At 41.0% G+C, this 72,089-nt stretch overlaps 2 long non-coding RNA genes across 2 annotated transcripts; both read left to right on the forward strand.

The window, feature by feature from the left end:
- The first annotated feature begins 6,972 nt into the window (after positions 1-6,972).
- LOC149917615 (uncharacterized) lies at positions 6,973-50,529 on the forward strand. The gene is made up of 3 exons (XR_016467938.1): positions 6,973-7,266; positions 40,632-40,695; positions 47,432-50,529. It is a non-coding gene; the product is annotated as an uncharacterized LOC149917615 (long non-coding RNA).
- LOC149917616 (uncharacterized) lies at positions 24,409-26,252 on the forward strand. The gene is made up of 3 exons (XR_016467939.1): positions 24,409-24,641; positions 24,739-24,873; positions 25,626-26,252. It is a non-coding gene; the product is annotated as an uncharacterized LOC149917616 (long non-coding RNA).
- Positions 50,530-72,089: the final 21,560 nt, after the last annotated feature.

Raw genomic sequence — 72,089 nt, forward strand, 5'->3', positions numbered from 1 at the left:
TTTAATTATCTCCAGATAATATCCCCTCCCCAGAGTATGGCAGTGCATTTGAGGATTCTTCAATGGGAAGCAATAAGCTGAAGTGACACACGCAGAACAGATAGAATAATGAAATCTGAGGCCATAAGATTTCACTGAAGATATTTCAAAGGATGTGGTTTCCACAGAGACATTCACTGTTTTTCTTGGCGACGTTGTGCATTAGTCTTCTCCACACTCATTTAAAACTTATTTTTTATCTTTTATCTTTAAATATGTCCAGGCTTGAAGTGGTAGAAGAGAGGGCTTGTCATGAATGCGCATTTCTACTTTGAATAGCAAATTTCTCAGGTGAAATGCCTGTATTTTCCCCATAAATGATATTTTTGGAATCTTGGGGAGTTTTGTTTTTTTCAGCTGTCATTGTGCTAGATCAACCAATGCTAATTTACAGATGAACTGACATGGATTTGAGCAGGTTAGTGCTGTAACTGAACAGCCTATACACCTGTAGGCTACACACCTACACATATACATTACACTGTCCATATGTTTATGAAGCTTAAGGTGAGGACAGTCAATATCTTCATTATGGCAGTCAGATGGGATATGTTCAGAATTATTCAGGGGGCTTGATTTGGTGAAAGACTCAGTGGAGGTGTGGAAATCAGGCTTTAAAATACAGCCGAAGGAAAATGGATTGCAAATCTATAGAATTTTTCTCCCTTTATTTTTCCAAGACAGAGTACAAGTCACGTGCCACATAAAATGATGTATTTACAATTCCTTTAGAGCCATGTGCCTTTATAGCAGCTAAGGGCTAAGATCCAGTGTGAATCAATGCTAAATGATGGAAAAGTCTCACAGCTTGAGACTCATGCTGTTGCCCATGGTTTTACTCTTCCCTACAGTCCAGGCCATGATTTATGAATTTGTGGATCCATACCATGGCCTTGGATAACCAAGTTAGGGAACGGTGATGTGGGAAAGACTTAAGTATCTTATCTGTAGGCTGGGAGCATGTTACATTGCTGCTCCATGCACTCCTATTGAGGAGGATGAGGTGACTTCCAGTCTCCCTGTGCTGTGCCCTTGTCATACAAATTCTTTGAGAAATTGGCCTGGAAGAGACTCATACTTGCTATCAAGTCTCTTCATCTCCTTTATGCAGGGACAGTTTTACCTGTGTCATTCCTGACACTGTCTAATGCATTCTTCATAGTCTACCAGCAGTGGTCTACTGGTGGCTCAGTACCTGGCTCCAATGCATCGTGCTTTGTGATGCTCTTAGATTTGTAAAGGTACAAAAATTCCTGATTTACAGTAAAATCAAAGTGAGAGAACATTCACAACAATACGTGAGTCTAACGGTTGCACCTCAGTTTCTTTTTCGGTAAACATGGATAATGACCTTTCCCTGGGACACAAGGGAATTTTGTGAGCAAGAGTATTTAAGACTTAGGAGGCCCTGTTCTGATGAGAGTCACGGCAACATCTTGATCAGACTCAACTTGAATTCCCCTTTACTGCTAGGTTTTACCATCATGTGCCAGCGGAACAATTCTAACTTATTGGAGATATTTGCTTGAGGGCAAATAATGCAAGCAGTCTATTTTGACTTTCCACTAGCAGTATTCAGAGCAGAGACTTTTCCTTGACACACTTGCAGGACTTGCCAGGAGAAATTCCAATCCCCAACATATTTTATGCAGCTAAATAAATACCATAACATGAATAAACTTCATTAGTAATTGCTGATTGAGTTCAAGCCCCTTCAGTTTTGTAGGGGAAATGTTTTATTATAAACTTTGTGAAGTCCATCCTCCAACTTGGTTAGTGACCTGAAAAAATTAAAATATTTCTGGCAGTGAAAAGTGCTAACAAGTGAATACATTTCCATATTTTTTTCTAAGCATACCAAAAACTTTACCATTAAAATACGTCTGTTTCTGGAGTGAGAGAACAGTAACAACCCAGTAGCAGTACTCTACATTTTTATAGTGCCAGCTACCCAATAGACTCAATAGGAAAAGAGCATCATCCTGTGCACCATTCAGTTTGCTGGAAAGGGTTTCTTCTGTTGTTTTAGCTATGCTTTGCTGAATTGTCCTGTCCTGTATAAGGCTGCAAAATATCTCCAGTGTAAATGAAATGTCTTCCTTTTTTTTTAAAAAAAAAAGAAAGGACAAGAAGAGAAAGTTCAAAACATGTAGAAGACCCATCGCCAAGTATATGGAGTTGAACTATGAAACATTAAAATCTTCCTTTGTTTTTTTTTTTTTTTTTTTTTTCCTAGTTAAAAATTTAAACAATGTCATTTTAGGTATGTTCTCTAACCATCACACTTCTAGCTGTTTTAAAATGTGTCTGTTCCTTTTTATTTTTAATTACAAATTCCTGCCCAGAGTAGTGTGACCTTTCCCAAGAAAGGCTCTGGTGAAACTGATGCATTAGAATCATACAAAGCTGTTTGGGATCATGTTAAATGGTGGGAAATTACCTTTCCAAAATGTATTAATCCAAATATTAAAACAGAAAGTGGCTCTTCTGCTAATGTAAACATTCTGAAAACTGGAAATTGAATTTCCATCCTATGGGAAATATGGATCATTTATTACTTACAGCTCTTTAAAACATGAAGGAAAAATCCAAAGACTCAAAGAGTTAATAGAATGGACTTCTTAAAATTTAGGCTTGAGAACACTGATGAGTTTCAGATCAAATGAACAGGGACCAGGTATCTTAACTAACTGTTGGAGTGCCTCCTAAGATCTGAAGTTTCCTCTTTTCTACTGTGAGCAGCAGTCTCTCCAATCTCCAAAATGCCCCATAGTGGTTTGCCATTTCATTTCATGTCAGCTTGAGCTATGGGAAAGACTTCATTCTCAGTCTCATGCTGCGCTAGTTCTCTTCCCATACTTTTTTTTTTTTGGGGGGGGGGGGAGGAGGGGAAGTTAAAAGGAAAAACATAAAAAAAAAATCAATTTCTGTAGTCATCGCTTCTTTGGGAATGTTCAACTTTTTCTTGTAAATCCCATATGTATTCATTTGACCATGGACTATATATGTAGACCAGACTTCAGCTGGTGTATTCCCTTTGCCTCAAACTTGTCCTAATGTTCCCTTTGTCTTTTGTTTTTAGTTCTGTGTAATATAAGTGAGAACACTTTCTTCTCATATGAGCAGTTCCATTCCTGCCAATCAGCCTAAACTCACTACTGGTAGACTTACGACATACAAAAACTGCTGATGCCCTCTTCTAAGTCAGCCTTGGAGAAGAAAGGTCATCATAATTCTCCTTAATCCATCACAGTATCTCACAGATTTGGGTCTTGATGACTTCTAATGAATGCTGTATGAAAACAAATAGTTATTCATAAAGAGGTGAAATCAGGTATCCCTTTGCAAATCCCACCACCTTCAACAATGAGCTTGGAAAATTGCAGAACCAAAATCAAAATTTAAAGACTTCTTCCTTTCTCTGCTCTCTCTCTTTGCCTGGTGCTTTTTGTCAAAGAAGTTTTGTCCCAGAAATGCTCATACATGACAAACGGAGTGTCCATTCTTAATGTGTTTTTCTGATACCAACAAGGTGAGGGCAATTTGAGCTTGGTACGTGGACTTTGGAGTAGAAGACAGGAAGAAGTGAAGACCATCCTTGTAGACCTTTCACTTCAGAAGTCCTTGTCAACTTGAGGATCATATGCAATAGAAATAGTTGCTGAATTATGGCAGACAGGTCGGGCAGCGGCTGTACCATTAGGGAATGAATGCTCAAAGCCCTCAAAGAAAATTCTTCCTGCACTGCCTTTCTGTTTAATCCTTACCCACTCTGTTCCTGTTTGTTCTCCTGCAGTCTGGGAGAATTGGTTCTTCCCAATATGGAGACAGTCATTAATAAACTTACATAGTAACCACTTTTTTTCATAGACTTTGCAGGCAAAATTTGGTGAGCTTCCCAACACTGGGTAACAAGTTCAGAAATGGATATGATGTGACATCTAAACTTGTTTGTGTTCTAGGCATATCATGACAAATTATTCTCCTCTTGTTTATTTCAGCAGACTTTGCAAAGCCATGAAGATTATTTGAGTCACTCTGGATTTGCTGTGGGACAAAAAACACAGGATGTGGCCAGATCCAGCAAACATACTTTTCAATCAGATTTACATAAAATCCACTCCTTCACCCGCCAGACACACAAAAAACAAAATAATAATCATATCGAAACAGAACTGATTGTGAAACCTCCTTTTGTCCTGTGAGAATTTCAGATTTCAGAAGTTTTACCATCAAAACTTGATAATTCTTGCAGACAGTAATCCATGAAGAATTCACCATTGGTCTTTTGAGATATTTTTCATGCTTTAGGTCCTTTTAATAATGGAAATAATATAAAAATAGAGTAATAAGCAATGCAAAAGCAAGAGCTATTACAAAGCAAAAATAAAACATTTCCCTCAAAGAAACTCAAAGCTGTATACAACAATTTCAATACACATTTATTTATTTATGTGTTTATGCATGTTGGTATTTATTTATTAAGAACCTGAAGGAAACAACTGCAGCTTGGTGAATTGGGGCTCTTTCTAGGAAAATATGTTAGCCAAAAATTCTCAGTGAATTCTAATCCACAAATTCCATCGTTCCTCATTTCCCGAACATGCAACTGAGAGGGAGAGAGAGAGAGAGAGAGAAATTTATGAAGTGTTGCCAATGGAATGTAAAATCCCAGTTTCAGGCTCTTTTTCTTTCTTCAGTGACCTAATTTGCTCCTGAAAACCCTCAGCCCCACTCTCAGCTGCTCTGCAAGGGATGTTCTCCGCATGCAAGGACAAAAGTAGGTCTGCTTGGATGTCTTTTGGAGAAGGAGTGGTAGTGCAAGGAATTAATGACTTGATGTGGTCTATAAGAATTCAGCATGAACCTGAATCTCACCTGGCATCCAGATCAATGGCCTGAGCAGAAGAGTAGTCATCCTCTGCAATTCTTGTACACTGGTTGTGCTTCTGGGATAGCACAAAGTAGTTGCTTTCCCCCCTTTTTTTTCTATACTTTCAACCTATTCCTAACCTGATCGATTCAAAATGCAGAAAGAAAATGGAATGGAAACTTTCTTATTAAGTAGTCTGTGTGAACAGTTGAGAGAAGTGCTCAAAAATTCCACTGCAGTGAATTTTCTCTGAAATGAAGGTAGGATCCCAGCTATAAATCAGGCTGGATTCTTTTCTAAATCTAGGTTTACATCCGTCACAAACTCAATCATTTGCTTTGTCTCTGAACAGAGTCCAGAATTTCCAGACCACTTAGACACTCTGTGATTAAAATGGTTGTCTGTAACTCAAAACTCAGGCAGAATGAGATCTTAGTTGCCCCCGTTGTCAGTATTTCTTTACCTCTTCACAAAATAGACAGAATTTTCCCCATGTGATCAAAGGATCTTCAGGTATCCAAACTACATGCTTAATCCTGGAGCAAGACGTCCATCCATATAGAGGTAGCACAAAGGTGCAGTATGATGAATCAGGAAGGAAATGACTCCATCAATTTTGTGAGGGAACCCAACCCACACATCCTCCAGCAGAAAAAAAATCACATTTTCCAGGTTTATTTTCCTGGAAAACTCAGTTCAGAGACTATTCGAATCTGAATAGTCTGTTCAGTTTAAATTGGCTTTCACCAAATGCTGGGCATTTTCTACATCAGACTAATTTCATTATAGAGAACATCTTGCTCTTTTGCTCAAATATTTAATTCAGAAGATGACAGAAATCATAGAATCATAGAATAGCCTGGTTTGAAAAGGACCATAATGATCATCTAGTTTCAATCCTGCTGCTGTGGACAGGGTTGTGAACCACGAGACCAGGCTGCCCAGAGCCACATCCAGCCTGGCCTTGTATGCCTCCAGGCATATGACAGAAATAACATAATCAAAAAATGAAACCAGGGAGCCTAATAATTACAAACTTCGCCATGGGATTGCTCTGTGGCATTTGAAGGAAGATGCCTGTCCATTAGGTTCTGTTTGGCTTAAAAGTTCAGATCTAATACTAAGAATGTCTTTATGTACAATAAGACAATGACTGAACATTTCCACATGATAATAATAGGCAACAAAACCCATGGAACTGCGTTTTACTGACCTGAAGGAATGAACACTAATGGCAAAAAGGGGGAAACTGCATCTCCGGAGTATGAATCAAATCCTTCTGGGTAAAGTAGTTATAAAGAAAGGAGCAACCACTGGGATCTCAGTTGCACTGCCACAGTCATGCTCTTTATCTTGACCCTCCAATTTGGACCACAGAGAACCTGTCCTGAAGACATGTGATCGGATCTACTCTCCTAAATTCTGAACTAATCAAGGGATAATGCATAGTTTGGAAAGACTTCATTTCAACTTATTTTTCAAAAATCATATATTCTGAAGAATACTTGAGTACAGTGCTTAAATGCAAACACAGTATTTTTCAGATTCTGCTTGGTTGTGGACTGATATTTCCCATTCAGTAAGTATGCTTGATGCATAATGACACACTGAAAAATAGAAACATGGAAATTGAACATTTTAAGGCAGTAATTCACCTCAAAGAAACTCCTTTGTAAAAGCTGATCTCTTCTGTCAGATAACTGCAAGGTTCTTTAGGACAACAAAGACCTCAGTGAAGAAATTCAAGCAGACTTGCATCTTCTGTAGGGCAGAAACCTTGCAAAGAACTTAGCTCATCCTGAATCAAGACCTAAGCCTGGAAGGAGGCAAATCCTGAAGGCTGCTAGGGTGAGGGAAACTGGAAACGACCTCTTGCTGTCAGATTTCACTCATTCGTTTTAACCCAGTGTTTCCCCAAGGCTGCAGAACAAATTCCTTCTGTGCAGGAAGTGCTCGTGTTAATCCAGAGGTTCAAAGCCTGTATGAGGAAATATAATGCTTCCTCCAGGGACTTTTCAGAGAAGAGTGGTTGACCACAAGAAAATAAAAGCTCCTGCAGCTGATCGTAAGCCTGTGTGAGAGGGCTGTTGAGGAGTCACCTAGGAATGAGTGCAATTCCTGTTTATGAGTCAGCAGGGAGGGAGCAGCCCAAGTCAGATTTTGGGAGATGCCTGCGCTGTCTGCCTTTTTTCAGACCATGGGAACTCTGCAGGGAAAATTATGAGATGTGAGGTTGAGGAATGTGGGAATTCAAGGCTCTATAGACCATGCTTATTAGTTGCCTGCTGGGCATGACGACACCTGCAGCAAGCAGAGATGTGAGATCTGATCCAACATTGCTGTGTCATGTTAAGGTAAGGCACTTTGACTTTCTTCCACATCTTGGTCTTCAAAGAGAGAAAAATCTTGTGGGTGTGAATTGCCTCCATCTATGTCTGTATAATGTCTATTTTAGGGAATTTTCTTTGAATTTTCCCAGACAGGTGTTAGATCAAACCTACAATCTCATTCCACTAAGAGAACATAAGTTCATTCCACTGGATTGAAAGGATTTTCTTCTAAGCATCTGTACCCTTCCCAACACAAAGCTAAGGACTGAGGCTTCGAGTGGAACTCCAGTTCTTTAAAACAAAAAGATTCAACCCATCTAGATGTGCTGACTTGATTGTGGATCTCTTCTGAAGAGATATTTGGTATATTTTCCTAGGTAACTGGTACCATGTCGAGGTGCTCTTACACTTTAAAGCACAGATAAATTTGTAACATCTGAATAGAACCATGATAAAACATGTCAGGAAGAGATTTCCAAAAAAAAAAAAGCAAACCTCATTCTTTTGTTCTCCTTTCAGAATAAGCTGGACACCTGCTTTCTAACCTTTTAAAACCTTCTGTTCTTAGAAGCTCCCTACAAACATTGACATGTGTAGGTTGGACAAAGAATTCAGTTCTTGACTGTTTGAGAAGTATAGTAATGCTATTTAAGAATGTTTTGACTTATTTGTCAGCTTTGTCTTCTAACCTATTGTCTCCTTTTAGACAGGTACCCTCTGTTGTTTTGTATTATTTCTCTTTCTGTTTGATTTTTCTTAGTTTTGGTTTCATCTCAACATGGATTGAACATCAAGGGAAAATTATTCTCCCACTTAGCTTTTATGCAACATGAACAAAGGTGTTAGAATGTGATTTTCAGAAAATAAGTCATAATAGTTCTAAATCAAGTTGTGATGTCCCCATTGGGATTACACAGGCTGATCATGTCTGGCTTGAAATCTGGGCTGAAACCATTACAGCTCAATTGAAATCAATTTTGCAAGTGTATTTACTCAGATTGAGATCCATGGAACACAAACACCCCTGGCCTAATAGTGCGTGGAAAATAGAAAAAGCAACTCCTACTCATTTACTATGATAAATGACCACCACAAAATCCTAATGGCCGTGGTGTTCTATCAACATGTTCAGCTCCCATCCAACATCAGGTGGATGGTGGTGGCGGATGAGTGCGGAGCTCAAATTGTGCTCTGAACTTGGCAGGTTCTGGATAATTTAACGAGCTTGATTAAACGCTAAATAAATATTGGTTTTGCAGTTTGCTCACCAGATTTGCTCTTGTATAAGAGAAGCTACAATTACTGTTGCACTGGCAACGGGAACAAACAGTTTAAGAGATCCGTTCAGACTGTGATGAAGGTGTTTGAAGAAAAAAAAAATTGGTGGAATCATGTTTTGCTCTAATGAAAACCCTCTGTTCTGCAGTAACTGAAGAAAATCAGCAAACTCTATTCCTCATGACTTCAATTTAATTGTCAATTTAAAGGTGAAGCAATTTTGTGAAAGGAGGAAGTCACTCAGCAGATCCTATGTAACAGCCTACGAGCTGAGTTCACTTCTTTCAATTTCATATTCTTTGGTTTTGATAAAATTTTCAGTGCTGAAGATATCTGGTTGCATACACATAGTTTAGTATAATACAGTTATATTTACTTCCAATTTTTGCAAATGAGGGACTATTCTTGTAGTGCTCACTTCCTTTGTCTTCACTATATGCATATGTATTTTTGCAGTGAAATGTATGTACACACACAGAGTTGTGTCAGTGAATGCCTAGTTCATTTTTGCACTAAAAAGCCCTCCCAGTGCTTCCAGCTTCAGTTGTAGGAGACAGAACTTCAGATAAGATACTATCTGCTTTGTTCTGGGCAAATATGAGTAGTAAACTGTAGAAACTGTGGTCAGTATTTGTTTCTTTAACCCAGCAGCTGTCCTGTGCTGTGAAGTCCCTATTCACAGTGGGTAATGATTACAGCTTCATAAGATAATGAAAACCTTCATGCCCTTCACACCCTTTTCAGCTGCTTCTGCAAGTGCATTACACTACTGCACACTCTCCTTTACTACATGCACCAATCGTAAAGCTTGGCTAGATATCAACTTCTTTCAATTTTTTGTTGCTTCAGATTCAGTGTTTTTGATTTTGTCCTGTATGTTAATGAAAAATAACTTCACTGGAGTTATACCAAATCATGGCCAGCTTATGAAATGTCTCCTACTGCTCAAGAATGAGGGATATTGGTTTATACTCAGAGATAGGCTCCAGCTGTGTTCCTAGTAAGGAATATAGAAATGCTCAAAACTGCATTTTAAGTTTTGGAGTCAAGAATTAAACTGTTCCTAAGACCTCATCGCTCTTATGAGTCACTGTGGTACCAAATACAAACCTCTTAGTAAAAACACTTTCTACTACCTCTCTTCCCAATTTTCTGCAAAACATCCTCTCCTCTCCTCTCCTCTCCTCTCCTCTCCTCTCCTCTCCTCTCCTCTCCTCTCCTCTCCTCTCCTCTCCTCTCCTCTCCTCTCCTCTCCTCTCCTCTCCTCTCCTCTCCTCTCCTCTCCTCTCCTCTCCTCTCCTCTCCTCTCCTCTCCTCTCCTCTCCTCTCCGTCCTCTCCTCCCCTACCCTCCCCTACCTACCCCTACCCTATCCCAGCCCATCCCATCCCATCCTATTATTTGCACACATATTTACTTGTATCTGACCTCTCTTTCAGGAATACTCAGGGGAAAATTGGTTAAAAAAGGCCCAAAAAGTGCAATGTGTTTCTCTCTGTGCTTAATTCACAATGCTTCTCCCATAAACTTTCCCCTCTGACAGTAAAAATCCTATAAGACTCTTAAAACCAGTTGCAAGTAACCAGGATTTCTTGGCTTTCTCATACACCTGGTGTCAGCTTTGCATTGAGGTAGGAAGGATCATCCTACTTGCCACAACACAGTAGATGAGGATGGAGTGACTCAAGGATCTGCATTTCATTACAAAACTCCTTCTCATGTCCTCATGTCTTTGTCCTGCAGCCAACAGCTGATTTTTTATTGCTGGGCTGTTTGTTAGGAAAAAAAAAAATACAAGAGACATAAGGTAAAGTTGTAATATTAAATACAAGGATTACGTTACAAGAATTTATGCTTGAGACTCTTTATGTGTGCTTGTGCATAGAGCATATAGCATTGCTGCCAGAAAGGGACAAAAAAAAAAATAATAGAAAACACACCAAAGAAGATATTTGGCTGCAAGATGGCAACACACTTATCAGTCATGGGTAAAACCATCAAGCCAAGGGCTTTCCAGGTTTTGGAGACTTTCAGTCCAATAGATACAAGCTGGGTCCCATAGAAAGAGAGGCTATTTGGTTTTGTATTTATGTGCAATAAGTGAAAGCAGAGTCCATGCCTGCTGCCCAGTGTTCAGTGTTCAGTTCTCCCAGGTTCACAGCGCAGCCCCACAGTTGCCAGTATTGGTCACACAGCCATCCTTGATGCTATGGAGTAAATGTAAGACCTCTGCAATGGAAAAATGAAAACATGTGCCTTGGGAAGTGAAGCAGAGAGAAGGTCTATGGAACTCTTGTCCTAGGTAAGATATAAAGGAGAAGTGTTCTGCTGGTCCTCTTGGCTTTTCCTTTGCCTTCTGCATAACCTTTGCTGCTCAACTGGATGCTGTCAGGCATTGAGGATGGGTGAGCTGTTCTGAGACACCCCAGAAGAGGGCAATCATGTAAATCTAGTGCTAGGCATTAGTTCATTTCTGCATATCATGTTGAAAAAAACTAGCAATTTCTAAGACATTCAGTTTAAATGTTGCTTTGGCTTCGAAATGTCACAGTATTTGACCAAGTTCATAGGTGGCATTGGTGGTGGCCACTTCTGAAGGCAATGGAACAGTTTTTAGATCTGGCTTTAAAAAATATGGACCAAGACTCATTCCTGTCTTGTATATTACAGTCCTTCTGATGAAGTCATATTGGCACAATAGTGATGCTTAGTGAAATGTCTGTCTTGTCTGGTACAGTTGTTATCTAATAGTTTCTTTGGAGGAGACTGAGGATACCACTTTCAGCAAAATGCACAGGAACACCCCAAATCCTTGAAAAGCAAAGCCAGGTGCCTTACTTATGCCAACAGTGCTGTGCTGAGTGGCTGGAGGAGACATCTGTATTTGTCTCCACTATTAACATATAAGATGGCTGGTAATGTTTTCTCAAGGCCTGAATCCTCAAAGAGGAAAAGGTGGTTTCTCTCTTAACTGGTAGCTTCACTGGAGTTTCATGGTGTACATGTACATCTACATTGCAGACAGTTGCTGGATGCTGCCCAAATTTCAATCTACACTGACAAGTGAATAGGTCTTCACACTTTTCATAAGTCTTTCAGATGTGGAAGACAACTTAAAAAATTGGGCTCCAAAGCACAGAAGGTGTCTCCTGAAAGACCTCATATATCTTAGTGTTAACATGATGGCTGTCCTGTGCACATTCAGATCTTCTCTACCATCTCAGTGAAGGGCTCACCATGCAGCATATACATCACTTACCAAATTACTCCTTCTCAAGTAGCAGATTTGCTGCCCTAGAAAAAGAGTTTATTTATATCCTACATTTTTTCTAGCACTTCTTACTCTAGTCCTTGGTCCCTCAGTTATGATCATCCCTAGTCCTTGATCCCTAGAAGAAGATCTTAATTGCAATTCCAACACATAGCATCTAGCTACTGTCCAGAGGTTGGCATCCTCCATGCAGAGGTTAATTCATGACCCTATTGCTGTTTCTCTCTTGGGACTTGGTGCTTATGCCAACCATATCAACCAGGCAGGTGGTAAGGTTTTGCTTCCTGCACACTGTTCTGTGTCAAAAGAAATGCTATCAGTTTGTTAGGTTTAAGTGGTTGGATGAAATGCAACTGCCCACCATGTGTGAGGCTGAGAAGGAGCTCTGTGAGTATTAGTGGTATCTCAGTGTTGAATTTAGGCACCTAAAACCAGCAGGACCATCAGCTATAAGAGCTAAAATGCAAGCACTCTTTAGGACTGCATTCATAGACTCTGTAACCAACCATCCTGGCTTTGGATCTGGGTCAGGAGGGTCAGCTCTTTTGATCAAAGCCACACACACTGTCAAAAGTATTATTATTTTTTTCCTCAGTTGGGCAAGTTGCCCAAGCTGTGCCCTCATTTATCCTGTAATAACCTTACAACATTAGCAAGTGTCTCCGTGGGGATCTGAGGACATTTAGCACCTCTCAGAGGAGACTGAGATTTTGCCAGGCCTGGCCCTAGAGCTTTATTTTTCTACCAGAAACACTTTTTGCAAATGGAAGCTGTCAGTAACCCAGATGGGCTGAAGGTTGATAGCAATTTGGTTTAATAGCTCCTTGTGGCTGGTTTTTTTTTTTTTTTTTTTTTTTTTTTTTTTAAACTCTGTCTCTTAATTAAAATGGAAAACAAAAATTCCTGTCAGCGTATGTGCATCTTCTAAGATCTGCCAACAGCATCACATGGCATTCATCGTGTCTCACAAACTGGAGGTTCTTTGAAGCCCTTCCTGGGTTTGTTAATAGGAGAAGATGGTACAGGCACTTCTACATGTCATAGAATCATAGAATCATTGAATTGGTTGGAAAAGACCTTAAAGATCATTAAGCCCAACCACAACCTAACCATACTACCTAACTCCATCAACCCTCTGCTAAATCCTCTCCTTAACAAGAGCTTTAAGACACTGGTTGGAGTTAGAAAGGAATGGGTGGGAAGAAAGATCTTCTGAGGTCACAGCAAGATTTACAAGGGTATTTTTCCCAAGCTCGAAATAGATAATTTCAATAAACTCCATGCAACAAATAATGTGAGGTCTTGTGACTGCGGAATATCTCCCAAGAGATGTCTGTCTACTATGAACCTGCTAAATGTTCTTCAGTGATTCATTCTGCATTTATAAATTAAGCGTAACGATAACAACTTTCCAGTGTTTTGAGGAGTATTTACAATACAGTTCAACACACAAGACTGTTGGCAAGTGTTTTGATTCTTTCTGCTCTCCAAATGCTCAACTGCATGCTATTGGCTTAACATGCCTCTGCACCAAAATGCTGAGAATGATATGGTCTGTATAGTGCTTTTCAAAGGGGAAAGAGGGGGAGTAAAAAGAATAAAAGAGAGACCCAAGAGATGATGTTTGGGAGTTGCCCAGCTGTGTTTCTAATGCTGTGTCTCAGATGCTGGTCAGATTCCAAAGGTAGAAGTTCCTTCCAACCCTATCTGGAAGGGAAAAGAGCCACTGTCAATAAACACGTTTGGGGTACTTTCTCTCAATGAATTTGGAGAGAACCTCTTATTTATTTTTTCAGGGAAGTTTTGAAGCAAGCCAGCTACAGGCTGCAGTTGGGGTCAGGACTGTTCTTGCCAGCTCCCTAAAGGAAAAGTTTTCTCTGGGAGTTTTGTCTAAGCTACAAAGCCCATTCTGAACAATGTGTCCAGACCCAGCTACTATCTTATCTGTGTTAAGAGAACTCTCTATGGTTCAAGTGATGAGCAAGAGGCTGGCACAAGAGGTTATGCCCTAAGGATGTAGAGATGAGATGTGCCATCCATGAAGATGTGCCATCCATATGAAGAAGGCCACCTCTTCTCTCTCTCGTCCAAGTTCTGTGGACTGTACTCTGAAGAAAGAAAGAGCAAGCAAAGTTCCAGGACATGCAATGAGAGTTTGACTGGAGAAGCATGAACCTGGGACCTGATTTAGGTGACATTTTCCCAGGATGACTCTCGTGCAGCAGTCAAGATTGCATTATCACAACTAAGGCCAACTCAGGGCTGAAAATTTATGGATTTGCACCATGATCTAGAGGAAGATTTTCCATGGGAATCCTTTGCAAATCTGCACCATCAGTGCCATTCCTAGCATTGATCTTATTTTGGGCCTAGATCTTGGTTGTGTTGAAGCCAAAGAGAGGTTTTGCTCTTGGCTCCAGAGAAGTTAGGCCAAAGATCATACCTCAGTGAAGTTTCCAAGCCTGAAAATGAAACAGAGCAGTAATGCAAAGGAGTTGCTGTTTTCTATAATTGCTTTCATTGCTGACGTTCTATTTTTCTTCAGTCAATCAACTCCTGATTTAATTATACTTTTGAGGGCCTATGGACACCAGCATTTGCAGGGCCGAGTCCCTAAAGCATTTACAATTCCGCCTTGTTTTTAAATCGACTAATTTGTGTTGCCTGTTAAAACACATTCACTTGTCAAATCTCTTTCTTCAACAGCCTTGCCTTACACCTCGCCTTGACAGTGTAATAATGTCTGAAAAAACAACCTAAAGGCCACTTTCTAACTACAGTCACCCCTCAAATGAACAGCGGTAAGGGGGCAGGGGAGTCAGAAATACTAACCTGCACTCTGGGGTAGTGCTCAGGCTCATTTGTATCACTTGCAAAGACTGGGGAGAGTAAGTGAGCTTCATGCACTTGAGAAAATGCTGGAGAAAAAGAAATCAAGGGGAACTGATGGGAATAGTCCATGCATATTATTAATGGGAGGAGATAAGCTGTGTCCTCTGATCTTGAAGGTCTTTTCCAACCTGAGCAATTCTATGATTCTATGATTCTGTTGTCAATGTGAAGTTTGGGGCTCTGGGATAGATAAGCTGCTTGGTGCCTGATAAATCTTCTGCTTTACTCTGTCTGGGATTTGAATGTGTCTGTCTGGCCCAGAAGATGTGGTCCAAGGTTTCTCAGCAGGGAGATGGTGGAGGTGGTGGAGTCATCATCCTTGGAGGTGTTCCAGAACCATGGAGATGTGGCATTGAGGGTCATGGTCAGTGAGCATGGTGGGGATGGGCTGAAGTTGGACTCGGGGATCTCTGTGGTCCTTTCCAACCATAATGATTCTGTGATTCTAGGATTCTATGATCATGACACTAAATGCAATATTCACGGCACTAAGTTCTATATAAAATGAGAGGAAGGATTAACATCTTCATGTACAGGGAGAATTAATGTAGGAGGAAAGTGATTATACTGGCAGATAGCATAGTGAAGGATTTAGCTAACAGACACGTGTTTGTAGACGTTCATGACAGAGCTGCACTTTTAGCTCATATGCCTTCATGTGTGAGTAACTGCTCTAATAAGGAAACTTGCAGCAGGAAAAGGAGGTTGAAGTTGGGGAAGTGGAGAGCACATGACTGGACCAAAGTGAAAGTATGCATTTAGGTGCTAAAACAGGTGATTTGAACTATGATATTTTTTAGAGTCACCCATGCTGTGGTACCTGGAAAGATGCCTCTGGTCACAGCACAAATGATGCACTAAATGAGTTCTGTTACAGATCCTTCCATGCCCTGTCCATGTAGCACAGAGGCTCCTACAGGCTCTGCTGTCCTCTTCACCTCTCATCCCTGTCCCTGCAAGGGAGGTCAGACTGCAGCAGGATCTGCCCTGTACAAAAAAACAAACCTACTGGGATCTCAAAAGCATGGGATGATCTTTGTGTATCTTTGTGACAGCAATGGAGAAACTGGGGCACAAAGAGATTACCTGAGATGCTTAAGCTCTTTCTGATTTAGCAAAATCAGAAAAAAGTCTGTTTTCCCCTGTATCCCAGTCAGACAGAAATGAGGGCTTAAATCCTGCATTATCATCTAGTTTCAAATGCAGCTGTAATGTACAAGAAGAGAGGCAGAGCTCTGGAGAGCTGACATGGGTGATACCCCCTTATCTTATGACCACATCTACTGTGGGACCTCCTCAACTGCCATCTTTTTGAAACCTTCTCTTCAAGACAGAGACCCAAATAAGTGTCACACACACAGCACCTGGAGCAGCCAAAGAGTTAAATCATTTCCCATCAGCATTTATATGGGGTACAGAAACAACTTTTCCTACTGCATCCGCAGCTGCCAGCAGAACTCAGTGACAGCTTTATAAATCACACCTGAAGCAAATAAAAATGCCGTGTCCAGAATGAGCCCTTATCTCTTTTTGTTTGTGTTTGGCTATTTTGTTTCTAAAGGTCACGGGTGGAAGCAGAAGGAGCAGTCACTGGGTGATGTATGTTGTCTTTGGCACGGAGTGACTGATTTTCTGTTAGGGCACTGTAACACAAATGTGAATGGAAGAAGTGGGGGAGAGAAGAAGTGAGAAAAACTATGAAGCAAACAGTGAAAGAAAAAAAAGGAGGGAAAAAAATAAAAAGAAAAAAAGAAATGTATTTGCAATAGCCTCCAAAATACATGGAACACAAAGCAGCTGTTAAGGAAAAAATGGGAAGAACAGATGAAAAACAAGGAGTTCAGCCAGTTCTATGTTTTGGTAAATGATGGAGAACCGTATTATTATGTGTCCAGGAGGGAAAGATTCCCTTTAGTCTGATGCTTCTTATATCTCATCTTAACCTGCTTAAGATGGCTAACCATCTTAACCCCCACATACTTTATCAGGGGTCATCATAAGAAAAAATATGAGTTTACTCACATAATCATGAATAGTTCTGCCTGGAAAAAAGGTGGGAAGTGGGAGAGGGTGCTGTTACAGAGTCATTGCACTTGCTCAGCAGGAAGTAAGAAGGTTCAGATCTGAGATTTTTCCTTGATGATCTACACAGTGTCTCTAAAATCTTATGTCTGGGCTGGGTCATTACTTTCAGAAGGGCTTTGATTTCTAAGATTTAGATGATGCAAAGCTCACTGCTCTGTTGGGAAATTATTTCAGAGGTTAATATCCCAAATTATAAAAAATAAGGAATTCAGTTGAATCTGAATGTGCCTAATGTTAACTCTACGTCAGTGAAATTTAGATCATCTAGCTGTACAACAACATTTTGTCCAAGGAGGTTGTGGATGCCCCATCCCTGCAGGCATTCAAGGCCAGGCTGGATGTGGCTCTGGGCCACATGAGTTGGAGATCATGCACGTAGCAGGGGGTTTGAAACTAGATGATCATTCCCCAATTCAAAGAAAAATAATTTGACTAAGGTCCCCTAAGTCCTGGTGCTGGAGCAACCAAGCAAGCACAAGTAGGACCAGTTTAATATACATCAAATTAGACACCACGAACATTAGTCATTTGAAAAAAAAGTAAGCCAATTCATGTCCAGCTCAGGAACTCAAAGCACTTTGAAAACATGAAGAAATTAAACCACATGTCCTGCTTGAGGTAGGTGAAGTATTTTTATCCCCATTTTACGGCTGGGTAAACTCAGATAGCGAGAGGTTAAGTGACTTGTTCAGTGTCACAGTTGGTTGGGGAATGGAAGAAGTGAAGCAACAGGAAGAGCCTGACCTGGGGCATGTGTTTGTGTGTGCATGTGTTTATGCACACTTGCTCAATAGTTTCTTTCCCTATAAACCACGTAGCTCTGTTTCATGGAGTTGCAAGCACATGCCTTGTACAGGGTGTTGGAATGAAGCACGTGGATGAAAGAATAAAGATGAGGTCAAACAGGAACATAAGGACAAGTTGGCACAATAGCAGCTGGATAAAAGGATTAAGGAGTCGGCTGGGTTGTAGAAACAGGAAACACTGTCTCTTTCTGAAGTGTTTGGAATTAGTTCAAAGTGCCCTGCATGGGATGTAAAAGCCCTGGGCTTTAAGGGGAGCAGGCAGGCCCAGCATACATGCTTAGATGTGACCCAACAGAGCTAGAAGCAAGATGAATCAGCAGCTCTAGCCAAGACTGTGAAACCAAGGAGCCTAAATTCAGTTTCTCACTTCTTGTGGTGTTGCCTTGGGTGACTTGAGCAAGCAGCTGGCCATGCTGTTCAATTTTTTTCTGTCAGAAGTCTAGAATGGGCATGAATCAGCTCCCTGTCCATGCCCAAAGGCCACTGGATGTACCAAAAAACATCTGAGTCTTTGGCACAGGCCTGGCAGATAAGACACAGGACTCAAAGAGGACACAGCTCTCTGGAGCAGTAGCTGAAGGTCTTGTTGATACTCCATGGCACTAGATGGACCTGAGTCTTCCCTTTGGTTGTATAAGTAGGTCAGTGTCTCCATGTGAACTAGAGCTATCCAGGTATGCATGGACAATTGCATTTAAGATGTCCTTACTTTCAGCTGCTGATCCAAATGGCTTCAGCACTGTCATTTCTTCCAGCTCCGTATCAATGTACTGACAGTTTTTCCTTGCTAGGCATCTCTCATTAGAGAGCTGGATTAAATCTCTAACCACTACAGCCATTGGCTCCCAAAGAGGTGTCTGTGTTAGCCTACAGGTCACTCTAAATGTCAACCTGAACACCTACATTTGTCTGAGACTGTCTTTTCCAGATCTCTATATGGGGAACAAAGCAACAGAGGGTTCTAACCTACTCCCAGCTGGCTCAGCTTGAGAGCTAAATCAAATGAATCCCACCTTTACTCACTTTATTGCTCTATTTATTAGCATTTCCAAACTTTGAAAACGGCTTATGGTAATGACAGTGGAAAATTGATACTACTTGCATTCTCCATTCAGAGTCTGAGTAGCTGCAAATACTCCGTCGTTTGCTTAAAGAAGAGAGATTATCTCAAACACCCATTAAAACAAATCAGTGGAGTAGGATCGTTGCCTGGACTTGTGAAGGGATTTAGGAAAGGATGCTCATTAGCCAGGACAGACAGCCTGGAACACCAGTAGGACATGGAAGGCCAACTCTATCTATAGTCATTTGCTATTTAAGTCACATACCACTCTGAAATGTGAACAAAAATAAGTTGTTCTCGTTAAAATAAGCTCAGTCAGTGGAACAAAATCTATTTAAATATCTCCTACACCAGAAGGGAAACGAAGTTGTGAAATGCTTTCAATCAGACAAAGCAAGCAGAATAGGTACGTTGCTTAGGAGCAGTGCTGAATAGCCCCTTGAAAATGGGGTCTACCTTATGTGTGCACACATCTATGATTGTTCGTGAAACATTAAATCCATATTTTGGGAGCATTTTAGATATGAAGTATTTATTTCTTTGTTTTGCTTTAAATAATACTCTGACACCTAAATGAAAACAAAATCCCACTGGTTAGGCTAGCTATGGAATAAAATCATTCTCAACCAAAGAAGTAATTCTGGGGAGCTTTTTATTTCAACAAGAAAAAGTGAAACAATTGATTTAAAAGTAAACTTTAAATAATTCATCACTCTTCTTTCTGCTTCTATTCCCCATGCATCCTCACTCCAGTTCTGTAAGGCAGATACAGGCAGTACCACAGTTGGATTTAATCTCTAGAAGTGGGTGGCTGGTGCTGGTGCTGCTACCTGGGGGATATGATCCAGTCTGTGTTTATTATTAGATGTTATTAAAGGTCTTCTATTAAAAGATATGTCTATTAAAGTTATTACAGCACTAAGCTATGTTTCAACAGGCCTCTACTGCAGAGGCTGCAGTATCCTGTATGGTGTAACACAATAAGCCTATTTCAGTTCTATTCTTCCACATTATCTTTACATTGCATGATCATCCTGGGCAGAAATTATTTTTACACAACACCTAAGGAAATGGATGCCTATTCTGCTGGCCTTTTAATTAATACGAATCATGAATTATACTGCACATAGGTATTATTTGACTTATGATCCTTGGTTTTCACTGCTCATGTTGTCACCTACATGGATGCTATCCCCTAAAACTCCTGCAAATCCCAAACCAGAATTCAGCCATCAGCCTTCCATGGTGACACCGGTTTGCTTCTATGGAGACAGTGACATCCTGAGGATGTCTGACCAATGAAAGATTTCAGGTAATGAAAAAGCAACAGGGATCAGACATTTATCTGAGACATGGATCCTGTTTGTTTTTCCATGCTTGTTCTGAAACAAACAGAAATTGTCATTGTCGAAGAAATGAAATTCTTTACAGAGAGAAATTCTTTATAGAAAGAGTGGTGAGGTGCTGGCACAGGCTGCCCAGAGAGGTTGTGGATGCCCCATCCCTGGAGGTGTTCAAGGCCAGATTGGATGGGGCCCTAAGTAGCCTGGTCTAGTATTAAATGAGGAGGTTGATGACCCTGCACGTGGCAGGGGGTTGGAGATTCATGATCCTTGAGGTCCCTTCCAACCCTTGCCATTCTGTGATTCTGTGAAGAAATAACCCATTCTGGATAAAAAGGGCATATATGGTTTTGTGTGCTTGCTGTTTATCTGCCAACTCAGCCACAGGGCAAGATACAATTTTTTTAAACCAGCAGTCAGGGAAGAGCAAGAGGCAGTTTCAGCAGTGATCGACAGTAGGTGGAGAGCAATGGTCAGTGGAAATCAAAGTTCTGTGGCTGTAGAAGGAACTTAGGGGGTCAGTTCAGCTGCTGGGCATAGATAGCAACAGCCAGTTGGGTTCCTTCAGGTGTTTTGGTTGGGTTCCTTCAGGTGTTTTGCACATGCACAAATCACTGACAGATTGGACATGGGGCCAACAGGGCCTTCAGGAGCTGGTGACAAGTTAAGACATCTAAAAATGACTCCAGTCACCCCGTGTGCAGGTAGGTGAATCAGGTCTCTGATAGCTCATTGAGCCCATGTAACAAATAAGTCCTGGTCTCCATTATGTCAGGCTACATCTTTACTCATAACTCTGTAATTTCTGCTTATTTTGGAGGAGTACCTCTTAACTTTCTTCTTTAGCAGAGTCCATAGCTTTGTATACAGGTGGGGAGAAGACCCAAGGCATGGAAGAGATCTCAGTTAATAACCCATATCTTGCCCAAGGGCAGAAGCACGTGTAGAAATCTTACCCCTGGCACATATTTATGTAACTGCTATTTCAGTCTCTAATAAAAAAAAGGCTTTATGCCTTCTCCAAAGCAACATATCCTTCTACTAAGGAAAATTTTTCCAAAGATAAAATACATCTCACCTTTCTGTAGACTTGTGTTCTTTAAACATATACAAATGAATTTGCACACTCTGGGCTTCCTTTGTAGTGAATCGAAATACAAAGGCACTTGCAAGGCAAGATTCACTGGGCCCAATTTAGATGTGTGTGTCAGAACAGCATATTCTGCCCTTGACCCCATTACTTCTGTGACTGCCTTCAGTAGGATAAAGAAATTCTGCCTTGGTTATTTAGTTATTTCCTTGGAAGAAATATTCTTCTGTTTATCCTAGCCGTGACATATGGCCTGTTCTCTTCTTCTCTGCAGAAACACCTCACATATTTAAGACAGTTCTTGAATTTTACCTGCATATTTTCACTTTTAGAATGAATAACTGTTTCCTCCTGTCTTTGATCATGTCATTTTTTTCTAAAGCTCTCATCATTTTTGCTGCCCAACCATACCCATCTCATCTCAAAACCATGTCATAAGCAAAATACTGTGATTAAAAATTAAGCCATAAAAGAGTTAGAAGAGCAGAAGAAATATGTAATTAAAGTCCTAGTATTTATGTAGTTTTTTTGTGAATTCAGCCTAAATCTTGCCTGTAGGCCTACCCTATGAGGATCACCTGCAGAAGAGAAAGGGTTTGCTTTTCTCAGGAACACATCTAACCCATAGAAATTACTAAAGAAATGTCTGGTAGCTTCCAAATACTGGTGATTTTAATTCTGACAGGCACCCATCTAGGAGAGTCCACCAACCTGTCTCTATAGAAGCCATCACCCCCAGCTGCCTCTGGAAACCAACCTGCAGGTGCCATTGGCCTTTGCCACCTTGGAACAACTGACTCCAAAAAGTAGATGGAACTTGAAATCCAATTGCTAAATATTGGGTTTGTATTGTTTTAGCCTGAGCCTTGCCATCAAGATTCCTAATTGAATTACTTGTGCCGTGTGTAGCAACAAGGCAGTAATTACAGAAGGCCTTGCATTCGTCTGTGCTTCTGCTGAGGCTGAGCAAATAGGATTAGAATTCTTCTTCCCAAATCGGCAGTGCAAATTAAATGTTTATTCTTTCATGTAGGGAAAATGTCAGCTGTTTCAAATTACCTGCAAAAGATTTCAAATGATTGGGAATCCAAAAAGATAGTAGTCCAATTTCCACTCAAGAATATTTTGCAGATTTATGGTCTGTTGTTATTGCTGTCTTTGCCACCATTTTTCTCTTTTTCAATTGAGAACAACCCATTAGTTTGCATGGCTCTGTGCTATTTTTTTCTTTTCTTCTCCCTTTTTTCATTTGTTAATGTCAGTATGGTGCTCTAGTCAGAACTGATCACTTTACTTTTATAGTCTGTAAAATTCCAGGCTTAAAAGGAAGTTGTCAGGTCAAATTTTACTCCAAATTAGGTTTTGGACTAAGAATCAAGAGACATGAATTCTAATCCCTGTGACCTGCTGTGTGACCTGCTTCACCTTTCTGTATCTCAGCATCCCTCCTGGTAAAATAGAGATACAGTGCTCCTTTTTGCAATAAACTCTATTTCCTATGATGGTCTCACACTTCTAAGCACCACAAGATGGCTTTGTCCACAGAACGATAAATGACTTGGAGGGAAAGGTTATGTAGTAGTCAAAGAAACGTAATGAACATCCAATTTTAGCTTTATGGGGCTGAAGTTGTCTCAACTGCAACTCTACTGATTTCAGATGGTGATGAGCATAGACCAGTGTGTGCCCTCTGCTTCCTGAGGGAAGGAAGATGAAACCTTTAGAAAATGCAGTCCAAAGAAAATCAGTCCCTGCACTCCAACCGTTCACTCACATTTTTATCAGTTCTAATCCAGATTCTGACCCCACATATGGAAGTCACTGGTGAGGCTGCAGTCAGAAAGGAAGATTTCTGAACCCTGCACACTTTGGTCTCTTTTTTTTAATATCATCTGAGTCCTGCGTCCTATCTTTCTCTCAAGCATTATTCCAGGAGGTACACATGGACACGATATCTTACTGCATGATGCCAAAGCACCAGGTATCTTGCAGATCATATCCTTTGTGTTCAAGACTGACAAAATAAGCACTTCTAAACCTCTCTTTCCATAAATGCAGGGTTTCTCCTGCTCCATGAACCCACATAAGCATTAAGACCAGTTGTCAAAATAAAATGAATGTCTCTGAGTGATGTGGACAGCATGGAGCAGAAGAGAGGTCGTGGTCCTATCTCAGGATTGTCTCCAGGTACAAGCATTGTAGACATGAACAGTATTTCTGATATAAGCTTGACCACTTCCAGACTTTCTCTGCCTAGAATCTGAAGTAATCCTGTATGAATTAATTCGTGCTCACTCAAGTAATAGAAATTCCCATATTTTTAGCTACCTGGTGGCTGAGGATATTTAGCATAAAAGAGTGTTTGTTGAAGTCACTTTTCTGAAACAGGTATCTTCATTGGATTAGGTGGAGGGATGATATAAAGTAAAGGAAAGAAATATGTCTTTCCCTATCTCAAGTTGAGGCCACCATGGTGAAGGACACTAAAGGATGCCTGAAATGTCCATGCATCATGTCCAATGAAAGATGGTGACTGACTTCCTATTCAAACTGCGATTGTTTTGTCCATACGCAGGGAGGGGAAGACTTCCCATCCCACATTACTGAATCAATTATTTCTGTCTTGTTCCAGGTGGAAATAACAGGCCATTTATTTTAAGGGAGAAGAAATTAATGTGACTAGTGGGAATGGGGGGAGGCAAATTTCTGACAGACAACCTGTTAGAGTGCATTCCTTCATGCCCCTTTTCAGTGCAGCCCACGATGATGTTTAACTCTCTGCAATGTCTTACGTCCCCCTCCTACCCACCCAAACCATCTGTGGACTACCCACCCAAGTGGGAAATCAGCACAAGTTTTGCATCTAATCGGTGCTCCTGCTGAGCTGTGTTGCAACCCAATGCTGTGAAACCTCCTGACAGATATGGCTTGGGGCCAAGCAAGCGCTTGAATGGCAGTGATTTTACAACCCCTTACTTGTGTGGCTATTTTCATGCCCCCTTCCTCACTCTGGGAAACGCTGGGGGACAGCCATAAATTTGTGATACATCATCGCTCGCACTCTAGGCTGAATGCAATATTCCCTCAGCGAGGCTTCATTAAGAGGAAATTCATGCCTTAAACACCTCGCAGCCTGCATTTTTGACAAGTCATCACATTTTTGTGTGCCCTGCTTTATTTTAAAGCCCCTCTAGTAATGACATTCCTGAACAGGGGCTGCTTTGCAGCTTGCTAAGGGGGAGCCTTTGTCAGCTGGGAGCAGTGGAGGAGGAGGAAAATTGTGATGCAAAGCATGTATCACAATGGAGGAGAACAACCTGTTGTGTAAATTTGTCTGTCTTCTTGGACACCCACACTGCTGTCCCTGTTTGGCAGGGATGTCAGCACAGGAAGCAACACAAGGTCTTAAATCCATAAGGAAATTATCACACAGGAGCAGGGCATACTGGAACTTACAGCACAGAGTGTTTCTCCATCTATTCCCTGCGGGGTAGCTGTTCTCAGACTTCAGAGCTCACCATGAATAGGCGTCTTTTTCCCTGCAGTGTTATCCCAAACAACATTACTCATAGGTACCAAGTGTGAATCCCTCCAGTCTTGCACTCACCAAGCTCACCTGGGATGGGTTTACAGGACTGCTGTGTTACTATTCTTCTGGTTGATTTGCAGGTGCATTGCCCTCAGCCCGTGGCCCAGTGTTTAAGATATTTAACCATGGACCAGAAAACTGATTCTGGGGAAAGTAAGCAGTACAAATCAGAGCAGAGCAAAGAACCATGTAAAGAAATACTTTTCTTTGAGAAAGTAAGTACACAGGGCAATGCTTTCCAGTTTGGCTGATTATAGAGAGCTGGCTAAATTCATGTTTAGACATCAGATCTGCCTTTATGGTGATTCTGGGGATCTTCACTGATTACTGGATTGATAAATGAATGATAAGTGCTTTTGATTTTGGTTTCATTTCCATTAAACTCTTATAACCAACACAATTAAAATGAAACAAATGCAAGATCCCTTAATGTTCAAATACACACCAAACCTTACCAATGTCTTTTCCCAATATATCAACCAATCTCCCAGGAGCAGAGTCTACTTTAAATGCCTGAAGTTCCTACCATCTCTGATAGCAGATAAATGTTTTATGTTCTGGAGGTTTAGAAGAGTTGTGGAGCCAGTTGTAATGATTTAAGATAAACATGTTCATCCAGTGTACTTAACTGATGTATCTCCAGCTGTGATAATTTTAAGAGTTTGTGCAAATGTGAAGTCAGGTTTCATCGGTAACTTAAGCTGAACCTTTAAATGATGAACTGAAGTAAACAGATGTGATGGTAACCCCTTATGTACAGCTGTGCTAGAGCTGCAGAGTTGTGATGGACGACTGCAGATTGCCACCTTTTCAGTTGCAACAGCCATCGTTCTGCTCATTTGTCTTCACAAAGTCATTTAGCAACACGGAAATTGTATGGCAGACTTTAAGATCTTTTACATCAGTGTTTAGGAAAGTCATGTTTAGGTGAACGTTCATGTCCAGTCCATTCTCTGTTCTCTCCTAGAAAAAGACTATGAGCCGTGATAACCAGGATGTGCTCAGCTCTTAGAACATCCCGGTCAACTTGAACCTTGCAAATGGCGTAAAGAAGGAATTTATTGTGTTCCCACAGAATAGGAAAGTGTGAAGCTGGTGTGCTCTGTGGTGTGATCATGTAACGACAGGCCTTTTGGTGGGAATGAGCTGAGAAAGAAGATCGAAACTGTTCAGCTTCGGTGACTTGTCACCAAAAATTCCTTCCTTCTCCACCTTCACTGATGAGGATGACAGAGTGTAACCAGGCATACCTACAGCAGTGTTTCACCATGAGGAGGTGAAGCTCAAATACACATCAAGATAATGTGGCTTAAACTTGTCATCTGTTACACGACTGTGTGAGCATGGTCTTTGTCCACCCCAACAGCAAGGTCAAAGCTCACTTCTTACCCATTAAGTGTTATCTAAGCCAGAGCACATCATACATCTGAAGACTATGCATACTGACAGGTACTATAGCTGAGCCATTTACTTTGAACTCATTAGCCTACTAGATTTAATTATGGGTTCTCTCCCTCACCAAAGCAAATAAATATATTTCTAATTTTCATTAATTTGTATCTGCTAATATATTATTACTGCTATGCTACAACAAGTGAGCTAATAAATGACTTATAAATTCCATCTTTCCCTGATGAATTATCATTTATCTGACCACGAAATAGGCAATGAAAAATTGAAGTTACCCATGAAGATTTCACTCTGCAGAGACTTTGCAGCGGAAATGGCTTTTTCTTTTTCTTCTGTGAGAGGAAAAAAATCAGCTAAAATTTAGCTAAATACATTGTCCAAGAAGATTTTGCTTTAATACATGGCAATTGAAATTAAAGAATCTGGGAGGAAAACATACAGATTTGATGAGCAGATAGAGCACTGCCATGATTTATGCTCTCTGTGCTGTATCCTTTCTTTCTGGGTCTGAGCAAGGGTATAAAATCATGGAAGAAGTAAAGGCTTAAGGGCTGGTAACCCAGGTTTCATCTGGGCTAAAAGGGAGGAAGAGTTTATGGATTTATCCTCATGTGCTCAGGCTTGGAACAGCCCAAGGAGCTATTGGGCCCAGACTCTCAGTGGTTTCTGGACCAAGATCACCTGAAGGCCAGGAGCAGTCGTGAATTTAAGATGATTAAAGAAATCTAGGCCTTGGTCTTGTTTCTTTTTTGTGACAATGCTTTTTGAAGGCTAATTATCTCAAGAAGATTGCTTGCTGATTATGAATAAAAAGAATTGGCAATGAATAGAAAGAAATCCTTAAGGTCAGGAACAAGAATATTTCTTTTTATGGTAGTTTAAAAACACACATATTAAGAAGGTGGAAGGAAATCCAACTGAAAACACTGGCTACAAACTAAATGAGATTATAGGAAAGTTTGTCCTAAAAGAGTGGTTGCAGTGATCACATTCTCCTGAACTCTGCAGCAGTAGCTTCTGCCTGGAGGTTGAACAGGAGCAAAGAGTGATGGCAGCGTGGGCCAGTGACTTGTCTCATGTTTATAGGGAAGGATGGCAGACTGAAAGACCAATTCCAAAACTTTTGAGTCCTCCATCAATGCCCAAACTGATGACCTACTTCCCTTTCAAGCTTGCTTCACTTTTCTTGAAAGAACTGTTTGGAAGTAGATGTCTAAAGGTTTCCTGAAGTAGCTTATCTTCTCTTTGAAGACATTATAATGTTTGCTTGTCTTTCACTCCAATAATTTCTTCATTTTCTGTCCCTTCCCCTTGCCTCTAGTCAAGAGGATGGAATAAATTAGCAAGCAGCATGTGAACCTCAGCTCTTGTTAGCTACACCTAAATACTACTAAGCCTATTAAGTTTATTCCTGGAACTGTCCTGTGCTACCACCCCCAATAACTTTCCTATTCAGTAGATTTCATTTCCTTTGTTCTTTCTTAATTTACTTGCAGCCAGGGGCTCCAGCAACTGAGCCATTAGCTCGCTGCTAATTAGCTGGCACTAACAGCCTCTCGTTATTCAGGAGGCTTGGAGAATGTTTGCTTCGAGTCACATGGTGGGACAGCCATTTAATAACAGCCATCCTGTCTAATTCTGCCTTTCCTTTGGCTCCTCATATGGATATCCAAGCTGAGCCCACTGGAACTGCTTGAGGGGGTAGGTGGAGAAGAAGAGGAAGGTATTTCATGATACTCTTTTCTCTGGAGGGAGATTGTTCCTCCTCTGGTGTGACCATGAAGGGTTGGGAGCAGTGAGAGTTGTGCCTATAGCACCTGTCATTGCATGAGGAAAGAAAAAGCAATTTCCTCTCTCCCACCTCTTCCTCCTGAAGCAGGAGGTTCGTGACACCTCCCATGCTAAGCCAGAAAAAACTCATCCTGGGATTTGCTACCATATGCTGCCCACTGAAGTCCTTGATTTGGGTATTCATATCACACTGTTCTGGTACACTCACAGTCATTGCCAGGGGGCTGGCAGGTGGGCATCCCAGAACTGGGGAGGATAACACACCTCTGTCTGGTTTCCCTGTCACATGTCCTTCATGCTGCATGGGTTGGGCTGGGGGAACCGAGGGTGCCACTCCATCCTGCAGCGTGACAGGTGCCATTCTTTCATGCAATCTATAGTATGGCCCTTGAGTCACAGGCTTCCAGGAACTGGTGGGGTTGGGATGTATCTGAGAAGGTTACAAAGAGCTTCAAACCTCTGAGCATCTTCTCCCCTTGCCAGTAGATCAGGTGGTGCTTTTCCTGGCAAGTGGAGATGCCTGGTGATCCAGGGAAATCAGTAACTCTCACCACACCCTCCTCCAAAACCCAAAGATGCAACTTTTGGCACTTTCTGGTCACCAGGTGCTCTCTTTCCTTGGCAACAAAACAGGAAATGAGTCAAGAAGTGAAACACACACTCTCATGAGGAATTGCCCTTGTAGGCCTTGAAAAGAAACCACCTCAGAGGTGTTTGTTATTCCTGAGCAAGGAGGATGCATCTGCACAGCATTCCTTGAGGTGACCTGGCTGTGAACAGTCAGCTAAGGGTGGGGACATGTTGAAAAAGTTGGTGACTTCTGACATCTTGTTTACTCAAACCCTCCTGGCTTGCACAGATTCCTCTGAATCCATTTCTCAATCGTTCTGGGATACATGCCCAGTCTGGAGGTCTCAGCACCTCTCATGTACCTGAAGGAGGGTACATGAGGTACAGCTTTTCAAGGAAAGAGATGAGAGAATCCTATCTTCCTCTGTGAGGTGCCAGGATACTTCTAGGAGACACTGGTGTCTCTGCAAAGAGGGATAACACAGTATTTTTTTCAGTACATCCCAAAGAGGCAGACAGCACCTCTGAGCTGCCACACCATGTCACCTCTGGACCAGCCTTGCACCATGCTGGCCACACAGAACCGTACACCATGGCTTGGTTCTCCTACAGGCATTTCACATCTCTTCCTTTGCCAAGATCTGGCAAGGCAATCTGTGTGCTGTGCAATACATCTGCCTCAGCATCACATTGTGCTTGCCGTGAATCCAGGAGGCTTCTTCAGCCTCCATAACATGCTTTGCACATTAGAAGACCCAAGAAAGCTTTGTGTCCTTCTCCTCATTGAGAGGTTAAAGCGTTTTTCTGTGTTTAGATGAGCTGGGCTCAGCTCCTGAATCAGCCCCAGACTCTCTGCAGGATCCAGGTCAAAATGGAAGGCTGCTTGGTGTGCCTAATTTTCATTTCAGTGACGGCTGCACCTCCCTGTTCCCAAGAAGAGAGGAAAAGTCAAAGTGTGACTGTGTTTCCTGTGATACAGCTGTTATCATCTCCCCATGACCTTGGTCAGGGATACATAGGAAAAGAAGGAAGTATAGCTTTAGGAGCATGAAAGAAGCTTTGCTGCCATGCAGAGCTTGTGCTGTTGCGTTTGCTGCAGGAGTAGATGGGGAGGGAGCAGCCCAGGAGCATCCCACAGAGCCTCCTTGTGCCTCTCAATGCAACGTGAAGGGGGCTGATGCCAAGAATCACCTTTGCTAATTTGTGCAGATGACAAATCTGGGCACCACTGGCTCACAAGGGAGCAGCTCAATGACAGGGCACTGTGCACACAGCTGGGTTGTGTTGAAGCCGAGGAGGGGTCACTTTGGCACTGGATGCTCCTGTCCATCAAAAATACCTCTTACTTCATGTCATATAGGCAGGCTCAGTTCCAGATCTCTTCCTCCTTCTTTGTGACTATTTATCCATAAATTTTGTTGGGTTTGGTTTGTTTATTTTCTGTCACAATAGAAGCTTTTTCTTCCCTCTTTCTTGCAAGATAAAAAAATTTCTTTTGTTACAACCAAACAGGATTATTGCTTTAAAGGATGCTTCCTATCCTTCCTATCTACGTGAGCTCCTCACCATGGAATGTTTTGGATACTCAGAATTGATATAGACTCAGGGGTGAACTGCGTGAGTTCACAGAAGTAGCATCAATGGGAAATGATCACATAGAAAGATAGGCTTCCAGGATTCAGGAAGTTCTGAGCTGTAAATTCTTGGAGGCTGGGAGATAACTGAAGTATTATCACTACGTGCTTTGTCTATTCTTACACTCTTTCTGAGGTATTTGCTTTTGGAAATGGCCATTTATGGAAACAAGATACTGGCCCAGATCAGTCTGTGGTTTGGACCCCTATAGACATAGTTACCTCCCTGGTAATAGCATCAGGTGGTCTTAAGGAAAGGGAGGGCAGGCTGCTGCTTTAATAATTAGGGCCCTAGTAGAATTAGACTTCTGAAAGGGACTTTAACATTAAGCAGGTCCAAAAGATTTCAGATGAGTACAAGGTGAAACTGTTAATTTGTCAGTTTTCTGTTTGTTTTTCTCCAGTTATCAGCTTCACACATAGATATTGCTTCCAAATATTGGATGTTTCCTAGTGGAGGTGGAACACATCTCTCCTTGGGAGTGAGAATGGTGGTTGAGGAGGTGGTGATTGAGGTGCATCTCTTGATACACCCAGAATAAGGGAAGGCAGTGAAAATGGGTCTTGAGATATCTTCTGCCTCTTAAGGAAAGGCCACAGGCTAAGCTCAGTCATAATTAGTCTTCAGAGAGGCCATTCTATAACTCCTTAAAGCTTTGTAAATTCCTCTGCTGAAAGAAAGATTGCCTTACGATCTCTTTGAGTTCTCCTGCTCTGAGGTTTCCTTGTCAGACTGTTGACTGTAGTCAGAAATAGTGATATTTAGACTTCTCAGCTAAGCAAATTGGTTGAAGAGCAGGCAGACAAGAGAGAGATGGACCTAAAATTTCTAGATGTGTTTCTCCAGTGCAGATTGTCTGGTTCAGATGGTGGAAATTGCCACGGCTGCATTTCTGTTATCCTCTTGGTGCACTGACTCTTTGGCTGAGGGACCAGGATGCTCCTGCCTCTCCTTGCACACTGGAGGTTAAGGCAGAAGGAGCAGATACTGCTCTAGTATTAAATGTGGAGGTTGGTGGCCCTGCATGTGGCAGGGGGGTTGGAGGTTCATGATCCTTGAGGTCCCTTCCAACCCTGGCCATTCTGTGATTCTGTGATATTTAGTCACCCTATGTATTCTTACTAACAACATTGCTCCTTGGGAATGAGAATGTGCAGAGGTAGGATGAGGGATGAAGATATAATTTATACACAGTTTCTAAAATTCATCTGTATTTTCACTTGCACCCGAGTGTTCTTTGTATTTAAAAACAAACAAGGAAGATTTCATTTTGAAGGCTGACATTGGTTCAGCAGTAGCTTCTGTTTGGAATGAATCACTTTACATGTTGCTAGCAACTTGTATTATGCATTCTGTATAACTCAAAATCTCAGTTCAGATACTTTATTGAATTTTCTGTCATTTTGCTCTGCAGAATAGTTGGACTTCTCAGATTCAGCTCAGTTCATTCACTAATGTAGCAATGTAGTGTTAATGACTGGGGTTAGTGATTATAATTGTTTCTCTTTCCAGGCTGAAGGAATTGAGCTGCTATTTGCAAGTACAGCAACAAGTAAGGTACATCAAATTAAATCTATATTCAACTTAAAACATAGACACATTAAACAGATATCTCATTCAATAGAGTAGGTAGGGAGTCTGAGGATTAATTTATTTTGTCGTAGTAAAATAAATTTGATATATCTTATTTACCTCTGGACTACAAAGCATACCTAGGGTGCAACACATTTGCAGTTACCTACATCTTAGCCAGCTGAATTTGGACTGTAGATATCCCACTCTTGTACCCAATCATTGTGGTCATTTCACATTCCCATATACTGGAGGAGCTGATTTTCTGCAACATTATCTTGGAAAGATGAATAAGAAAGATATTAAAACTTCTTCTTTTAATCTTTCCATGATCTTCACGGACATGGTGACCTGATATTTTATCTATCACAGAATGGCCAAGGTTGGAAGGGACCTCAAGGATCGTGAATCTCCAGCCCCTTGCCACATGCAGGGTCACCAACCTCCCTATTTAATACCAGACGAGGCTGCCCAGGGCCCCATCCAATCTGGCCTTGAACACCTGCAGGGATGGGGCATCCACAACCTCTCTGGGCAGCTGTTCCAGCACCTCACCACTCTCCTAGTAAAAAACATATCCCTTAGCTCTTGAAATTTATAGGAAAAGAAGTGCACTTCCAAATGTAAACCATGACTTTCTGGGGAAAGTTACAAATGCAGAAGTAGAAGCAAAAGTAGGATCATTCCCTGGTCAAAACATTGGTAAAATGTAAGCTTTTATACATGCCTCAGTTTTTATGATGCATACATTATGTGTGCTCACGTCTCTGCCAACTCAAATGGACAGAGCTAGGAAACATTTCAATTGGTTTTCAAAGTTGAATTTAAGTCACATTTTGTTAAAGTAAATCCTGTAACAAGTTTTGACCTTTCCAAGAATATCTTGGATGTCAGTCTTGGCCTCATAATTTCAAGGTGGCAGCAGGAAAAGAACTCAGACCATATTGTTTACCAACTGTTTCAAAATAAGCAAGGAATGAGCTTCATTAGGCTATTTCATGAAAGACTTGTGACATACTTTTAGAGCATTCTTATTGAATATATTACAGAGCTGACACGTACACAAAAAAATGAATGGCCAACGAATGAAAATACTATTTTAGAAGTTCTTTACTGTTTCTGTCTGATTATTAATGGGAAGGCTTTGCTGTGAATGCACTTATGTGCTTAACAAATAATAAAATATCATGATTGACTATATTGCAAAATCAAATCTTTTTCCAGCAACCTATCAAGACGTTGCCCTCAATTGACCCAGATGTATCTGAAGACCTGGTCATTCAACAAGGGAAATAGCACTGTCTGACATGACTGGTAGCTCCTTTCTTTGCCAAGAGCTATAGATGCTGGAGTATGTTTATGCCATCAGCTTTGTAGCTGGACTACTTTTGGAACAGAGTTGACACCTGTGTTCTCAATGACTTGATAGTAAATTCTCCTTTGAGGAAAGACAGGAGGCAGGCATGAGCTTTCTAAAGGAAATCAGTTGGCAGCAAAGTTCAGACACTCAAAGTGTGGAGAAGTTCCAGGAAGAGAACAGGTTCACTGAACAGGCGTAGGCCTGGAAAATTAATTTTATGAGGTAGGAAGATAAATACAGTACCTAAAAGCTATCTAAAAAGCATTTCCTCCGATTGTTTAGTACCTTTCTTTTAGCATCATGCACTCTCTCTTCCCCTCCCAACACAGTGTTTGCTGGGAAACATCCAAACTCTGAAGGCATTTGTCATAGAAGTGGTATGTAAAAAGCAGCCTGTCATAGTATCCGTGATGAGTCCACAGATCTCTCTTTCAAATACTTTGTAAACAGCTTGACTTGGTGGCTTCCAGGTCAGTGGGTTTTTTTCTGTTGCTGTCGTTGCTTTTCCAAGTATTTAGTATCTTGTCCATTTCCTTTTCCATGTCTCATGATACTTCATCGTTCTTTGACATTTATTATCCATCTGAAGAACAGTTTGGAGGAATTGCTTCATCATTTCTGACCTCTTCTCCTTCCTCTCTGGAGGACATCCTGTGCATCTACTGCTACTCTTTGTCATCTGCAGTCGTGCCAGACTCCTGCCCACACTCTGCTCCTTGCTTAGCTCCATTTCTGATCAGAAAAAGACCACCTCCTTATTTGCAGAATTCTCTCAGAGAAGAATAAGAGCATTCCAGGACATATAGTGAATGATGGTCCATGTCCTGAAGAACTCATCATTCAGACAGATTGAGAATGAGTTTTTACAGTTAGTGAGTAAAGTTATCACTCGAAGAGTTGAAGTGTGTGATCCCATAATTGTAAGAACTGTCACAATCACAATCACAGAAAAAGACTTAGCGTCTCTCTCTGATGGTGGCTTATGCTAAACACATCATTTTTGACAACATCATTGCACTGAAAATGCAATGCTGGGCTGTTGCTATGACCCATATAATTAAAAAAATAATAATAATGCATGAAGTAGTATTCTCTAGTTGATTCAATCTTTTGACCATATTCAAAATTTGGAAAGCATTTCACCTACATCCCACCTGCAAAACGTACAACTGCATCTGAAGTTTGAGAAGAAAAATTAATCAGAAAGCTCAGTTTGTCTGAAATGTGTGATTCCATGTTTGTAAGAACTTTTGACGCCCACTTAGTGGCAAGATGAATGGCACTCTGTTTCTCACTGTTGAATACACAGAGCTTACGATGACCAGCTTGGGTGAAGATGGCAGGGAGCAGAAAATCAGGGCTACTCCATGAGGCCAAAACTAGCCATGAGCTAAGGATGAGCACAGCCTGGACTGGGGATGCTTTCACTTTGCTTAAACAGAGTTTTGAGACTGGGGAACAGAGGGCTGAGATCCCAGGTGAGGTGGCTGCTGCTGCAATTTAGTCCTATTTGTGCACTCATAGACCTGACAGAGATGTACGTTATAGATATGCAATGTCTCCCATCTCATATGACCTTTTGTCGTGCTGAAAAATGCTGACAAACCCAAGACTAAAACTTACATCTTTATCATTCAATCACAGCTGTCTTCTCTATCAAGCAGAATAGCTGCTGGAGGAATTCCACAAAGATTCTCTGCTTTTGATTTTAATCCAAAACGTTAATGCTTGCTATGTTTATCTGCTATTATTGAGATATCACTAAATAAAAAACAGCGTTTCCTTTTCTGCATCATTTCACCTTGTTAAATCAACTCAAGAGCTGCTATGCACAAAAACACCAGTGAAACCCCAGGAGATATACAGTACGATGTTATTTTGACTCTTTGGACTAAATTATGGCTATCACTGCAATTCTGCTTTCCAACCTATTGTCCGTTTTCAAGAAGAAATGTTGATAAATCAGAGATATCTTAACACAGAACTGAGCACATCTAGTTTCTCAGAAGAAAACAAAGGGATGATATGGTTACAATTTACAAGTGCACATGAATAAATAATCTATTCAGACTGCAGGATTGGCATCTGTAAAGGGTCTGAGTTACCACTGTCACTACTGTCAAAGTGAAATTCATCTCCTCCTAGCACAGATATCTAAACCAGGTCAAAAAATTTTTATTCCTTTAAATATAAAAGAGGAAATCAAAGCGTGGGCTGGAGAGCTGCTGGAGGTAGATTACTACCTTACACTGAAAGTGATACTTAATTTTTCCTATTTTTACAGGTATGTTTGTGATTAGTTCTATTCAGATTATTGCAAAAAATGACTGTGTTACTGAAATAGAAATCAAGGAGTAAAGTTAGTGTTCTATGTCAATCAAATGAAAGAAGCACTTACACAAGGCAAAACCTTCCTGGGAGTATGCCATCCCTTTTAAACTTTCCATCTTTTTGACTTGGCAAAATAAGGTAAGTAACAGGTACTCAAAATACGATAAGAAGAAAACCCAAATGAACTGCATCATTTTAATACCTAAACTACTGGCTTTATGTTATCAGCAGCAATTAAGAGGTATGTATCTCACAATACCCTCTTTATTTAGTTGAACATCAACTTTTGTGTATTTATATCCCTTTCTCTCTGTAAGGGAATCTTGCATATCTATTGCTTCTCTTTGTCATCTGCAATCATGCTATACGTTTCCCCATACAATTCTACTTTAACATCACCATTAGGTCACCATAACCTTACAAACCATGAAGATCTTCCCTGTTAAAACTGCCTTTGCTCACAAATGATTTGGGAAGATTTCCTAACCGCACAGTGCCAGAACATCCTCATTTACCCCATCTCAACACATGCCAGACCAACAAATTAACATATCAGATAGCTTTCCTGCCTTGTTATCCAATTAAAAAAAAAAAACACAGATGCCTTCTCCAGTGCCAAATGCAAATTGTTTCCCACATCCCATTATGCCAGCGAGCATCACTTCCAACCCACTGGTGATCCAAAGTGTATTAATTAGATGGGGAGGAGGTCTTCATACAGCTCATTTCTGCTTTGAGAACCTCAGAGAATCCAGAAATAATTTTTCATTCCAGTGACATATCTGAAATTTATACAGCTTCTTAACCTTCCCCCCCCACAATTCAAACACAGTCATTTGAGACACCTTCCACCATCGTTTTAGTAACTTCTATTTCAAATATCTACTTAGAAAAGCATGATAACAGACACACCTTTAATTTTCAAAACCTTTTCCTTAAATAACCTCCTCGTAAAATTCTAAATGCTAGTAATGTTTAGGAGGCAGTTAGTAGGAGCCAGAAATTGCAGTGAAGTGGAAAAAGAGTGACTATTTTCATGGTTTGGATACTTTAATATTGTGGATATGCATTTTAAGAGAAAAGACACCTTTGGGATATGTTGGTCTGAACAGAAAAAAAAAATAACGATATCAGGAAAGTCAGCAAAAAATAAAATGAAGACAGACCAGCAACCTGGAAGACATTTCAAAGAGTCAGAGAAAAAGAGGACTGGAAAGAAACTCCAAAATTCATCAGGATTAAACGTTCCTGATGGATTTTTTTTTTTGCCTTCTATAACTGCCAATATTTAGTACCCTTCCCTTCCCCATTGCCACTGAAGTTCTTCTCTCACACCATCATTTGAGCCTTTTATCTTACGTGAGTTTTGAGAGGTGCTTTCCAAACCCGTGACCTTCCCAGTTCTTAGCAGACAGAAGGGGCAGTTTGCTTCTCTCCTTTTCATAGGAACAACAGATATCATCACAGTCTATTGTTCTCATTCTTCCTAGACTGTTTCTCTACTGCCATGTAAACTAGACCATAAGTTGTTTGGGATTGCAGCAGGCAGAGATGGATGGCAAAATTCATATAATCTCTCAACAGTGTCTTGGGAACAACTCACCCTTTCCTCTGACTTTCACGTCCATCTTTTGCATATACATTATTTGCGTTGTGGTCAAATAAAAAAATCAAACAGCAAGGCATTTCATTAATAATTTAGCTTTCAAACACTCTCTAAGAGCCAGATAGGACTATCTGGGTGAATATACAGGGTTTCTCCTAGATGAGTTAAAAGAAGAATCTGACAATTAGATATATCTGTCTGAGCTGGACATCCATGTATCTCTCTAGACAGCAGAGAAGAACAGGAACTCAGTGATTCATGTGACTTATTCTAGATGCCTGTTTTAGGTCCAATCCCAATTGCTTTCTGAAATTTCCTTCAGGAACCCTGAATCTTCACCTTACACATCTAAGAATTCATCATCTGATGCTATTTTACCTTTCTCCTTTTATTGGAGTTTAGAGGGTGATTTTTCTTATCCTACAACAGACACCTATGGGATGAACTGCAGGCTTTGTTACCATACTGCTTACTTTCCCCAGAATCCTTTCCCTGGATAGTCTCTCTATGTTACCCATTTTTAAGTATCTTGATGTGTTATACCTGGAAGACCCTGGGCCAGCCCACACTCCCTGGTGCACCATGTAGGTTTTCATAACGTAATACAAGTCATCTCTTTGCAAATATCCATGAGGTGGAATAGCACTGCTCTCTAAGAAAATCTTTGGCCAGGAATGCTGAAAGATATATGAGTTTTGCAATGGAGCTGAGAGGCTGCCAAAAGGATGATCTGAGCATGGAGAAATTTTTCTTTGTATTTTTGGTCCTTCTTTGCTTGCCCAAGGTAGTTGTTTTTGGAAAAGTATTCTTTGAGGAAAGAAAACTGACTGGAATTCAGTCACAAACAGGAAAACCAGAGTGAGGAAAGTGAGAAGTTGTTCACATGGATGTTAGAAATACTGCCACCAAAGGCCATTCCTGGGGAATTAAGAAATGACCACAGGTCGTGAGAGCCAATTCAACTTGGGAAGTATCACTCCCTTCAGAGCCTTTCAAACATGGAAACAGAGAATTAAATCCAATAGCGTTCCAGACTGTTGGATGAAAACCTGCCTTTGAGGAACAGTATGGCTGCAGGATGCTGAAATGTGCTAGGGCTCATGGAGCCTTGTACATATTCCCTGTGTTGTAACTAAGCAGCAGTGGCTTAGAAATCATGGGTGGGTTTCCCCATTAATATAATAATGCCCTACTGAAAGGCAGCAGAGCTGCTGCTATTGTACGCCATGGCTTTGAGTGCCTCATCACCATCCTTAGAGCCTCCTCAGGTTTGACCCACACTGCAAACTAAGATGATTTTGTCGCCTAAAACCTATGTTGCTCTTTGTGGTCCCAACCATATGGGCTCTTCATGGTCAAGGACACAGTTCTTATGCTGGAGATGAAGGAAAAGAACCTTTCATGGAGCAGCCAGTTCATGGAGAACCTTTCATGTGCACACAGGGCACAATGTGCACAACTGGGCTCATACGTCTGCATGCAAACTGTAAGGTGTTGGAAACCCTCCTAGTTTCTATGCTCATTGATGTGACTAAAGTCATCTAGTTACCTAAATGTGGGTCTCTGTGACAGAGGAAAGGGTACTAGATTAGGCTGTCTAGTGGGCTCTCTTTCACAGCTTACCTACAAGACATACTTTCCACTTCAGCATCAGCCGCAGCATCTCTGGGCCACTCACATCCCAACTTGTTTTGATTGTTCCATTAGTGCCTCACAAAATTGTAAGGAGAAAGTGTTCATCTCTCTATTTAAGTACTCAAGGCTAAAAGCACCAAGATCCAATCTTGATTTATGATCTGATGTAGTAGAAATAAGTTGGTGACATGTATTTGTTTTTCAGGAAACAATTCTAAAGTTTACAATTCTCCTGCAAGTAATGAAACCAGTTCATAAGAGAGATAAGGCCCCTGATCCCCTCTTCCTCTGCTCTTGAGCCCTATGCAAACCAATGAGAGAAGCAGAAATGAAGTTGATAAATGATAAGGCTGGTCCAAGGTGAAGACTGCAGTGCAGAGGAAGAGAAAAGCAGGTTCCCTGTACCCAGAAAGACATTTATCTCACTATCATATAGAATCATTTAAGTTGGAAGTGACCCTTAAGTGCCATCTGGTCCAATTCCCCTGCAATGAACAGAGCCCCCCACAGCTCCATCAGGTGCTCAGAGCCCCATCCATCCTGACCTTGAGTGACTCCAGGGACAGGATTTCCACCACATCTCTGGCCAATCTGTGTGAGAGCCTCACCACCCTTACCTTCTGCTTGCTCTTGAAAGGATGACTTTCACCGCAGCTGAAAGCTGAAGATGATGAATATGTAGGATAAACTGTCATGCTGAACAAATTCCCACAGCATGTGACAGGATTTTGCCTGTGAAAATAGAGGGCTGAATCAGTGGTGAGAGATAAACTTGTCAACTTTGCAACTGATATGCAAGAAGGTCACCTCACCCAAGGGAAGTTTAAATAAACAAGCGGTGTCCAGGGCTACAGCAAAATCAACAGTTACTCATAGGCAGATCTTCCAAAAAGAACATCGTAAAAGCAGGTTCAGCTAAGCCAGTCACGAGAAAGCACAAACTAAGAGCTCCCTTCGGACGTATAAAGTCTCCCAGGTTACATGCAAGACTCATCATGGTTGGCTTCAGCATCTCCTGCAGTCAGAGGGCAGCCACCCTCCAGGTGAAAGCCCCATTGCACTGGGTCAGCCCTTGATCCTCAGACCAACCGTGTCCAGGACACCTACTTGGGAAGCTGGAAAAGGGTGAGAGCATTAGGAAGTAATAAGAAGTGAGAAGAGCTCGCTGAGGACCTCCTGCCCAAGGGAACCCCCATGACATTGCGCTCTCAAGACCCTTAACTGTGCTGCTGTCCCACCGAGTGACCCATTGTCACAAGCTCTTCCTCAGCACATCACCAAAAATACAACTTGAAGCATATTTCTCCATACCTGTGTAAAGACAGGACCACACCTGGTGAGTCTCCTGCCTCCAGCATGGCATGGAAATCTAGAGACAGGTAGTTTGGAGCAGCATTGCTGAGAAATGAGCTGTAAGGACAGCCTGATAAGACCTATTAGGCTAGGATGCTGAAGCTAATGGAAAAAGGATATAAACCCAGCCTGGAATCAAGAAAGAGCACCCTAACAAGCTTTTAGGCTAATCAGACTGGTTTTTTTTTGTAAGCATCCAGGAATTATGGATCTCACTGTAGCATATTTGAAGGCTACATCCAATACATTAAGTTACTCATGAATGGGAAAGTCCCTTAGCACAAAACTGACCTAGGCAGACTGTGGGAAGTTTTTGTGGCTGCCTGTAGGAGGTAGATTGTGTGTGGCCACCTTGTTTTGGAAAACAATTGTTCCAGTAGTACCAGCTGGTTTCTGGGCCATGGAATGGTCACAAGAATTTGTCAGGTTCTATGGCAGACAGAAGCTCTTAGTTCACTGTAAGAGTAAGAAACTTCTAGCATGGCAGAGAAACAGAGGGTACCACCTGTATAAGGCTCTAAACACTGTTTCTCATCTTTCATGCAAGAAAAGAAAATAGGACCCAAGCAAAAGTAGGAAGCAGGACTGAAAAAAAAAGCTCTACAAATGGGTAGGTACAAAGGGTTGGCTTTCAAAACGGATGCAAGCATTAAACTGGGATGTGCTGGCATCCGTGCTGGCTCTGATGTGTTATTTGCACTTTCCTACAGGACAAGATTGGTGAAAGAGGAACGGATCCCTTGTGGAGGATATGAAGCTATTCTGGATTGCTAAGTATGTTCCGAAACAGGATTAAAATTCAAATGACCTTGGTGCATTGTGGGATGCCCTGTTAATAAATAAATAACTGAATGAATGATCAAATGAATTAACTGCAGTGGGCTGTAATTTTACAGGGACATATAGAAGGAAACACTCACTCAAATGAAAAATTAAGGAACTCCTTAGTTTGAGGTGCTTAATTTTCATTTGTCTCCGTAGAAGATATAGGGGGGCATGAGATAACACTGGCAAGCAGATTGGCAAATTCAGCACAAACAAGAGAAGACTGTAGTTTGTCCTACAAGGGCATGGGCATAGGTTCACTGTGTGGGTAGTGAAACTGTAGCACTCCCTCACTGCATGTTGTAGATGCAGAAAGTTTTCATGAGATCGTAGAGAAGCTAAACAAACCAGTGAAAATCATTAAGATACCAAATGCACAGCAACTGTGTCCAGCTTAGGAACTCCCACAGGCAGAAATTGTTATAGACTGTGAGAGCATTTGATGGAAGCATTGCCATATGCTCACCACATTCTTGCATTCATTTGGTACTTGCAACTTTATGAAATAGGATATTGCGTTAGGTGGATGTTTGGTGGGACCCATTTGGCTGTTTTTATGTCCCAAACCCCCCACTAGGCTCCAGCCCTCGGTGCAGGATCTTTAGCCTGTCAGTTAATTTAGTGTAGCTCACCTGCAGCACACAGCATCCAGCAGACAGGTCCATTTATAAGCTACGTTTCAAACAGGAATTTTTTAACAGCTGTTAATTTCAGTGGTAGGATAAGTTCAGAAGGGTGATTTTAACAATGAACTGTGAGGATTTTTGTAACAAACCTGGAATTCCTTTGCCTTTTCCTGTTTCTCCCTTTTTTCCTCTGGCAACTCAGCGCCTTGTCTCCAACTCAGGACATTTGAGTGGCAGCTGGGTGCCACCTTTGTGTATTAGGAATGGGGATTCATGTGTTCTTTAATGACTGTGGGGATATAAACACTCACATGGAGACTTGCCATCGTATCTCTCAGGTTCTATTTAAGAGAAGGGCAATCAAGGAAATTCCATACCAAGAGCAGAGAAGGCTGCAGGAAGACCTCATCACAGTCTTTCAGTACCTAAAGGGAGCCTACAAACAGGAGGGGAGGCAATGCTTTACGAGGGTGGATAATAACAGGACAAGGTTGGATAAGATTTAGGTTGGATATCAGTTCTTTACAGAGAGAATGGTGATATGCTGGAACAGGCTGCCCAGAGAGGTTGTGGATGCCCCATCCCTGGAGGTGTTCAAGGCCAGATTGAATGGGGCCCTGGGCAGCCTGGTCTAGTATTAAATGGGGAGGTTGGTGGCCCTGCCTGCAGCAGAGGGGTTGGAGCTTGATGTTTTTTGAGGTCCCTGCAACCCAAGCCATTCTATAATTCTATAATTCTATGATCAGCAGAGGGTTCTGGATTTAAAAAAGGAGGGCAGAAATTGTCAATCACAACTCCTTTTGCCAGTCTAAATCCTGGAAGTCAGTTAGCTAACTTGAGAAATGGCAACCACTTCTTTCTACAGTCTCTGGGGGTATGCAGACATCATAAAATAGAAGATTAAATAGATATATATTGGTTGCTCCTCCTTGGGATGGAAACAATATTCTCTATGGGTACAGCACCCAGCACAGAACCTTCCTGCCAAATATGAAGCAAAATGCCCTGATCGGTATCTCAGTGTCACATCCTGGAGATATTGTGTAGGGAGGCCACAGATCCATCAGCAACAATTCACCTCTGTCCCATCCCCTTATTTTCCTCATGCTCTTTCTCCTTGCTCTGTCCCTTCTAGTATTTCCTTCTCTCTTCCAAGAAGAGCACAAGCATCCCCTCAAGGGGAAGTACCTTGAGAAAGTCAAAACAAAAGACAAGCCATCCTGTTCCAAGCGCACACACTTGATAGGAAAGCAGAGGCTTCCCTGGCTTTTTAGCAAGCCTTTCTCTGGCTTCTCTTTCAAGATTAGCTTTGGCAGTTGCAATTCTTTTCTTCTTCATAAATCAGGCAGAGGGCTGGAGCAGACCTGGGCTGGCTGCATGTCTGCAGCCCCCAGCTGAGTACAGCAAGCATGACTGGGAACACAACTCCCAACCTTTGGATGCCATCAACAGCTGTTCACAGAGCAAAGAAAAGCAAGAAGGAAGATGTATTGGGGCTGTGTAACCTTGCACGGGGGCTGACATCTATAGCCCATTCTAGTTTGTGCTGGATGGAGATCTGACCATACCAAACACATCCTACCTATTATTGCTATTCTGAAGCTCATCTGGGGACCTTGAAGAGGTCCCACCTTAGAAGAGTGGGAAAGAAATGCTGTACCATCCTGCTCAGTGGCAGGCTGAGCTATGCAATGGTGTTAATCTGGGCTGGCAATGAATCTGTCAGCAGCACAGCAGGAGGCAGGAGGGTGAGGAGCTGGGTACTGGGTTTGCTTTTGTTCCTCTCCATTTCCATCAGGCTATTGATTCTGGGGATGATGCACTTGTACGACTTACTGCATCAGGACATCTCAATGGGAATGACTGTAATAAACAATAACATCAGTGCAAGTGTTTGCATGAAAAGTCTGTAATAGAGGGATTCCATTAAGATATCTGGAATGAATTAGAGATGAACCAAGCTTTCAGCACCTAAAAGAGGAGCTTCCTCTCAATGCGAGCCAGCCACGATGTTCTGCATCTCCAACTTCTTTTTTGTCAAGTACAGCTGTTAAGCAGCTGCACTACTGCTCCCCAGACTTGGCCCCACTTTTGAAGTGGTCAAAGGGAACATTTTCATTTTCTTCTAAATATTCTGGGGATGAAAGATTATGAATAAATGGCATCAGTAGAAATCATAAATATTATTTGCAGTGTAGCTATGAAGTTTTGATTATTTTTCTATGGGAGAAGGAGAAAAGAGAAGAAACGCCCCACAGGCCAGGCTTTGTGTCTGATGGTTTGTGAGAAAGCAGAAAAAGCATCTGTCACCCCAGCAGGGCTGCCTGAGCTGCTCTAATAGACGCTGTCATTTCATGTTTCTGTTCCCCACCTGCAAAAGGAGCAGCTTTGAGACCCATTGGATCGCTGCTATTGGAGAGAGCTTGTGTGCTTTAGGAAACGGGTGCTCATTCCATCACATTCTGTTGGATGTGGATGGATGTGGAGAAAGCAGTTAGCTAAAAATAAAAGAGCGATGGTGTATCAAGGCCAATATTTCTCTGAGAATGTGAAGTGAGTTTCATTCCTTTCAAATGTCCTTTAAGGAGATTCGTAGCACTGAGTGCAGAGAGTGACATGATGGTGGCATAGCGGGCATGGTGGTGATGGGTTGATGTTTGGATTGGATGACCTTACTAAGCTTTTCCAAGATTAATGATTCTATGATTCTGTGTAGGCCTGCAGGTCCAATTCTCACTGCCTGAGCCCAAAGAACGTATCTCACACATTTCCCCACACTCTAAATGCAAGGAGTACTGTCAACAGCTAGGACCTACACTAGCTAAAATCCAGTGTGAAGTGGCCAACGGAGTGGAAGAGACTAAAAGCATTGCCTGTGTCTGGGGGCCAAGCTGTAACTAGCAATATTTTAGCCTGAAGGTCCAAGATAAACATAGGAGATTCACTCCAAGGAGAAATCACTGCTGAAGGTACCTGAGGACCTGTACAAATTAGGGGGAAGCTGTCGTGAAATAGGCACAGAGTCTCTGTAAGTGGGGAAAAAAAAAAAAAGATGTAAAAGAAACCACGAGAGAAAAAAGAAAACCACACAGCTTCTGAATTTCCTCCTGTAATCAACTTTGTGCAAAAATCCCATTCCTTTCACAATGGCTTCTACATGCTCTGGCACTGGGCAGCATGTTTGATATTTGCAGTGTCTATGCAGTATATCTGAGCTGGAAGAACAGCTGTGTGAAGCAAGTTTTGTTTTCTGTTCGCTAAAATGCCTTCAGCAATCATGCTGCTGCTGGAAGCTACTGGATGGCTTAGGAATCCGTGATAGGCTTCAGATGTTTTCTCTGCTTTGAGACTTCATTTTCTCTCTCTCTTTTTAAACAGCTAAGTAACAAAGAATTATTTCATAGGGTTAAAAGTTGACTGTTTTCTTCTCTCCCACAAGTTAAAATTAACAAAGAAAAAAAAAAAGAGAAATGTGTCACATTTTTAGCTGGAACTATTGTTCTTTTCAGTTCAATCTTAGGACAAATTATTACAAGTAAATCTTGTTTTTGTGGAAATAATAAGAGCTGTAATAATAACAAGAATAATTTAGCAAAATTCATGAAACATTAGTAAATAAATCCACTTAGATAATGAAAAAAAAAAAAAAGAGATTTCATTTTTCATTTCCTTCTTAAAGCAATATTTCTGTTAATGGGATCACCTGTGGTTATTCTTCCTGTTCATATATTTGTAGGGCTTCTGAACTTCCAGCTAGTCTAGAGCCTTATTGCTCCAGCTGTTCTATTAGCATCAGTTAAAAAACAAGATTGTTTTCACAAACAATGTGTATATGCAATGCATCGTATTGACTTTATTATTTCACAAAGGCAGAATTTGCTACTGTGCTTCATACCACAGAAGAAAACCACTTGCAAAAAGGGAGCAAAGGAGCCAGGATTTCTTCTGCTGGAATCATTTTCTAACATCCTTTACATAAATATTTTGGCTTGGTGGTGGATTGCAAACCTGCCTTTACAAGGGCTTGGTTGCTCCAGCTCTAGTTTTATGATGATGAAGTAGAAGCTGAATGTATAGATTGGCCAAAACATATCCCTTCAGACTGATCATTACAATGCTGTAAGAATTAAAATCCCCTGAGGAACACATACTTCACCTGTGATGTATGCCAGATAGAAATTTCAGGAGCCTTCCGTGACTTGAACCTGAGTAAATTAAATTCACTGGGCACCTTTGCCCCCAGGAGACAGCAAGTTGATATTTTAAGCTCAGTGTGGTAGTGCAGGGAAGGGATGGCTTCATCCCTCCCTGAAATGCACTCACTTCTGCAGTGGAAGCATTCTTCTATCAGAATTATGAATCCTCTTATCAACGAATAAAAGATATGACCCTGCCTGGATGACTTGTCGTTCATTGGAGAGATTTGTGCAGTCTAATTTTGCCAAAATCTGGAGGGAAAAATGGTGACATTGGCAAAACCAAAGCAATTGGTGAAGTGCTGCCCTGAGCAGAGCAAGACCGACCTTCAGCTCTCAAAGGAGCTAAATCCTGCCCAAACGGTGAGACAGAGCTGAAAACCTTCAATTCCACATATTAACTTAGAAAACCCCAGAAAGGGACAGTCAACAGACTGTGCCAATCAGTAAGCTTTTCATCTGATCTGAAAGATTGAGGATTTTCACTTTTTAGTACCTATTATTCTCATTTTGGAAACCTAGAAGCTGAATAATGCGTCTATAAACAATCATTCTGGATGTCAGCCGTGGGCTTTGAGGCTTTTTTGGACTGTGCTCATTTCTTATTTTGTCTGTACGGCACCCTGAGAAGTTCACGACTGGGGCTCTGAAGCAATAATACAATATATTTTTTTCCTTTTACTGTTATGTGCGTTATTGGCATTCACGTTTGAAGCCTTTGAAAACCTACAGTGAAAGGTTCCATTGGGACCCGCTGACATTCGAGTGTTTTGCGTCAAATTCCAAAATGGCAAAGCGTTGTTATGAGCTGAAAGGGAGAGAGGGAACTTCCAAAAGACCCAGCTGACTCTTTGAATCTGCGTAAGTCAGGGAATTGAGTGATAAAACAAACACCCCAGGTGAGGGGGATGTGAAGTTAGTTAGCTTAATGGAACAGATACAGTAGCACCCCCAGGCAAAAGGGGAGCGCCTGTACATTGCTATCCAACCAGGGGAATTCTCAGGAGGTATGGGAACTGGCAGGAAAGTGGCTGATAGATGTGGGCTGCCCTCTGATTTCCCTCTCACCCAGGCCAACCCTTTCCTGGCTGCCTGTGGGTTGTCTCGCCGCAATGCCTTTTTTTTTTTTTTGTCTGGGCTAAGCTAAGCAAGGTCAAATTGAGTGAGGAGTTTCATTGGAGATCTCCAAAGAACACCTATCTGCTGGAGAAAACTGTTCTGGTGATGCAAGAAATGGCAAATTTCCCTCTGAGTCAGAGCTGGATTGTTCCAGCTGGTCAGGAGGGAGGAGGAAGGTTGGAGCTGTAGAGCAGATAGCGATGGAGACATTAGGGCATTTCCTATCCAGCAAGGTTTCAGGTTCAAGGAGAGGTGCCAATGTCTTGTCCAACTCATATCCTAAAATGTACATCTGATGTCAGTGTAACCTGACCATCGCCGCTCAAGTCTCCTGCTGTGTCATCTCAGCAGGGTGGTGTGTGTAAAACCCTGAGTAATTTCATCCCGAGCAACGGGTAGGATGGAAGACTGAGGTCAGATTCTTCTCAGCTAACTTCAGACTCTCAATTAAGGAAGCTAATTGCCCTCTCCCTAGGAAGAGTATAAAGACAAAGTACTCCAGACTGTCACTCCAATCTGAGATCTTCACTGATTGTTGCACTGTGTTGTGCTGTTCATTAAAGTATTTTCCCCATTGCCAAACCTAAAAGCTGTGAGCAAAGACCCATGAGCAAAGACCTGTAAGTCCATATATAATTTTAATTCCACAATTTACCCTATTGATTCAGGGAAAGTTCTCGAGTTTAAGTCGTATCATCCTCCTGATTTTGTTTATTTATTTGTTTGTTTGTTTATTTTTTCCAGGGAACTGCAAATTCATTTTTTTGTCCTTTGCCCTAAACCAAATGTTTTTGGGAACTTGCAGTGGCGTTTAGGGCTGTCAACACTGAATGATCTGTATGTCTTTCTGGATGAAATTATCCCACTGTCATGTATGATTGCAGAAGGTCCAGCGAAGGTACAAGCAGAGTACAGAAACCTTCAGATATAATTCTCATGTTGGCAGATAACAAAATGCGTGTTTTGCTGAATCAAGGTCTCAGGCTCCTGCACTTTGTTATACAAAAAAGCTCAGCTCCATTTGCAGATAAAATTAATCTGAACTGTTCATTTTCCCTGACTTCTCTGGATGCCACACCTGGAACACTGGCACAGGAACACTGCCTAGTGCCAGCTAGCAACAAAGTTCAGTCTTTGGAACACCATCTCTCTGACCTCTGACCATCTCTGAAAGGGACATAAATCCATGTTTAATTGTCCCCTACTTCACAGTCACAAACAAAATTCTCCAGAAATAAAGAGCAAGCCAAGAGATGGCTCTCTGTTTTTAGAACACCCATCAATTTATCAAATCTTGAGGATGTTGCTAAGAAGAAGCCTGGGGCTATATAAATATACGGACATAATTTTGAAGGTGGATTTAGGTTGCTATTTCACAGCTTAAACTGAGAATCACTGGTTGCACTGCAGTGAGTTTTACACCGAAGGTCTGCTTCACACTGCTGGCCTTGGAGGACTCAAACTGAAAGATGCATCACAAAGCTGAATTAAAGAAGCAACATCACTAGCAGCACATGCAATGGAGTTTCACACTTATTCATGGAGCTACACTCATCTATCCAGCTGAAGAGTAGCTCCAGAGCACTGAAATCCTGAGATTGCTTTCCAGTGGGTGACACACAAAAAGAATCTCACAAGCTGCTGTATATAGGAGCTTAAAAGAGACCAAATCCGTGGCTGTTCTATTGAGCAGAAGGCCAAACAGTGGATCCACAAGCAAGCTTCAGCTCAGTTATAGTATCCTCCATTTTCCAGGTAGAGTTCTTCAGTTTTACTGGCAATATCTCTATCTATTTCCAGTTCAAATAGGGAAAGGTTGGGTAGAGAGAACCAGGTTTTTCCTCTCATGTGACTTATATGCAGTCACTGTGTTAGTTTCCCTTTAGGGCAGCAGTTGGAGTTTTATTGGAATTATCCACAAGGGCGTTACTGCACGATGATGTAGCTAAAAAAATAACCGTCTAAATATGATATCCAGAAGATAAAAATAGGGTATTTTTCTGTTCTACAATGGAAATATGTTGTTAAATATATAATCGTTCATATAATAGTGTAGAAAATGAAGCACCAACTATTAAGGTTTTTTTTTGTTGTTTTTTTTTTTCAGCTTCCTACAACATAATTAATTGCAGATGTTAATAAAATGCAGAGTTCAAGGAACAGTGTCCAGCTCTGGAGAAGGGGTTACCTTTTTTGATAATATGTTAAGAACAGGGTTTTTTAGGTTTGAAATGCTGAAGCTCCCAACCTATTGCTGAAGGCCAGAGCAGAGAGGTAGAAGAATTTCTCCCATCTGAACTACGGATGCAAAGGAGCTTTCAGACCTCACTGTGTCTGAAAGAAGTGGAGGGACCTGGCCTTTAACTCTTGAAATGGATTGATTTGGAAGATTTGATGAGAAAGAGCTTTAACGTATTGGAGGAAACGGAACCTAGACCAAGCTAATGGATATTTCATCTTCAGTCTCTGTTCTTACAAAATTCCTAAAGGCAGAGAAGAGAAAGGCAGGGAAGAATCAACACAGACAGTCTATAAGAAATTCCCAACTCAGTGCAAAGGTCATACCATTTCCACCACATGAGAAGAAATAGCTACTTATTTCCCCAATGCATCCCTAGTTTTCTGTCTTCAGCCCCCATACCCTAAACCAGTTTTTATTCTAGAATCAGGCCAAAGGCCTTGCTTCATGAGAAGAACAGCAACAATATTCCCTAGAAGATACGGGAAGCCAAATTCAACTGCACAGTAGTGTCCTTCCCCAATTTGAATGGGTGCTGGACAGCTGGCTCCCATGGAGATGTGAGAAGTGGCCCTGGGAATCAACAGTCCGGGCCCCCTTAGGACACTGAATAAATCTTTTGTTTACTCTTTGCAGCCAATGTAAGGCAGAGAAAGCAAAAGTTTATCTTGACTATAGTGCATGATTTTCTCAGAGTTGTGGCCTAAAGGGCACTAAGTCTTGGAATCATTTGTTTAAACATCATGGACATCACTTCACCTCCAGAACACTCCCAGTCCAGGAATTTCCAAGCCATGGAGTTTGGATGGCATCCCATAGGTCATGACAAAGAAAATCTCTTCTAAAATTCCCTAGTTCTACCTAGTATAACCAGGACTCTATAGGCTTAATGTTTCCATGGATCATGAGCTTAGAATTTGAGACATACCTAGCAGACTGGTACTTAGAATAACTAAATCTTTCTCCAGTTCCTGTAGTTTTGTCTTGAGTCCTGTTATCACACTCTGAATGAGAAGTGTACATGTGTGCTAGACAAGCACTGCAAAGGGAGAACTCAGCTGGGCATCCATTCCATGAGGGAACTCATAATTTTCCAAGTAAGGTGCGAATGACTGCTCCAAAATATGAGGGACACCGTAAAACGTGAAAGAAAACTTCAGACCAAGGACAAGGCAGATTCCTACAAACAAAGCATTCCCAAGGTAATCCTCAGCTGGAACAGGCTGCTCAGAGAGGCTGTGGATGCCTCATCCCTGGAGGTGCTCAAGGCCAGGTTGGATGGGGCCATGGGCAGCCTGGTCTAGTACTAAATGTGGAGGTTGGCAGCCCTGCATGCAGCAGGGGGTTTGGAACTTGATGATCCTTGAGGTCTCTTCCAACCAAAGCCATTCTGTGATTCTGTGATTCTATGATTCTCACTTTAATTTAAATTCCAATTAAACTTGGAGAATGGGAGGGAGAAAGTAAAACAGGTGAAAAAAAGAAAAAAAGTAAAAGGAAAAAAAAAAAGAGGAATGTTGCTGACGTCTGTTTTCCAGTTCAATATTGACCAGGAAAAAAAAAAATCACCACCCAGACCCTTTTTCTGATTAATAAAAAAGTGATGGAAATTTCATATGTTGTCTTAGCTCCTAATCACTTCTCAGCAACATCTGGCAGTGACTGTGAGCTCCTTCCAGCCTGTTTATGTTCACAATGAGAACATTTTTTCCAGCCCTGTCAACAATTATTGTTTTCCCTATGGGGAGGTCAGAGGTTGTCCCTCACTTTGGTCGTTAAAAAACCCATGGCTTTGAAGTGCCTCCTGGTTGCCCCGTGTCAGCGCATGTCTGAGCTGCGGAGCAGAATGAAGGCAAACAAGGAGACCTGGTTCTTGCTTGCTACTCTTCGTGTAGCAGATGAGCAGAGGTGGTGTCAGGAAAAAGGGTGCTGCTGTGGTGGGGTCTTGCCAAGAGCTGCCCATGGAAGGGAGAAGATGATCCAAGGATCACCTGGGGGCCTGCAGTGGCTTGCAGCTCTGCTGGCAGCACTGAAGGTGCTGCAGAAATGAGTCAGTGCCTTTGATCTGGAGATTTTGGCTCCCTTTCGTGCCTTCCTTTGGTGTTGAGGTTTGTATGAGGAGAGGAGGTGTTTTTATGGGCTTCCTTCAAACTTGCACGACTTTCCATTGGAGGCCAGGGGAGGAGATGGGGGAGAGCAAACCAACCCCAACCCTGAGCTCCTGCAGCCCTCAACCCAAAGCACAGGAGCTGCAGGTGAGCCAGAAAGTGCATTCTTAGAAACTGAAGGGAAACCAACTGCATTCTTTCTTGAGGTAAAAAATAAAAGGCAGCTTCAGTGGCACAGCCAGCCCCTGCCCAAACTCCAGCTGGGGGCCACCCTCTGATCTGACTTTCTGCTGAGGTCCCTGCAGGCCTAAGAGAGGAGATACAGGCAACGCATTTTGGTTCAGCATCTCTCTCCTGGTCACTAAGCTAGTGTTGGCAGCTCACCCTTATCTGATATGGGCAATTGGTCCTGAAAGGGTTCTTGTCCCAGTTTGAAAGAGGAATAATGCAAAGCTCAGTGACAATGCAAGGTCACACTGTCAAAACCACTGGAGTGTCCCCTTTGGTGTATTAGCTCAACAGTTGTCTTGTTTCTATTTTGCTCCCTTGCTGTCTTCAAAACCCTTGCCATTTCTGTCTCATTCCTCTTTTTTCCCCTTCTCTGCATACTTAACCAAGTCAGGTCTTTGCAGATTTGCTTCCCCTACTGCTACCTTTCTCCTCCCACGGAAAATCCTAGAATTTCAGAAATCATAGAATCATTCGAGTTGAAAAGGACCTTTAAAGGTCATCTAGTCCAACTCCCCTGATAATAACACAGTCTGGTCCATTTGTGGCTCAGCTGCTCTCAAGGAGAGGAAAGGCCCCTTCTCAGGATCAGGTCTCTTTAGCTTTGCTGATAGTACTCGTTTTTATGCCATATGGAGAGACAACTGAAAGAGGATCAGGGAAGGTGGCAAGAGCTCTGCCACTGACCCCATAGGAGAACAAATCAGTTCTGAAGCACAATGCCTCAGTTTCCCACCTATGTGAGAACAGATGTAACACCATCCAGTATCGTAAGGCATGGCAAATAACTACAAGTGCAGCCATGAAAGTGGTCAGCAGGTGATTTTTGAAACATGAGGGCTGTTCTAAGCTCACTTACTATGGGGCATTCAGGTTGGAGGGGATCCCCAGATATCATTTAATCCACCCCTCTGTTCCATCAGAGCCAGAAGAAATGGGTTGCTCAAGGTCTTGTCCAGTTGGGTTTTGAATATCTCCAAGGATAGAGATGGCACAATGTCTTTGCAACCTGTTCCAATGGCTGACCACATTGACAGTAAACAAAACAAAACAAAACAAAACTTTTTTTCTGATGTTAAAATGATATTTCCCATGTTTGAAGTTGCACCCATTGTTTCTACATGTAAATCAAACAGAAAATTAAGAAAACTCTGGGTATGTGTCAAAAATGTTCTCAGAGTTCAACATGAAATCTATGAAATTACCAGTCCATGATGCTCCCTACAGATTTGATTTCAAAGTGCGTTCATTTCTTCTTGAGGAAGTGAATATTTTAAGTATTTTACAACCAAAATTTGGATATGTTTTCTCCAATCTGTCTGGCATAAAAGGGACACGTACACTAAACTTTTAGTATCCACCCTTTATGTTATTCAGAATTATGTCTTCAAAAACTGAAAGTCACTCTATTCTTTCCTAAGGTGACTGCCTTCAAGAATGCTCCACGAAGTGCTCATACTCAGCAATTAGCACACTTTCCATCCTCCAACTGTGCTTTCAGTCTCCACATGTCATGACAGAATCAAAAAATAATAATTGATGTTACTATGCCCATTAATATCTTATTTGAAATTTTGCTTGCTTAAGAATTGCTTCACATAGAGATTCTAAACAATTCCAGGAAGAAGCTAGTGTCAGTATTTGAGTGATTAAACAAGAAAACAAGAACAACATAAAAGCATCTATAATCAGCTTGATTGTTGCACATGGTCTGTTAGAGCAATGCAAAGCAGCTGCACTGTGTTAGTGAATGCTTCCCCCAGTTTCCACTCAATGCAGTGTTCAAAATTGTTAGCAAAAATACACAACAAGTAAAGAAGGAGAGACTCTGTATGAGTTAGGAAGGGAGTTCTTGTTTCAGGGTAAGATTAAGGAGGCAGTGAGGCTCTGTTTACCATTTATGACTTCCTTCCTTCCTGCCAGCCAGCGCCCATCTAAGAAAGGAAACTGTTTTGTGTGACAGTGTCAGACAAATGGGGACTACCACAAGGAAAGAACTCTGCCTGAATCCATTCTGAAGTTTACCATACAGTAGAAGAAGCAGTATGAGACTTTTTAGCCCTTAAATAAGTGCTACCTAAGCAATGTATCCAAACTTCTCTCCTCTACAGTTTGTGTTCTGCATTCATTTCTTCTGCTTGCCTACTTCTCACTGTTAGAGGGTCACAGAGTCATAATGTCTTTTACAACAATGATGTGCTATAGGCTGTTTTCTTGCAGTGACTGCAAACAAGATTGCAAGCAATCTTCTTAAAATTTCGAGCAGTGTTGTTCATAGTAAGGTCCCAAGAAATACTGCAGCAGGAATATTTGGATTGATGTGTAGCTGTCTGAGCATTTCCTCTTGTTTTAGTCTTCCAACGTCTTGCGTGACGTGAAAATAAGCAAGGCTAAGGAAACTAAGAGGAGAACTTAAGTAGAAGAAAATTGAACCAATTTCTGGAGGGCTGGCCAGTCAGTGGAGTAAGTTCAAGTTAGGGCTCTTTTGTGCTTAGCAGCTCCTTACAATCTTCCTCAGTAGTGCTGCAGATAAGGCACTGCTCTCCCTCGTTCTAGTCTCCTGAATGCCTCAGATCACTTAAATGCTATCTTTTAAACCTTAATTTTTTAAAAAGGAGAAACAAAGAGAAATTGGAACTCAGGATGTTCCATACAAACATAAAGAAGAACTTCTTCACTGTCAGAGCGATGGAGCACTAAAACAGGCTGTCCAGAGTGGTGGTGGAGTCTCCTTCTCTGGAGATGCTCATGGCCCATCTGGATGACTGCTTGTGTGACCTGCTGTGGGGAACCTGCACTAGCAGGGTGTTGGGCTAAATGATCCCTAGAGGTCCCTTCCAACTCCCAGAGTACTGTGATTCTGCAGTTCTGCATCCAGATCATGTCAGTCTGTTAGTCATACAGCAAACAGGGAAGGCCAGATACAAGTGCATTACCTTTTATGATTGGAAGAGCTGCTATCCTGACCGACAGTGAAAGATATTCTTCTGTTGTTTCTGTATCAGTTCTGTATTCAGTGTCCTTAGGGGTTAGCAAACATCATTTCACAAATGCAAGCAACCACAGCCAGTTATGCTGCCAACCTAAGCCAGATGGAGATGCCCAGATTCCTAGAAGGGAACTGGAAGGTCTTTATCAGTGTAGTACCTGGCTGTGCAAAGAGAGGAGCATGTGAGCACAAATACCATCAGTTGGAGAGGAAAAGTGTTCGCTTTCCTTGACAGAACCCAGGAGAAGAATGGGGAGAGGAAGCCAGAGCTAACTTAACCTTCAAGTACATAAAGGCATGAAAGTGAATGCAAATTTGGCACCAGACAAAATTGTTTAGTCATGCCTCTTGGAGGGCACAGCTGTGCACTCAGTGCATTTTAAGTTAAGAGCAAGCAGAGATTTTGCCCAGAGGTCAGTGCCTGTCCTCTTCTAACTTTGGTTGTTGCTTGAAAGAAGCACTATTTGTTGCTGTGTCTCCCCTTCCTTCCTTCCTTCCTTCCTTCCTTCCTTCCTTCCTTCCTTCCTTCCTTCCTTCCTTCCTTCCTTCCTTCCTTCCTTCCTTCCTTCCTTCCTTCCTTCCTTCCTTCCTTCCTTCCTTCCTTCCTTCCTTCCTTCCTTCCTTCCTTCCTTCTTCCCTCCCTCCCTCCCTCCCTCCACCCCTCCCCTTCCTTTCTTCCATTTGTACACACAACAGTTATTCCTTGGCAGCAAACATAAAATCTGTTGCAGTTTATTCCAACTCTTTAACTAGCATGATGGCCAACCTGGAACGGCACAAAGATAATGCTGACTATTTATTCAGGTGAGGCACATTGGTTCTCATTGCTCAGACTTCTACTAGGTTAAAGAGTAGGTTTTTTTTTTTTTTCGTGGACAATGGAGAAGTTCTCACTTGTCCTTAAATCCCTGAGTGGAAGGAGATTACTAATATTTTTGTGTAGAAGGAAACTGTGGATTAGCAGGACACTGATGATTAGTTTTTATTTTATTCAAAACAGCCAAGAAATCTGAAGTTAATCAAATTGATCTCCATTCCTTTTCCAACCTCCGGGTAGTCAAGCAACCTTGTTGTCTCTTTACCTATCTGTATTTAGAATAAGGAAGATCAGGAAGTTCTAAATCTGAGAACTGATGCTCTGATGATAATGCCCCATGTTTGCTTACCTGTCTGTTGGTCCATCTACACGCTTACCTTTCCACTCTCTGAGCATCCTACAGCTATTAATGATTTTCCATTGCTTCATTTTTAACTTCATTGTCAATGAATAAACACGTTGTTTCCCTTCCTGTCCGGTGTTACAAGAAGTATGGTGTTCAAAGATGCAAAGCTTTGTGGGCTACTGCTGGAATACTACACTGTAGACATGTTCATTTTGTTTATGGTCCCCAGGGCTTACTGTCCAGAGCTGTGCCTGGACCTTGCCTAGGAGACCAAACCTTCTCCAGAAGGCTGTTTAAGCTTGTTTTCTGGCTTTTTTTATCAGCATAGACATGGTCACCAATATCACCCAAAGGCCCATAAATTTCAGAAGGTGAGCATGCAGTATTGCATTAAAAACTGATCCATTGGAAGCCTCTTTTAGTCTCCAAATAGAAAAGATTGCTTCTCCCTAAGCTCCTGGCTAGACCTGTCATTACCTATAAGTGTAACAAAACTCCCTCAAGGAATCTTTTCCTTTTTTTTTTTTTTTTTTCTTTTCAATATGAAATCCTTCCTACTCACCAGTAACAGGCAGATAAAGCATATATCCTTTCAGTTAACATCCAAGACACTGAGTCTTGACAGCTTTTGCATAGAAGTGTTTAAAGCCTCTCCAAACTCTCCTCTCTACTCAGTGCTCCTCTGATCTCATGCAGCCCTCTGGGAGAAAACAATTTCAACCAAATGCTTGAGTCTTTGCAGCCTGCTTTGCTCCCAGCTTGAGCAGCAGCCAGGACAGCTGGCTCCTAACCTCTGCCCTTCAAGCAGGTGTTTACTTCTGCACAGTTAAAGCTGATTCACAGCTAGGAAAGGAAAGAGGAGCTTGTTTATCACCTTCAGCCACAAAATAAACTCACCCCTTCCCCCTGGGATTGAATGTGGTCCTATTTTATCCTCAGTGTTTGTGCAAGGAGTGCTTGAACAGATCCCTGTTTAATCACAGATGGAATTAGCTCTTGCAACACGGTGTATGGGGACGTGAGCATATTTGCATGTGGACTGAGTACGAATTGCATGTCATGGCTTTTTTGGCTCAGTGCAGCAGGAAGAGAAGCAAAGGGTTGTTGGTATTGCTGCATTGTCCCCCATAGTTTACACCACCATCTGCTCTCTGCCCTAAAGCCATCTTAGTTTCTGCACAGAGCAGAAATCCCACTTTGAGAAAATCTTGTCCTTGTCCTCTTTCAGCATATGTGCCACGCAGGTGAAATCAGGAGGTAAAGTCACTTTCAGAAGGTGAGCACCTGGAACAGTTTAAAACCCCTTTTATCCCATATAGAGATAGCAGAAGGAAGGGAAAAAGGACCTTGCAGAAGAGCACAGACCTTTTGGTTCACTAGTATTTTTTCTACCATCTCCTCCACTGAAAATCTTTGATGGGAAATCAAGAGAGAGGGGAGAAATGAATGGAATTTGTCTGCACTGTATTCCACGTATCATGCTACTCTAATTAGCAGAGATAGGAATTAAAGTCATTTCATAAGATCATGTCATTGGGCTCTGGTGGAATTTTCTGCCTTATCTGGCATGTAATCTTATCCAGTTTGATTTCATCAAGAGATCAGGAATTAGGAGACATAATGAGATTGTATTGTCTAGACTAAATAAGCCTGAGACCACGGGCAGATGCAAGGAAGGAGAGGAGGGAATGGGGAGGGAACCATTCAATATATACCACATTTCAGCTTGCAGCATCTGCAAACTCAGTGTAACTCACAGCAAATTTCTCATAATCCAGTACAGATGCTACACTTTAAGTCCTGGAGCTGCAGACTTCATCCTTCTCAGCTAGAACAACAAATTAAGCTCAGTTTCAGCTCTGCCACTGTCAAATGTCAATGCTGAGGTTTTCATTTGAACTATCCTCAGGGACAATTCAGAGCCTGAATCCTGCTCTCCACTTTGCACTTTGCATTTGATGAGGGAAAATCATTTCTCATTTAATGCCTTGCTCTCTGCCAGGATACTTTTGAAATAAGTAACGTGGCTAAAATAAGTACCCAAGTCTTCTGTCCTATTTCTCTCACCAATGATCTCTTTCTCCTTTCTAACCCCTTTCTTTTTCCACACCTGTATGATTTTAGTGATTCATCTTGTTCTTTGAAATTCAGCATTTCTACTTGGTTCTTTTACTTTACTAGGCTGAATAAGCCAAGCCCCATAAGTTTTCTTTGGTAAGAGAAGCTCTCCAATCCCTCGATTACAGCAGAAGCTATGCTGTCCAGCCATGTCTGCTGTAACCTAACTTTCCTGAACATGAATTTGCCCATTCTGTAAATCATCTTCAATCTCAATGTGATTTCAAAAACCATTGCTCTTACTGGGGAAGGACTTTGCTGACAGCCAGAGGGACCTTGAAGGCTAACTTTCCTTCCTGGGGCAAGACATTTGTGAAAGGTCTCATTCTCAGTTAATTATGCAAGTACAAGAAGATTAGGTGAGCTGGCAAAGGTCATGTTATGAATCACTGGCAAGGTCAGTAATGGAACTTGGGACTCACGATTTTTTTTTTCCTTGAAGTGTTTTACATATTTTTATGGCTCATCAACACTGTGCTAGGAGGTATCCAGAATCCCCAAGGGATGCCCGTCCAGTCAAAACATGTAATTCCTCTGCCCATGTTCCAAACCAGTTGGCCATGAACTTGGCTCTACCCACAGGATCTGTGCTCAGGCTAATAAGCCAGAGAATACTTAATAAAACCTTCAGCACAGCTGAAGTGTCTACAAAGTCTGTCTGCACAGGATCTGGAGGTGGGATGGAGCCTGCACACACCTGTTTTCAAAACACGGTGCCAACATAACCTACATTTGCAACCAAAATAGAACTGAATCTCCAGTATTTGCTCGCCTGTCTTGGCTGTTAGAAGTTAAACTAGATATGTTCCCGTGTAAGCCTCTCATCTCTGTCTCCCTGTCTTTTTCATTCTTTTTCTTCCTGGTGCATAATGGATAATTTGTGCCCTGCTGAGTGCATGTTGAAGTGATTTGTAGGAAACCAGGCTGTTTTATGTTCTCAAATAGGCAACTAAAGAGTTGCTGGAGTTCAGAGTGTTTCGTATGAGAAATAACAAGATTCTTTCCCCTCCTTACTTAGTCTCCCCCTTTTTTTTCTTATTCTGGCAAAAAACATGAAATCAGGGGAAGTGATCCTAAGATGGTTGAGCCCATCAGTAGGAAGTCCTGCCAGCATCTGGGCTTATTTCAAGATGAACCTGCATGGTGGAGGAACTGAGGAGAGCTCAACATCTGATGATGGGTTTATTGCACCAGCATCTCCCCATTGTAGCAGCTCGTCCACCCCAGTGAGGTGATCCCAAGGACATCTCTGTGGGTGATGACTGGGAGACACTGAAAAACACATTTCCTGACTAGTTTGAAATCATCGTCTGGATGGAAATTGTGCTCTTTCTTTCAAGAAGGAAAGATTTGTATCTCTTGTGGTTTCCAATGCTCACATCTTTTCCTGGCAGTCATCAAGGTCCAGGTTTTTAACTCTGACATCTGAAAGTTTTTGGGTAGAGGTGAATCGTTGGAAACATTAGGACTAAATCTTTCTCTTTAAATTTACTTTTAATATGAGAACATACCTATGTATAAAAAAGGTTCATCTACATGGCTACCTTCTGGCATTGCTCTGGGCAAACCCGTGATTGATTCTCTTCTGCCTAAGAAAAGCTAATATGAGTATGAAGAAATGAGAACATGAAAGGGCAGGAAGAAATTTTAGGTGGCTGCTCAGAATAGACACCAGACTTACAAGGCAACGCTTCCACATCTCTCAGCTCTCTTCCCAACCACTGGCCAGATACAGAAGGACCAAAGATGCAACTTGTTCTGCAGACTTTGGCAAGTGGCAGAAAGTCTTCCACTCAGGACCAAAACTTGTGTGTACATATTCCCAAATGTCAGCTCAGCAGCAGGACATCAGCTCTAAGATAAGAGGGAAATAAAAAGATAAAAGCCTTTCACTGTGAAGGTTGCTTTGCTCTGAATAGTATCTCCTGTCCACGTATAACCAAAACAAGAAAGGAAGGATAAGACATCACTTCAAGCTTTGATCTCACAAGGGCCTTGGTCATACATTTCCCATCTGACTTTAAACAAGCCATTTAATCTCCATCCAGTAATTTCTCAAAGTAGAATATTGCAATAAAACGGATTTCTACTCTCTGCTCCTTGTTGTGTCTAATGCAGATGGGGTGGGTGAAAAGCACTCCTCTTGGAGAAGCCAAAATATTTCACTAATTCCAGATCCACTGCCAAATTGGTCAATGATAGGGGAGGTGGTTTTTTTTTTTTTTTTGATTATTTTCACCATATCTTTCATGATTGTTAATTTCAGTAGATGTCCCCTCTATCAGAAAGACTGCCTGCCACCTCCTCAAGACAATTCTAACCCTCCCAGAACCCAGTGCACACTTTTGGAAGAGGTTGAAAAGTTTCCATGGCATGTTTTATAGGTGAAAGTTTCCCCTTGTTTCAAATATGTATATATATATAATTTTTTTTTTCATCCATTTTATTGTGAAAGTCATTACAGAAAGACAAACACGCTTTTTTAAAAACAAATCATTTGGGGGCTCAATTTGGATTTTGTTATCTTAACTTTCCACATGAATCAGCCAATGGTGGTAACTATATAAAGCCAGCATTTTGTAGCTGAGAGTTTGCTCTATCAAATAATGTTATTGTGCTCTTTGTATCTGTCATAGTTTTCATGGAAAGAAATAGGAGCCATGACTTTTGGAGTGACCCACATATGTTAACTGCAGCCATTCTGAAGAGAGAACATGGGTATCATTTCAACCATTTCTTTTCCCTTGGAGTAATGCAAGATTTTAGGAGGGAAAATTATAAACGTTTAAGAAGATAAACTACTGCTCTTCTAATAAGAAAAAAATATTTTTCTCTGAGGCCATTTATTTTCATATGTGTATATAAACAGCATCTATTTTTTTTTGACAGATAAACTCACTGACATTGTAAATCACCGCTCTGAAAATATTTTCTATCATCACTACTTAAGGCTTTCATTTTTTCTGTTATTGTTGTTTTTTGAGCTTTTTCTAACTGGCCATCTTATCTTTCCAATTCTTGCTGTGACTTTAATTCAAATTTTGATGTCATTCAAAGCTCACTGAAATACTCATTTTTTCAGGTTGTTTTGCTTTAAAATAATATTTAGAAAGATCGAGATTTTTTATTAAGCTATTAACACTATTCTGTTACTGCTACTGCAATTAGATTATTATTTATCCATTTATTTTCCATATGGATCATTTCTGGAATAGGAACTTAGGTTTTGTTTTTAACAGTGTGACAAAATGAGAACAGAATCTTATGGAAAATATCTTAACAACTCTCTCAAAACTCATATGTCAGAATTTTAGAAGTGCAAAGCTGCCCCAAATTGTATACAATAATATTTGTTCTTCTTGTCCAGGCAGGTGGTATGCAATATATCTTTTGGGATATGCTTGCCTTCAGCTATCATCACATAGTGCATTAGTTGCTTTAAATCATGTATAATTTGGCAGAAGCTATTGATATGTGTCAGCAAGCAATTCATTCTGCTTCAGTGTTGCCCAATTAGGAACGATGCTTTACTTGAGCTAAAAAGATGCTGATCCTTGGGAGGTGGAGGTTACTTTCCCCTCAGACCAGAGAGCAACATCTGGAAAAATTTGTAGACAAAACTGTTATTCCCAATTGTTTCTTCTAAGGTTTTTCCTTCCTTTGCACAAGACAGTGTCAGCGTCAGCGGAAATTATGCTTAGCTCCCAATTTAATACATTTTCAAATAGGTGATGCTATGGTAATCAGTGCTCATTGTGAACCCATCACCAAGGAGAGGTTATGACTGAAATGTAAGATCTTGTCAGGCTGGACACTAAGTAAGAATGCTAATGTTGAATATCATCTGAATGCCTGGTAGCCTACCTTGAAAGGCATAGGAATGCTGGAAGGCTGTCATTTCTAGGATGCAGAAAGTGTGATGCATGGTATAGCAGCTGCAGTAATGATGGGATTGACCTACATAATTGGTGCAATATGAGGTAAAAGCATAAAGAAATACTTTGTTTATATGACAAGTTTCATATTAGGAATTAGGATATCAGGAAATATTTCTTCTCAGGAAGAATGGTAACACAGTGGCCCAGGCTGCTCAGGGAGGTAGTGGGGTCAACATCCCTGGCAGTGTTCAAGGAATGTGGAGATGTGGCACAGAGGGACATGGTCAGTGGGCATGGTGGGAGTGTGTTGGGGTTGGACATGGGGATCTTAGTGGTCCTTTCCAACCTCAACTCTATGATTCTGTCATTCTATATGAAAAACCCTCTTGGCTGTAAGTTGCACAGAGCTTGATTTGTTTTGTATAAACACTTCTTAAACGTGAAAGGCCTAGGTTTTTTTTTTCACTCGGACCATTTTTCTCATAGTTTCTTTTCCCTCAAAACACCATCTCCTGGTGTTCTGGCAAGTCAGGGAGGGAAAGAAAAGCAGAATCCAGTGGGCAAAATGATCAATTCTTTGGGAGAATGAAGATGACAATTGCCATGACCATCACTAGATGCACATTGCCCAAGGAGTTTGTGGATGCCCCATCCCTGCAGGTATTCAGGGCCAGGCTGGATGTGGCTCTGGGCAGCCTGGTCTGCTGACTGGTGACCCTGCACACAGCAGGGAGTTGAAACTGGATGAGCATTGTGGTCCTTTTCAACCCAGGCCATTCTAGGATTCTATGATTCTATGATCATATTCTTGTCCTTCAGATTAAGAGCCGCAGTCCATATTTTGGCTAGCCTTGGTCACCAGCATGATTCTGGGGGAGCTGACTCCAGTATCACAAGAAGGTAAATCAGATTAAGTCAGCTTGGGATATTCTGTCTAAAAACTGAAATTAGACGAGAGACAAAACACATAAAACCTGGTAGATCTTACATAAAGGCCCTCTGCAAACTCTGGCATTCAACAGATTTGCCTTTCAAGCCATTCGTTGAAGCAATAAAAGTGAGAAATGTATACTTAAGTTGTGCCTTGTTTTTTCTTTGTCTCAAGTAACAGCTGAGATTACAGCCCACCTTGTTTCTGAGAGTGAAGATTCCAAGTGCAGGTTCAGGTTGCCTTAATCTGACCCTTTATTATGGAGAAAATTCTCTCCTCCAAGCTGAGCACAAGTTCCCAGCTGAACAGACTTCTCCCGCCTGTACATCTGCACAAAGGGAAATGACAAAATGTTCCAATTTTTCTAAAATGTCAACTTAAAAAAACACACGCGTGCAAGTCCAAATAGAAAACAGATGCACCGTGGCAGTCTGGGAGATATAAATTTTAAGCTTGTAGCTGTCTTCACATCCCTCGCTACCACTTTTATGGTCCTGCTTTCACTGGAGCACACCTGAGGCCTCCTGGCAAGATGCTGGTTTTGAGTGTTGGTGATTCCCCAGTTGAAAAAAGGCCATGAAAAAGTGTACTGTTCCTCAATACAAGAATGTAAACACAAAAATAGACACTCCCTGTCATTGAATTGAGTGCTGCCAGCTTCACTAAGGCTCATTTTCACCCACTGAGAGTCTGCCCCATTATCTCCAGAAGCAAGAGCATATAGAAAACAACTCCTGTTGTTTCTGATTGCGCCACTGTTCCATCTTCTTACTCCAGAACAGGAAGAACAGATTAGGCATGAACAACTCCAAGTGTCCCACTGAAAGAGACTCACCTGTTGCTCTTGTTGTTGCTTATTAAAATCTGTTCTTCTTCCGCATTTTATGTTCTTTCCATTTCCTTCCTTTCCCATTACACATTTCCACATGAATTCAAGGCAGAACTCACTGGTGGAAAGGAACTTGAGTTCAGGTCAACATATGTGGTGGTGTCTTAATTCATAAGAATTAGGAAAGAAAAAGAATAAAAGGAAATTTATTTTTTAACATTTTTTTTCAATAATTATTGCCTTCAACCAAAACTGAAGACTCTGACATAAGATGTGCCCTGTCCCCCAACTGGCTTAACTCATGGGATTATTTAGTTTCAGTTCTGCTGATGTATTTTTAAAAAGTAACAGTGAAGAGAACACCATGGAATGACATTAAAAAAAAAAATCAAGAAAAGGAAAAACTGGGGGACTCTGCAATAAGGAAGGAAAATAAATAAGATTTGAGATACCTAAACAGAGACAATATAAAAACACCCTCTTGGGACAGATCCCACATGCCCAGAAGTTCTACTTGTCCAAGAACCTAAGTCTGCAAGCTCCCAGCCTTCCTGTAAAGTAGCAAAGCTCCAAGAATTGGCACCAATAATATTCCCAGTAAAACCACAAAGAGACAGAAAACCTACAAGGGATAAAACAGGAGCCTCTGGAAGGCTGCTCTGAAGTTGGCCCTCCATTTTCCATCAAGTTCTATGCTTTAGAGCCTTCCATCTGAAATAAAAATCTGGCCATTAGAAATGATCGAATTCCTTGGAAATCTCTGCACTTTACAACTTTGGACCTACAAACACTTTAGAGATGTTTATTTTCAATGAGAACACAGGGCAAGGGGCAGCCCACCGGTTTTTGTTCTTATCGAAGTGACTTGATTACAGCAAGGAGCAAACATATATAGAGTACAAGCAGACAAGACTTGGGTCCTAATTTCCTGCTGAAACTGTTAAAAGATGGTAATTTTTGAATCTGAATATGGTCTGCACAAAAAGTGGTTCAGGAACAAGTCCTTACTAACCTTCCAACACTGGAAACTCATTGTCAAAGAGGGATGCTGAGATGAGGAGCCTATCAGGACTCAGAAAGGGACTGGAAACTTTGTCTTGGCAGTAAAGTTATCCTGAGCTCCGATAAATAGGGCTCATAAATGCTACAAGAATTTCAAAAATAAATCAGCACAAACTATAAATATGTTGTACCAGTCAGTCTTTCCATGCTTTCTACTTGTGATGCATGAAAGAAAAGGGCAGGTTAAAATATTGTTTTTCTTTCCTTTTAGCTCCAAGATTCCTAATATATCCTTTATCATAATGCCTCGGATTTCAAGTGAAAACTGAAAGATGGTGAATTCGTATTTCTTTAATCCCTCCTTTTTATTATTCTTTCTCTCCCATTCCTATCCTTTCTCCCTTTTAGCCTGGCTCTTGCTTCTCTGATAAAACATTTACTGAGATTTCTAGAAATATTTTTTCGTTGCCTTCTAGTAAGCAAAGCTTTCATTCAATGCTCTGAGCCATTCCCCTCTCAGGTGCCTGGCGCATTGCCACGTGTTTCAGGAAACCAGCTACCTAGCTCACGTGCATTGTGTGATAACAAGATGCAAAGGCCAGAGAAGTGAAAGCTGGAGAAGTGCACATCTCGTGCTACGCATCAGCTGCTGAGGTATCGCATGAAGAACAAATGGCAGGTCACCAACAGGGCTCTTGCTCTGTCATTGCTGAGTAATGGAGCCTCAGAGTTACAGCTCTATTAATTCAAGCATTTAATTATTCATAATACACTGATAGCAATTTCCTCTTTATTTTTTTTTCTCATCTGACTTTTTCAGTCCACTTAGGATTTCCCTTGATTGCGGGAGCAGCAGAGCTGAGACTGTGCAGATCTCTCATCTTTTATTTCCTCATTCTTCATCATCTCCAACCCACTTCATTAGTCTTGTATTCAGGTCAAAATCTATCTGCTCCCTTTTCAAAATCTGCAGATACAGAAGCTTCAACATCTCCCAAATAAGTATCTCTGCAGCGTTGTCCTGTAAATAAAGCAGACAAAGCTGTGCCATGAAAAGGCACAGTGTTTACCTGAAGTCACCGCATCTGAAATGTGAGAGCAGTCAAACCCAGGTTTTTTTCCTCTAAAACATCAGCTAATTTCAGGGGGTTTTTTTTGTTTATAGGAAGCAGTGAAGATGAAAGCACAGTCTGAGAGGAACAACCAGTGAAGTGCCAAAAGGATCTGATTTTCAGTGTATCGCTAAATGATCTGGAGAATTATAGAATCATTAACGTTGGAAAAATCTACTAAGATTATCCAGTCCAACTGTTGTCCCATCACCACCATGGCCATTGACCTATGTCCTCAAAGGAGAAGGAGGTAAGAAAGAAGATAATGGATTTTTCTGATGATAGGAGAAATCCTTCAGATGAGGAAGCAGTAAAATTGATTGTAAGGAATAGCAGGAAGATCTTGTGAGACTGAGAAATGAAAAAAGAAATGTGGATGAAACTGCTACAAAATAAAAAAAGAATATCTACCAAAAAAACAACAACACTACTACAGCAAAGGCAAGATAAAAACAAAACAACAGCCAACCAACAATAAAACACAAACCACCTGTTCTGGGTATCCAAACTGGCCAATGGACTGTTCCCATTTGGGAAACTGTCCTTGGAAGTGCTGTGGGGAAATTTAAAGTCAACATTTTCTCAGAGGCCAGCAGCTGTCAAAAAAGGCAATGGGGTCGTTAGGAATAGTTAATTAAGGATTAGATAATAAGACAGAACAACCCTGTAAGGGTTCCTATATCCTATCCTATAAGGGTAGATGGCGTCCCTGTGTCTTGAATGCTATCTACATCTCCATCCCTACTCTCAGAAATGTATAATGGATGTGAAAATGATATAGGGCCGTATGGATAATGAGAAGTATGGAATAGTTTCCATATGAGAAGAGAATAAATAGAATAGCTGTCTCTGCCTGGAAAAGAAATGCGTGAGTGGTATGTTGCAGAGAACACAGAATCACTGTGCTGCAGAGAAGCTGAATGTGGAATTAGTAATTATTCACACGGTTAGGAGTGCTGTGGGACACCTAATAAAACTATCAAGAAGAAAATCTTAAACAAACAAATGGATACATTACTGCAACACACTTCAGAGGCTAGAAGTACTGGCGGATTCAAAAAGCTATACGTTAATGGAAGCAAATTTCAGCAAGAGCCTTTGAATGAAAAGGTACAGATAAAAACTGTAGGTTCTTGCATCTTCTTCAGTGGCAAACTCACGTGTGCACATCCACATATAAAACACAGGTATGTCCTGGGGAAAGCATCAATCCATATTTGTTCTGTACATTATGTTCTATTATAAATCACACTCCATGTCATTGCTGGCTATGGGGCAATAGGCTACAAGGATAAGATCAGACTCACCTTTTTTTAAATTTAGCTTCCTATCTTGTTTTGTCGTGAGTATTCACGTTCAACAGCTTAGATTTTTCAGTGCCAAACGAAAATGAGCTTCCTGCTCACATAAATAAAAATAATAGTCATTACAGAAGCCATCATTGGTGATCCATTGGTGATCTTTTACTTGGTCTTCAGATCTGAAGTAGATTCAGTGACCCACAGCCAAGTTTCCCTCTCCATTGTCCTTCTAACCAATATGACCTATTCAGAAACAAGACACCTGGGAGAAGACATCTGGGGTTACCACTGAGCTCAGAAACTGGATACCTACCACAGTCTTTGTCATGGGTCACACATTTAGTACCCTTCTGCCATTGAAATGCAGCTTGGAATGATGGCAGAACATTACCTTAAAGTTCTGTACTGGGCCCATTTAATCTTCCATAATGGGGCAAACCAGAACTTTTTTAGAGAGAAAAAGAAAGCTTGTTTTTACCTGTGTCTCTTGATGCTTCTCAAGCTACTTACATGCTATTTGCCTTCATCATGGAAAAATAAAGGATAATTTTGTGGAGGGCTTTTGTGACCTTACAAAACAAATTAAGAATTCTATAGAAATACACTGCATATAGATATACATTGCATCTGAGCTGCTGGATACATTATGGCTGCCATCTGTTCTTTTAACACTATTTAATAAATAATAACATTATTTCTGTGGGAAACTTTCTGGGAGGTTTTTACACAAAATAATTTCTTTGAAATTGAAGAGTTTGATGCTTTTATTACAATCTCAGTTTAAATACAAAAAGATACATAGACAGCATCAAACAACTCCTCACCCAAGCTCTAGAAACAACTTAATAAAGAAACAGGGGAACATAATGTCCTCACAGAGCATCTCAGAACTTGCTGTGGACTACAGTCCACACGTTCCCACCACCTTCTATAATGTAGAACTAGGAACTTGATGTCCATTGAGGTTCCTTCCAACCTAAGACCATCTTCTAGAAAAATGAAGCCCATTCTCATTTCTGCAGTGGGATGTTTCTGTATATTCAGCATAATGCTTCTGTTTTTACTACAGCTCAGCTAACACAACTAGGAATAACCAATTGATGTCTGGCACTAAAATCATCATCTACGGGTATTAATATGTTCTGGAATTAGAACAACTAGGAAAACTCTCAGAAGAACATAAATCAGATAAGAATCTTCCTATTCAGATGCAAATGCTTCCCAGGAGCATCAGTGGATCACAATGAAGCAAACTTTTCTTTTGTCCTAACAACTTAAGGAGAAGCTTTTGTCCTGATTGGACAGACTCTGCATACTATTGTGTCTCTGCTGTTTCTTTTGCCTCTGATGGAGATAGCTTATCTTCCAAGATAGTTTATCTTCCAAGCCTTGCAGAGAGCAGAGTTTTGTCTCTCTTGTTACTGTAATTTTGGGATTTTTCTTTACGTTTCACCTGCTTAGCTTCATCACAGTTCATTTCCTTAGCCTTCTGGACTATTTATTCTCCAGTTTCTATACTGATTCTCTCCTATATATTCTTCCTTTTAATTTTTTTTTCTTCTACACAACTCTCAGTTTTCTCTGTGATCAGGCAGTGGAGAGGACCTTTGTGCAAACAAGGTACTACATTCCTGCCTACAGATTTTGTATCCTTGATTTTACAAGAGTTATGAAGAAATAAGTGAGGACTACAGAAGATCATTTATTCACTTAGAGCCTAATTTACTCAGTCTATGAAAGGAGATTGGCTTGATTGTAGTGCCTATGCACCTTTACAGCTGCAGAAATCTACATGGGAGCTATATCTATATGTTGGTCTAAATTCCCACTTCAGTGAATAGATATTTTTGGGAAAGCTCAGTTGCCTATACACAGAAATGTACTTTCATTTAAGGTGCCATAAGGAGTTCTATCTGGTATCCAGCTGTCTGCTTGGGAAAGTCATTTTTACCCTCAACATCCTATGTAAATATTGCAAACTCCTGTGGGTGTCTGTGACATTTGGGTTTCTCACATGGCGTTACACCACTAGATGGTCACTGGTGTAAAAAAATCATTGTCCTAGTCAAATCATTCCCTGTTAGGTGATAAGAGTTGCTTTGTAAGCTCACTGATTATACTGATTAGGTACTTGATTCTGTTGTACCTTATCCCTTCTGAGATGCTCTAAGGTAATCTTCCTGGACACATCTTCATCAGTCTCCTGAAAGTAATGCAGTAGAGGCTGTGCAAATGCTTGGGCTATGCAAGGCAACCTTGGATGGCATAAAACATCTGTGTTTAGGCAGTAAATCCCATCTGTAGCCAATGCAGGCAATTAAGCCTAGAGAGCTATTCACCTAACCTACATGTGATCCACTCCATTCTGGATTAGCATCTGGAAGCCAGGCAGGATACCCTACAGTGACTAAAATAAAACTAAACAACTCTGTTTATTTTCCTACAGTTACAGGAGGTTATGGGATGGAATCAGTGGCTTCGAAGGGAGCTCTGAGGTTTATCTATTTGAAATACACGCAGCTTTCTTACTAAGGTTCTGCAGAAAAGGGTTCAAGAAAGCAATTATTCAAATATAAAAAACATATATATGCGTGAGAATAAATATCTAGGAAGGGAAGATGCAACTGTTCATACCTATATGTAGTCTTAATTTCAAGTCCTAAAGGTGACAGTAGATCACTTGTCTCAGATCATCAGCTTTCTCCCAGTTACCCTGTTGGACAAAAGGTTTCAGTCTTCAGCAAATAAATCTGCATTTCAAAACAAAGACCAGAAAGATCAGTGTTTGCTTCAGGAAACAGATAGCTAAATCATCCACAATTGGGCCAGCAGGTAAAATTTGGCTTGTGGAAATGAATCTGAAATAATCTGGGAAAGGAAAAACAATTTCCAGACCAAGGTAAACAGTGTGGTTTTGAACACCAGTGTTTACACCCCCCAAACACCACCTGTTTGTGGCCCTTGTGAAGTTTGATACTTTATTGAATAGAAGAAAAGGAATCTCAGAAAACTTCACAACACTTGGTTTCAGAAGGGCTGATATTTTATGTCCACAGCTCCTCTGTCTACTAGAGGTAAAAAGGCACTACAAATAATTGGAAAAAATAAGAAAATAAAAAGATCAAAATCTAGTCTCATGCTGATGAGATTTGCCAGTGACTTCCTATCAAAAAGAGATAAATAATGTGAGTGACTTTGATTCATTACTCTTCTCTAGTAGGACTTCTGTTTCAAATGATTTAGCAAAAAAAAAACCAAAAAACAAACAACAAGACCTACCAAAAGCCAGCCATAATATGAGCCTCGAAATTGGATGCAATCCATATTCTTGTGCTATCTACAATTTTTTTTCCCCCTTTTTTGCCAACATAGAGGTTAATTGTAATCTAATAATAATATTACTGAGAGCTCTTCACTGCTAACACCAAGACAAAACCTCCACGAGTGATGGACTTAACCTCACCAAACTTTAACCATCTAGGAACTAGGCATGCACTCTAAGGAAAACATCAAGTTGCTTTCTACAATCATTGGACTGTGAGGGATGCTTCCAGGTTATGAGTCATCATGTCCTGGCAGAGCTGGCCAAAGTGGCTGGAATGAGATGCCTCCCTCTCACTTCATTGACTACTAAGGAAATCTACATGACTGCTTTGGACCTCAGGCATACATTTCTGGTGGTTAAAGTTACAAGGGATAAATCTAGCTCTAACTTCAAAGCTTTCCATAAATTTGTCTTTCTTTTCATCACATTCGAAGACTAATTAGGAACCTCTCCACAAAATTTGGCTTAGAAAATACATAACTTATTTAAGTATTTCTCCCGAAATAAACAAACAAGAAATGAAATGTAGTGCTGAAGATGTTTGAAAATATATCTAGGAAGAGAAGACTGATAAGTTTTGCTGTTGATGTTGTTTTCTTTAAGAAAAGCATCACATTGTGATGTTATATATTTATTATATATATTATTTGTGATGTTTTATATTTATAAATCAGTGCATTTCAGAGGTGCTATTCTGCAAACATATTCATGCAGAAAGGCTGGTTACATTTTATATAACAAACAGTTTGAATATTGAGTTCTTATTAACCTTCTCTTCCATGGGCTGAAGGCATCAAATGTTTAGATGGTGGTGGCAAATTTCCCTTTTGGAAAATTCCATTCTTTTGACAAAAAGTATTTTGTTTGCAAAAAGGAAAAGTCTATCAGAAATTCATACTTTCTGAGATTACTACTGTATTCTGTATCTTTATTTTGGCCAAGGATATTTCTCCCCAAATGATGGAATATTTTCATCTGTCTCTTGTATTTCGCAACTTTGCCATGAAAGAAGTGGATGCCTTTCCTTATAATCCTTCATAACTATCCAAGGGTTATGCATCTTCATTACCTCATGGTTCCTGTAGACATTGTCATGACAAAGTCACTGTTAGTGAGGCACACGCCAAGGCTCTACTCCATACCATTCATCTGTCACCTGAGATGGAAATTAACTTTCAGTTTAAAATTACTTATTTTGGCTTGTACCAAGAAGATCCACTTGCCTTAATGTAGCTTTTTAGTAGTAGTTGACAACTCCTCACATATTCCATTTGATGTTCCCGAATTCTTAAAATGTCATGTAGATCTTGTGTCCAACCTGTAAGCCCTGATGGAGTTCTTGGAGTCTTATGTATGTCCAAGACTCCCATGGTTAGATTAGGTAACTAAATTGTATTGTAGCAGTTCATGTGAACAAGGAATCTAAGTTATTCACAGCAGATCTAGTCAATAGTATCCACTGAGCTGGAAGAACATTTTAGCTAATGAAATGTAAGAGAATGTAGGAGTTTGATTTGCCATGAGCCAAGTCTCTTCAAGAAACCTGAGGTTTTTTTCTATGCTTATCCTTTTTTAAGGAAGTAAATGTCTATATTTTAGGTCTTGGAGTCAGGCACCTATATTGAATGGCCATTCCTATTATCTGGGTACGCAGGAGAGGATGATCCCTGTGCTCCTTCTGACCTGCTATTTGGTTCCCAACAGCACTGACTCTCTATTCACCAATCCTTAAGCCTTTTCTCCAAAATTTGAGTACATTCTTGCATTTTTCTAGAGAGAAGTGTTTTCTTCTGTGCCATGTGGGCCACGGTAAAATTCCCAGGATCCTCTAGGAATACTACTTAAGATATTTTTTTAAGACTTGGGATGCCATTTGTTCTTACTGATCTGCTCGTCTCATTCCATTTGGTATCTTGTTGCTTTGAGTTTGGAATTTTCAAAACTGCACCAGAAGAATGTTATAGTCTGATGTGACTAGTTATCAGTGAATAGTGTGAGGTGTGTCCTTTGTTGACTTCTTTGGACTGTTCTCTATGACTATTTTTGAAGATGAAGAGAATTCCTTCCACTGCCATTTTCCAATCTGTTTAAAATTACTCAGGGTTACAAGTCTAACAGGAAGTCTAACAGGAAAACTGAGTCCACATCTCATTGTTATACTTCCAATGGTCTAAATATT

Source organism: Phasianus colchicus, chromosome 6 (assembly GCF_987193195.1).
Source record: "Phasianus colchicus chromosome 6, bPhaCol1.hap1.1, whole genome shotgun sequence".
NCBI classification, from domain to species: domain Eukaryota; kingdom Metazoa; phylum Chordata; class Aves; order Galliformes; family Phasianidae; genus Phasianus; species Phasianus colchicus.